Source organism: Heteronotia binoei, chromosome 18 (genome assembly GCF_032191835.1).
Source record: "Heteronotia binoei isolate CCM8104 ecotype False Entrance Well chromosome 18, APGP_CSIRO_Hbin_v1, whole genome shotgun sequence".
Classification (NCBI taxonomy): domain Eukaryota; kingdom Metazoa; phylum Chordata; class Lepidosauria; order Squamata; family Gekkonidae; genus Heteronotia; species Heteronotia binoei.
The window spans coordinates 599,075-669,179 of NC_083240.1; the positions used below are offsets into that span (position 1 = coordinate 599,075).

The 70,105-nt window shown below is 50.8% G+C and overlaps 2 protein-coding genes across 2 annotated transcripts in view; one reads left to right on the forward strand and one right to left on the reverse strand.

Annotated features, from left to right (window-relative positions):
- The first annotated feature begins 768 nt into the window (after positions 1-768).
- On the forward strand, positions 769-28,821 carry ALPL (alkaline phosphatase, biomineralization associated). The gene is made up of 11 exons (XM_060259402.1): positions 769-841; positions 1,220-1,339; positions 1,433-1,548; positions 4,270-4,444; positions 7,942-8,117; positions 21,192-21,335; positions 24,120-24,189; positions 24,752-24,886; positions 26,222-26,413; positions 26,950-27,069; positions 28,464-28,821. The coding sequence occupies exons 1-11, from the start codon at positions 784-786 to the stop codon at positions 28,730-28,732; spliced, it is 1,575 nt and encodes a 524-aa protein (XP_060115385.1). The 5' UTR covers positions 769-783; the 3' UTR covers positions 28,733-28,821.
- Positions 28,822-63,957: 35,136 nt separating this feature from the next.
- RAP1GAP (RAP1 GTPase activating protein) overlaps positions 63,958-70,105 on the reverse strand; it is a 21,247-nt gene continuing 15,099 nt past the window's right edge. Inside the window, exons 17-23 of the mRNA XM_060259341.1 lie at positions 69,894-69,971; positions 68,260-68,369; positions 67,805-67,918; positions 67,550-67,673; positions 66,484-66,586; positions 65,975-66,075; positions 63,958-63,966 (exon numbers count right to left, since the gene is read on the reverse strand). Coding sequence (XP_060115324.1) covers positions 63,958-63,966; positions 65,975-66,075; positions 66,484-66,586; positions 67,550-67,673; positions 67,805-67,918; positions 68,260-68,369; positions 69,894-69,971 — 639 coding nt within the window. The remainder of the gene's footprint in view (positions 63,967-65,974; positions 66,076-66,483; positions 66,587-67,549; positions 67,674-67,804; positions 67,919-68,259; positions 68,370-69,893; positions 69,972-70,105) is intronic.

The following is a 70,105-nucleotide window of genomic DNA, read 5'->3' on the forward strand; positions in this document are numbered from 1 at the left end:
CTTCCTCTATGGAGTCTTGTGAGCAAAAAATCCTATTTTGTGAGCTGCTGGCATTAAAGTTGTGAGCGACTGCATCAATTAGTTTTCTCTGGGGCCATCTTTCTTGAGCTAAAACAAAAATGTGTGAGTCAGAGCCTAAAAAAAACCATGAGCCAGCTCACACTAACTAGCTTAGAGGGAACACTGATGGGGAGGTATTTCCACAAGAAACTGAACTTCTCAGACAGCTGCTTCGCAGCATTGAATCTGACCATCTGTTCTGCTTTAACTCTGTCTACCAGAACGCAAAGCACAGATTTTTCTGAAGCAGGTTTCTTCTAGTGAATCTTCTGTGTCATTCATTTCCAGCAAGTGAGCTCAGGTCTGTTATCATGCAGCCTTGCTTTCTTGTGTGTAACTGCATCACATTCATGAAAGAATTTGACTTCTGTTTTAAGGATCGATGCAACAATTTTGGCTTCATTCCATTGCATTTCCAGTCATTTTGAAGTTTTGCAAGATCTGCAAGGAATGTTTCAGTGTTTTCTGCTTTGACATTCAATGTAGCAATTCTGCTTTGGTTACCTTATTGCAGTTGTCGATGCGAGCTAATATTTTGTACCACACAGCTGGTAGAAGAGATGTCCCATAGAATAAAAGAACAGTCTTCCTCCAGGGAACTCTCGGGTCCCCTTTGGGCCCCTTCTGCTGACATGCTGCTGGGTTCTCTTTTGCAGGGCAGCCTGGTTCTGTGTGCCGTCCCGGGCCTTGCCAAACCTCCCGCCGCTTCCTGGAGGCCTCACGATGAAAGTGCTTCTCTTTGCCATTCTGGCTGACGTCTGTCTGTCCTCCGTGATACCAGGTAAGTGACTCTGGGCAAACAGACACGCTAGTGGGAGAAACAGGCTGAAAGGACACCAGTCATGGCCTGCCAGCTCCTGGGGCAGTCATTGGCTGGCTAGCTATGACCTCACCAAAGGTCATCCAGCTGTCCTTGCTGGAGGGAGGGGCCGCAACTCAGTGGGTGCAAGGGAAAGCTTTCTCTGGCCTGGAGAGCCGCCAGCAGCAGCGGGCCAGATCTGAGCGTGAGAGAGAGAGAACTTGGCAGAAGCGTTCCCAAAGAGCAGGGCGAGGAGTCCCCCCCACACACAGAGTGTTCTTGTGAAGCCAAGGGGAGGGGGGAACGGGGGGGGATGCCTGGGCCTTCTCATTCGTCCTCCTCTTGCCACCCCCCTTCTAGAAAAGGAGAAGAACCCCCAGTACTGGAGGCAGCAGGCCCAGGAGACGCTGCGGAGAGCCCTGCAGCTGCAGCAGCTCAACACCAATGTGGCCAAGAACATCATCCTTTTCCTCGGGGACGGTGAGGGCTGCGGGGGGCCCTCTTGCCCTGGGTGGGGGAGGGGGGAGGCTCCCAGCTCCTGCCAGGCACTGAGAGGGTCTCTCCCTGCTGCAGGCATGGGGGTGGCCACGGTGACGGCTGCGCGCATCCTGAAGGGGCAGCTGCAGCACAGGAAGGGGGAGGAGACCGTGCTGGAGATGGACCGCTTTCCCTTCGTGGCCTTGTCCAAGGTAAGCAGGGGGCTCCACGCTCTGGGCATGTGCCAAAGGACAGCCCAGCAGAGCAGCCGTTCTCAGTCACACCAGGGAGGGCCTGCCGAGAACAGCTGCCCCCTGTTGTTGACCTGGCCCTGGCACTCAGAGGTGCCCTGCCCCTGGGCATGGCGGGACCCTTAAAGGGCTGTGACTTCCGGCCCTGCTCGTGGCCCCCTGCCCACCCCCCACCCCCGGGCAGCTGCTGGGGCTGAGGAAAGCCATTGCCGGTATCCGTGACCAGCTTGCCCACAGGGGGGTTGCGCAGCTGGGAGGCCTGAGGCCAGGGTCTTCCCTGCCTTGCCCACACTGGCTTTGCCCCCGGGTTCTGGGGAGGATTGTGGGGAAACTAAGGGTCACCCATCGGGGTGGCGAAGACCACAACACCCCAGCGCCCTCCCTTTCCCCTGCCCCACCGACCCCTTCCACTTCAGAACCCCAGAATGAGCCACTGACCTCTCCTGGGGCTGGGGGCACTCTGTCTGCAGGCCTGGCTGGCCGACACTCACTGGGTGGCTCTGGGGTAACCAGACTGCCAACACTGTAATCTCTGCTGCAGCTCCCCCTCCCTTGGCAACCAGGCTCAGGGCAGTCTCCTCGGGGGTGGGGGGGACAAAGCTTCCGGAGAGGGTGGTCTTTAGATCAATCCCCAAAAGTAACCTGGGAAGGAATCACACACAGGGCGGCTGGTAAGTTGGGAGGGTTTCTGGGAGCAAATGGATGGGTCTTGCTCAACTGCCCCCCAGGCACTGGGAGAGGAGGGGACGCTCCCCTCTTGCACTAGGGCACCTCTGGGTGCCTCCCTTCCTGCCACTCTTGAGCTGGGCACACAGAGGCCCTTTGGCTGCCAGGCGTGGGGGGGAGCACTGTCCCAGGGCACCGGCCTCCCTCCAGCAGGGGGCGCTGCAGTGCGGAGGCTCCATCAGTGCTGGCGACAGCAGCAGAAGGGTCCCTCCTCCCTTCCTCTCTCATCAGACATCCCTGAAGCCATCCCAGCAGCAGCGGCAGCACCCTGTGGCAATGAATTCCACTGGCCAGAAAAGGAAATGTTTACTTCTGTTTCCTCATTGCCTGGGTGGGTCTCCCACACTGAACCTGACATTCCAGCATTTCAAGAGGCTCCATAGCATTCCTCAGGTCACATTCTTGATACTCAACGTGGCTTTATCAGTCTCCGGCACGTCAGGTTATCTTTTGGAGGAGCGTAAAAAGCGCCATCTACTTTAGCTCCTTTGGTCTGGAAGCTGGGGCATTGTGGCTCATGGCCCTCTAGGACTTGGGGGGTCTGGGCCACCTCTCCCACGCTCTCAGAGTCAGCACCCGCACAGGCTGGTTGTGAGGCTCAGACGCCGGAGGGGGAAGCCATCTCTGCTGCTGGAAGGTCCTGGGTGGGGAGGAGGAAAGGTGGAGAGAAAATGTGGCCACCACCCCGTGTTCTCTGGGCCCTGCTTTGCACAGGGGAGAAACATCCACTGGAGCTTGTCTCAGGCAAGAAGATTTCTTCTGCCGCTCGGGGCCTTCTTTGGGGGGCTCTCAGCGGATGGGAAGCCCCAGGAGGGGCCAGCTCCTCGCCCACCCCCGCCAGGACTCTCTGCCACCAGCCTCCATGGTTCCACTAACCAAGTCTGGTGTGCTTGCCCGGGGCCAATTGTAACAGGGTTGGTCCAGGGTGGGAGTTAGCATTCCACACTGCTTGACAGCTTTCATTTCTTCTTCCTCCTACCAAACGGTCTTGCCTCATATTGTGGTCACGCTAGTTATTGATGTATGTTCCAGGAACAAAAACCGGGGCTTGGTTTGGGTGCAGGGAGGGGCCAGCCTGGCTGCTCGTGGGCACCTGGTGCCAAGTGGGGCCACCTCTCTGCTGCTTTCCTTTCCCCACGGAGGAAAAGGCCTTCCTCTCAGTTGCAGGAAGACGCTGAAGACTAGCAAGTGGCAGCTAGATTAGCTGGCTGGAGTGTCAGGCTCTCTCTCTCTCTCTCTCTGTCTGTCTGTCTCTCTCGAAGAGGATTCTAAATGCTGTAAATCAGACAAATGCATAAAGATTGTGGGTCTGGAAAGACCATATTAGGCTCAGTTCCTTCTGTCAAGGGCAACCAATGACACAGGCAGCCCTTTGCCCCTTGCCTGCCTCCCCCTTGAGTTCTTTGGACCTCTCTGGCTTTGGGGGCTCTAAGCATGGAGGGATGAGTGGTTGGTGGAGGCAGCTGCTCTCCTAGCCAACGTCTTCCAAGCAGGCTGCTCCTGCCTTATTTCAAATGCTCTGAGCAGAATTCGCAAGTGGGCTCCTGTGTCTAGTGACAGTGGAGGGCTCCTTTGGCGCCCCCCGCTGAGCTTTGCCTGTGGTGTTCCGGATTCTCGGCCATCTGCCTTCCCCCCGTTTCCAGTGGGAGTGAAGGTGGAGGCCTGGCCAGGTGCCTTGGAGGTCTGTTGCTGGCAGGCAGATCCTGACTGGCCCCAGAGCAGCTGGCTGAGATCTTTGTCCCACAGGACCCATTTTGAGGAAGGGCAGGGAGGAACCCAAACCACCTCCTGTCACCTTGCCAAATGCTGCAGGTGAAAGAAGTTCTAAGCAGAGGCAGGTTGGCCACAGGCCGCCCACTGGCCATCTGGGTTGCTCGGCCTGTTCCCCCGGTGCCCCCCAGGCTGAGTGGACCTGAACCACTTTGCTCAAGATCATCGCGGCCTTCTCTCCCGCAGACGTACAACACCAACGCGCAGGTCCCTGACAGTGCTGGCACCGCCACAGCTTACCTGTGCGGGGTGAAGGCCAATGAGGGGACAGTCGGGGTCAGCGCGGCCGTGACCAGATCCCAGTGCAACACCACAGCGGGCAACGAAGTGACCTCCATCCTCAAGTGGGCAAAGGAAGCAGGTGGGTGGATGGTGGGCAAGGGAGGGGGGAGCCTAAAAGAACAGGCCCTGAATGCCTCGTGGCCTGTTCCAGCCGTCACTCTCCTTCCTGCCAGTGCTCCAGAGGGGGCAGCTCCGGTGAAATGAAAGGCTTCCCATGCCCCCCCCCCCTTTCTAAGGGGGCCTGCCTGCTCTTCCTTCCTTATGGGGCCCAGGAAGGCCCAACCCTTTGTCCAGGTTCCCAAGGAAAGCGCTGCTGGCTGAATGTCCTTCCTGGTGCTGCTTCCTCATTGGCTGGCTGGCTCTGACTCTGACAATCAGATATTGTCTTTTGGGATCTCTTGAGTGATGGGGCGCCCTAAACTGTCAGGGAGGAAATGCAGGAAAATTCGTGATGGAGGTTGGGCCGGGCAGAAGAGAATGGCACAGGTGCTTTGGGTCGATGGGAAAACTGGGCCTCCAGCAGCCAGCCGTGGCCTGAGGGGAAGGCATGTCAGGGAGAGCAGCGGGTGCACATGGTGGGCGGATCTTGCCAGGCCAGCCTGCTCCTTGGGAAACAAAGTGGGTGGGGGGGAAGGTTCCTTTCATGAGTGTCACTGAGGCTGGCGGAGCCCTTCCCTCGGGGCTGGCTGATAAACGGAGAAATGCACGGCTGGGGGTGGGAGTGGGGGGCCTGGGAGATTGGGGGGGTCCCCCAAAATGCGAATGTCTGGCAAGGACTTGCTTGGCCTCTCCTCAGCCACTGGCCCTCCGGGCCCAGACACCAAGCTGGGGTGGCAAAGCCCTTTGGAGCCTCCCCTCCTCGGGTTCTTAAGCATCTGGCCGAAACTTCCTCCTTTCTTGCTTGCTTGCTTGGGGAGAGGGGCAGAGTTTCTCCAGAGTATAAACTGAGCTGAGCAGAAAGGTATTTTGCTCTTGTCACAGCAGGAGCACAAGTGGGATTTTGGCACCAAGGCAAGCTGTCTAACAGATAGATTCTTCCTGAACCCCCCCCCCCCCCAAAAAAAAGGCAGAGGTGATGTAGAGGACAGAAGCACTTAACCAGCGAGGCAGTTTGCAAAACGTCCTCTTGAAACTTCACTTAGTAGCTGACCCCTGGAAGCCGCCAGAAGAAAGAGCAGGACATTTGAGCCATCCTTCCTGAGGTCGGGACCTTCCTGAGGTTCAGGGTTGCCAATCCCCAGGTGGGGGATCCCCCGGTTTGGAGGCCCTCCCCCTGCTTCAGGGTCATCAGAAAGCGGGGGGAGGGGAGGGAAATGTCTGCTGGGAACTCTGTTATTCCCTATGGAGATTTATTCCCATAGAAAATCATGGAGAATTGATCCGCGGGTATCTGGGGCTCTGGGAGGGTCTGGTTTTGGGGGTAGAGGCACCAAATTTTCAGTATAGCATCTAGTGCCTCTCCCCAAAATACCCCCCAAGTTTCAAAAAGATTGGACGAGGGGTTCCAATTCTATGAGCCCCAAAAGAAGGTGCCCCCATCCTTCATTATTTCCTATGGAAGGAAGGAATTGAAAAGGTGTGCCATCCCTTTAAATGTGATGGCCAGAACTCTCTTTGGAGTTCAATTATGCTTGTCACAGCCTTGATCTTGGCTCCACCCCCAAAGTCTCCTGGCTCCACCCTCAAAGTCCCCAGCTATTTCTTGAATTGGACTTGGCAACCCTACTGAGGTTGGACATGGGACCGGTTGGGGGGGTGGGTCCAGGCAGCAGAATCCAAATGGGGCCATGCTGAGCTCTCCTGCTCAGTTACTCTATAGAAAGGCTGAGGAGAGCTGGGGGGAAAGGTTTGGGGAGAAAGTAAAGAGGCACTGGGGCCTGTGGCACCAATTATTTCCCTTTCGCAAACCATCCAGAACCCTGCCCTGCTCCCAGAGCATTCCCTGCTCCGTCGGGTCAGTTCTGCCTTCCTCCATGCCTGGTTCTTCCCCTCCTTCCTTGAACTGTGAGGGAAGTCAGGTAGAGATTTGTACCCGGGCCCAAGTCAGCCTGGAGAGCGAGGATGTGACCCTGGGCCCCCCAAGTGCAAGCCTGTGAGCCATTTCTCCACACTGGCGGGGGGGGGGGGGAGGCCTGTGCTGTGCTCTCCAGGGGCTCTCCTCATTGCAGGATGGTCTGTGGCCGGTAGGATGGGACAGCAAGGACTGCTAGGCCCAAAGGATGATTGTCATGAAGACGGTTTGTTCTGAGGCCAGGAGAAAGCTAGAGGAAAAAGAAATCAGGAAACTTTTGCAATCCATTCTGAAGCCAGACATCTCTTTTGATAATTTCCCCTCTTTCTGATTTGAAGAAGTTTCCTTTTTATTTAAAACAGCACTGTGTTTGTCTGCAGTTTGGTATTGTTCTGAACATTGACATTTACCTTAGGATTCCTTGGATCAAAAACACAAAAGGGGGGAGGGGTCCTCCTCACAGAAGCTGTAAAATGAGAAGCCATGAATCACCTCCCCCCCAGCCCCCCCTCCGCTGCCTTGGCCTCCTTGTGGGGATGGAGGTGCAAATCCAAACCTGGGATCCTTCCTGTTTATTGTAAAACAAATACACCCGTGGAAAAGCCATTAAAAGGGTGTGTTTTGAAGAGCCTTCTGTCTGTGTGGGATTGCTCTGGCAGAACCGCCGGAGCCCATCAAGCCCGAGGATGCGAGGCGAAGCGGAGGAATCCCTCCCTCCCTGCCCTTCTGCCTGCAGGCCAGGCTCTGGGCTGTGGGCTCCCTCCCGCAAGCCCTGCAGCCGTCCCACGCTTGGAAGAGCTGCATCCATCCCTTCAGATCAAAGGGTGACATTTCCAGGTGCCCAGACTTGGAACCAGCCTAACCTACCTGACAGCTGCTTCTTTCTATGGATCAGTTGACCCGGGGAATAAAAATAAACTCCTGGGCTTCCCCCTGGAAAACATGCCCCCCCCCCTCGCTCGGGTTACAAAGCTCTCTGTCTTACCCTCTGTATCCCCAGGGGCTGCTGCAGACAGAAGGGGAAAGGGAAGGAAAGGGGGGGGGGGCTTCAGGAATAAAACTCATTTGTTCTGGAGAGGAGGGAGGAGGCCCAGTGAGATGCCTGCCTTTACAGAGACAGGAGGGCAATATCTGGAACCCGCGGGGTCAGTAGCCTATTGGAAAGGCAGAGCAGTGAGTGAGTAACCCCCCTGCCACACCCACTGTCATTGTCCCCGCTGCAAGGCCATTTTGCAGAGAAGCAAGAGGCTGGTGGCTGCCCATCCAGAAATGCCCCCTGTGTTCCACATGTGCCCAGACAGGGTTGCCAGCTCTGGGTTGGGAAATTCCTGGAGTTTCATTGGGGGGGTGAAGCCCGGGGAGGGCGGGGGCCTCAGCAGGGTCGAGTGGCATAGAAGCCATCCTCTGAAGCAGCCGTTTTCTCCAGGGAACTGATCTTGTGATAGCAGGAGATCTCCAGGTGCCACCTGGAGGTTGGCAACCCTGTCATCAAAGCTGCTCTTGTGCCAAGAAACGGAAGCCCTGCGGGGCCTGTCTGCACTGGCCGCTCGCCTCTCTGCTTTCAGGCAAATCCGTGGGCATCGTCACCACCACGCGGGTCAACCACGCCACACCAAGTGCTGCCTACGCCCACTCCGCTGACCGGGACTGGTATTCTGATAGCGAGATGCCCCCGGAAGCCCTCCAGCAAGGCTGCAAAGACATCGCCCACCAGCTCTTTGAAAACATCCCCGACATTGAGGTGAGGGTCTGCGACGGGCAGCCCGGCCAGAGGGGAGTGGGAGGGAGGCAGGGAGGGAGGGAGGGAGCTCCCTTGCTCTTAGGACCCCCCCCTCCCCGCAAAGGAGTGGGTCAGCCTGGGTGCTCTCCCTCCTGGGTCAGCCTGGGTGCTCTGCTCTGAAGGGCAACCGCTCTCCAGGGTCTTCCAGCCCTGCCGCCCAAGGTGAGTGGGGATGAGTCTTGACCCTTATTGATGAGGGGTTGTGGTGTGGGATGAGACAGCTCTCTCCAATGGCCAGTGAGAACCTGGTTTGGGTTCAGTAACACCTTAGAGGCCAACAAGATTTGGGAGGGGGGGCAGAAACTTTCTGGGAGCAGAATTCGCTTGGTCAGCTTGAAAGCTCATGCCCCGAAAAAGTGATTGGTTTCTAATCTGCTACTGGACTTGAATCCAGAGCTTCTGCTGTAAGCCGATATGACTGCTCTCCAAAACCGTAAGACTTTGTATCTCTTCAGTCGAGGGGAGCGGAGGTGTGGACAGTCTTAGCCTGTTCTAGTTCTTGATGACCCTTTCAGCCCACGCTTCCTCCAAGGAAAGCAGAACACTGTTTGTCGTCTCTGCCCACCACAAGTTCTTGAGGAAACATTATACTGGTGTCCTGCCACCCTTCCTCCAAGACGTTCTTGCCTTTTCTGCTCACCACACAACTTTGTGATGTAGGCTAGGCTAGAGGGCACGGCCGGCTCAAGGTCCAAGACTCTTGCCACCAGCCTCACTGGACTCGTGCATCCTGGGTCCCCCCCCCCCACACTTTCTCTGAGGAAGGCTGCGGAGGAAGGGGGCCTTGCTCTCAAGACAGCCACTCTCGCCTTTGAACACGGATTGGGGGGGGGGCACCAGAGTCAAGGGGATGGATGTGAACAAGCAGCGGGGCTCCTCCTTTGTCCTCCAGGATCCCGGCCTGCTTGCGAGTGACAGCAGAATAAGGAAGGGGGGGAGTTCTGGTGACACCTGGGGAGGACTCAGTAATGTGCACTTTCCGCAGAACCGGAGGGCGTGCTCTGCAGCAACATGAGACCTCTTAAGCACCCCCCAAGTTGCCGGTTCTCGGAGGGCATCTCTCCCAAAGAGCTGATGAAACTGGACCGGCCGTGGGAGTGTGAGGGAAGCACGCCTGCCTGAAGGGTCCCTTAGAGGCAGCCTGGGTGTTCCGTTGTTGCTGATCCTGCTTGGCCTTGCGTGGCAATCTTGTTTTGTCCGGGGAGCTGCAAGTTTACTTAGCAAAACAAATAGTTTATGTTCCTGTGGCTGACCACGTTTCCAGAGCCGGACATAAATCCTCCTCCGTGAGCCCCTCGCCTGCCCTCCTGACGCTCACAGCCAACGCTGCCCTGCAGAGAGGTTTGGACCCCCCACCCAGCCACCCTCTCCCATCAGCTTTTGTAGAAAGACAGCTCTCCAGGCCTTATGGTTGAAGAGCACAAGGAATGGCACACCCAAGTGACAGTGCTCTTTGGGAGGATTCCCCCAGCAGGCTTGGCTTGACCAGAGTGGCATCTGGGCAGCAACACAGAGCAGAAGTGACCACCGGACAATGTTGGGGTCCAGTCAGGCACCTTTCAGAGGTTCCCTCTGGGTGTAAGGTGTGGTGTGCAGGCCTGCCTCTTCTTCAGCTGCAGCTAGAGGGGATGGCTCATGCTTTCCTCAAAAAGGTGCACTTTCCAGACTTTGAATAGACAAACCCAGCAGGGCTCTGCAGCTCCGACTCTCTTCCCCTCACACCCCCCCCCAGGTAGGTAGCCTCTGGCTAAGCAGCTCCAATTGGGCCCGGGAGGGAGTGGAGATGTTCTCCCTGCCCCAAGGGGCATCCCAGGCATGGCACCCAAAGGCCCCTCCCACCCTCCAGGGCCTTCCTCTTCTGTAGACAAGGATCTTACAGCTTCACACAAGTGTCCTTGCACTTTGTGAATGGGAGGGGGGCACAATCTCATGCGGCAGTTGCGCACACCTGCCACAGTCGGAGCAGACACGCCCGGTTGCTCAAGTCCACGGGCCGGCTGGGCCCCTTCTCTGCAAGCAGATGGGTTCCAGGGTCAGGATGAAGGGGAGCGTGACAAACAGGGCTGCCGGGGAGGGGAGGGGGGTGTTAATCTTTTATCTGGGCCACCGGAACACAACACTCCCCCCCCCTGCATCAGCCTGCGGGGCTTGGACATCAGCTGGCTCCAGCTTCCAGAAAGCGCCACCCAGGCCTTTTGTGCAGCCACCATTGTGCAAAGGAAATGGCGCCCCCTGCTGACCCTCTGCGGCCTCAGCAGCCCTTCCTTTGGAGAGCAGGGAACAGTCGGCTCTCTCTGGTGGCTTTCAGGGCTGCCACCCTCCAGGTGGTGCCTGGAGATCTCCTGTGGTTACAACTTTTCACCAGATGGCAGCGCTTATTTCCCCCAGAGAAAAGGGCTGCTTTGGAGGGTGGATGGGAGGGCAGGATGGCCCTCTGCAGGCTCCCCTCCCCTCCCTTCAGGCATTGCCAGCTCAGAGCTGAACGCCTAGAAAGGCTGCTTTTCACATGCTGTTCTTTTCAGAGTTGAAGAGCGGATCCTTCGCTTTCCACTCAGTGAACAGGCCACGTGCCAAACAGGGCCATCCGGCTCGGAGGAAACCTTCCCGTGGGTGAGCTGGAGAGGTCTGGCCCTGGCGGGGAGACTTCTTGGGAGAGTTTTTATCCAGGCTCCCTTTGGCCTTGGGAACAGCCCACACAAGCAGTGCTGCCTGGCCCTGCATCTGGTGCCCTTTCCGGAAGTTTCCCCCTGAGCTCCTCCAGGGATCCTGGCCTAAGGGCTGGGGGAGGAGAAGGGGGCCAGGGTCCACCTGGGCTTTGTTGGATGCACGGCTGATCCTTCACGAAAGATGCCCAGATGGAGGGCTGCTGCCAAGTGGGCAGTCTATTATACTCTATGGAGACCGATGCCCATTGGGTATAATAGAGAACTGATCTGTGGGTATCTGGGGCAGCTGTTTCTTGAGTTAGAGGCACCAACTTTGCAGCATAGCAACTGGTGCCTCTCCTCAGAACACCTCCCAAGTTTCAAAATGATTGGACGAGGGCGTCCAATTCTATGAGCCCCAAAAGGGGTGACATGATAGGGGTTTACAAGATAATGCATGGGATGGAGAAAGTAGAGAAAGAAGTACTTTTCTCCCTTTCTCACAATACAAGAACTCGTGGACATTCGATGAAATTGCTGAGCAGACAGGTTAAAACGGATAAAAGGAAGTACTTCTTCACCCAAAGGGTGATTAACATGTGGAATTCACTGCCACAGGAGGTGGTGGCGGCCACAAGCATAGCCAGCTTCAAGAGGGGGTTAGATAAAAATATGGAGCAGATGTCCATCAGTGGCTATTAGCCACAGTGTGTGTGTGTGTGTATATATATATATATATTTGGCCGCTGTGTGACACAGAATGTTGGACTGGAGGGGCCACTGGACAGATCCAACATGGCTTCTCTTATGTTCTTATGTGCTCCTAGTCTTCATTATTTCCAGTGGAGGGAAGGCTTTTAATAGGAGTGTGGTCTGTTTCCATATGATGGCCAGAATTCCCTTCAGAGTTCAATTGTGCTTGTCACAGCCTTGCTCCTGGCTCCACCCCCAAAGTCTCCTGGCTCCACCCCCGAAGTCCCCAGAGATTTCTTGAGCCGGACCTGGCAACCCTACCAGTGTGGAGGCTTCTCTCGCAAGCAAGGCCAGGCAGAGGGACTGTGAGGGGCCACCCACCAGACTGGCTGCAGCCCCTGTGAGATCCTGCCGCAGCTGCCCTGTGGCTGGACTGGAATCAGAGGAGACCACCCTTTCCCTGCAGGCTGTGCAAAGGAAGGCCTAATCCCAGGAGGAGGTGGGCAGAGCAAGGAACAAGAGGTTCCAGAGTGGGCGGAGGGGATCAGCGCCAGAGATGGAGCAGAAATTGGGGGGGGGGGGCTAGGAGCAGCATGCCACAAATCCCAAAGATTGCTCTGATCCCACCACCAAGCTCTGGCAAAGCTCTGCCTAGGCCTGGCTTCCAGCAACCTGTGGGTGCCAGGAGAGACGCAGCATGCTCTCCCAGCAGTGCCGGGAATGGGAGGGACTCCTACCTAGTGAGGGCCAGGCAGAAGCCACGGTAGTGCAAACAGCTGCCCCAAAGGCCCCAGCCACAAGGGAGGTCAGGGCCAGGCCCCTTTCATCAGGAGCATCAGCTGGCCGGCTCCGGCCCGCACTTGCCTCGGGTGTAAATAAATAGGGACGCCTCTGGGTCTCAAAATAGCCCCAAAGCTAAAACGGCTGAATCTGCTCTTTAAGCAGCTTAATAGGCCCATTTTTTTATATAATTTTAACTTTGTTCCTGGGCTGGAAATAATTACATGCTGGGCAAGCCAGTTCTGTTTCGCAGAGATTTGTTGGTCTGTAATTATTTTTTTCCTCCTGCTGCTGCTGTTATGATTCACCTTTTAAGCAGACACGAAAGCCAAGGAGGGGTCTGCTGGGCCAGCCAGAAGGAGCTGCGGGCAAATGAATGCACTCTCCCGTGCCAGGCCAGAGGAATCCCTGCCCGCCGGGACTGGGCAAGCGGCCCTCAAGAGGGGCTGCAAGACCTTGCCCACAGGGCTCCCCCCCGCTGAGGGAGGCAGCTGCCAGGGAGCGATCCTGCCACCTTGCAGCCCCCCCCCCCCCCCGTTCTTGGGGGCAGGGGGCATGAGCTCAGCCCCTACGAGGAACTGGAGCAGTTAGATGCAAAAGGAGAAAAAGTTTCCCGAAATCTAATCACAGCACCAATTACTTTTCTAGATTTATATACTGTGTATATATAAACAAATCTATATAAATCTAATTCCAATACCAGGTTTCAAAGGAAACTACTTTCTTCCTGTCAGCTTTCTTCCTCATCTGACTTTCTTTTTTTTTTTTATGAATAAACAATTTTATTAGTAACATATGGTAGTAGAACTATAACTACTACTTATAAAAAGCTTAATATATATTAAGAAAAAGACCATCATTCTACCCCACATCTTACTTTCTCCCACCCCTCCCCCAATTACTTGACCCCCGCCAGTGTTATTTTCTTTAAAAAAACAGATATTAAAGGTACCCTTAACTATCAAGAAAAAAAACGAAACAAAAAAGAAACATAGGGAAGAAGAACCCCCTTCAAGAGTTATATTGTTATCTTAAAAATCTTAATCCTCAAAAATTGTCCAATGTCCTTTTATTTTCCACTCTTTCTCTACATATCTTCTGAATTTCTTCCACTCTTGGTTAAAAAGTTCTAAATCACAGTCTCTTAATTTTCTTGTTAATTTGTCCATTTCACTCCATGACATAACTTTCATAATCCAGTCCCATTTTTCTGGTATTTTTTCTTGCTTCCACAACTGCGCATACAATGTCCTAGCAGCTGAGAGCAAGTACCATATTAATGTTCTATCTTCTTTTGGAAATTTTTCCATTTGTAATCCCAGCAGAAAAGTCTCTGCCTCTTTATTGAATTCATATCCCAGGATCTTAGATATCTCTTGTTGAATCATTTGCCAAAACATTTTAGCTCTTTCACAAGTCCACCACATATGGTAGAAAGAACCTTCATGCTTTTTACATTTCCAGCACCTATCTGGCATCTTATTGTTCATCTTTGCTAATTTTTTTGGAGTCATATACCATCTATACATCATCTTAAAACAGTTCTCTTTAATACTATGACATGTTGCGAGTTTCATGGAATTTTTCCACAGATATTCCCAAGATTCCATCTTTATTTCTTTATTTACATTAATTGCCCATTTTATCATTTGAGATTTCACTACTTCATCTTCTGTAGCCCATTGTAAAAGTAATTTGTACACTTTTGAAATTAATTTCTCATTATCTCCAAGCAGAACTCTTTCCATTTCTGTTTGTTCTTTCCTTATTCCTTCAGCTTTGATATCATTCTCCATCAAACTTTTTATTTGTTGCATTTGAAACCAATCATATTTATAGTTTAGTTCTTCTGCAGTTTTCAATTCTATTTTCCCGCTTTGTATTTTTAGTAACTGGTTGTATGATAGTTGTTTTTCCTTGACTGTTTTGGCCGTTAACTTTATCACTTCAGCCGGCACTATCCATAAAGGTCTCCTCTCATCACCATATTTCTTGTACTTTATCCACACATTTAATAAGCTACTCCTTATATAATGGTGAGAGAAAAGACCGTCCATCTTCTTTTTTTCATAGTACAAATATGCATGCCAGCCGAATTTTTTTCCATGGCCTTCTAACATTAGAAGTTTTTTATTTAATAACGTTATCCATTCTTTTAACCATACTAAACAAATTGCTTCATGATACAGTTTCAAATCTGGTAATTGGAATCCACCTCTCTCTTTCGCATCTATCAGGACTTTCATTTTAATTCTAGATTTCCTCCCGGCCCACACGAATTCCGAAATTTTTCTTCGCCATTTATCAAATTGCTTAGCATCTTTCACAATGGGGATGGTTTGAAACAGATACATAATCCTTGGTAAAATATTCATTTTTACTGCAGCTATTCTACCCAACAGTGACAAATTGAGCTTGTTCCACTTTAGCATATCTTCTTCTATTTTACGCCATAGCTTTTCATAATTGTTCTTAAACAAATCAATATTTTTCATTGTTATCTCTACCCCTAGGTATTTTACCTTAGAGGTAACTTCACAACCCGTTAGTCTTTGTAGTTCTTGTTGTCTATTTTTCTGCATATTCTTACATAAGATTTTTGATTTTTCTTTGTTTATATAAAGTCCCGCCAACTCCCCAAACTCTTGTATTCTCATTAACAACAAAGGTGTAACTTGTAAAGGATTTTCATTTATAAACATTATATCATCTGCAAATGCTCTGTATTTATAGGTAAATCCTTTTATTTGTAGTCCTTCTAAATCTTTTTCTTCTTGAATCTGCATTAGTAAAATTTCAAGAGTCATTATAAACAGCAATGGCGAAAGCGGGCAGCCTTGTCTGGTACCTTTACTAATTTTCATTTCATCTGTAAGATCTGCGTTGATGCACAGCCTTGCACTTTGTTCAGAATATATTGCCTTTATCATTCTTATAAAACTTTCTCCAAGCTCCATTTTTTCCATCACTGCAAACATAAAGTCCCAATTTAAATTGTCAAATGCTTTTTCTGCATCCGCAAAGAATAGCGCTACTTCCTTTTCTGGATGTCTTTCATAATATTCTACAATATTTACAACAGTTCTAATATTGTCTCTTATTTGTCTTTTGGGAAGAAAACCGGCTTGGTCCTCTTTTATAAAATTTATCAAATATTGCTTAAGACGTTCTGCCAGAATTCTTGTAAATATTTTATAATCATTGTTCAAAAGTGAAATTGGTCTGTAATTTTTCACATTTGTAACATCTCTTTCTTCTTTAGGTATCAAAGAAATAACAGCTTCTTTCCATGTATTTGGTACCTTCCCTTTGACTCTTATTGCATTCATCAGCTTCTGTAATTTTGGTATTAATTCATCTTTAAACATTTTAAAATACTTGGCTGTATAACCGTCTGGCCCGGGAGCTTTATCATTTTTCATCACGTTGATTGCTGCCTCAATTTCTATTTTTTCAATTGGGTCATTCAAAATTTTTCTCATATTCTCAGTTAATGGCTCAATTTTTATTTTCTGTAGATATTCATCTATCTTTTTTCTCTTTACTTCAGCACCTTTAAACAGCTTGGCATAATACTTAAAAAATTCTCTTTTTATTCCCTCTTGAGTAACTACGTCTCTTTCATCTATCACAATTCTATTAATTATTTTATTTTCCCTCTTTTTTTTCAGCTGCCACGCCAAGTATTTCCCCGTCTTATTTGCTCCTTCAAACGATTTTTGCTGGAGCCTTTTCAAATTCCATTCTACTTCTTTGTTTAATAAATGTCTTAGTTGCGTTTGCAATATTGAAATTTCCCTTAGAATTTTCTTTTTCCCTGGTCTTTTCCTCAGCTCTCTTTCTTTTTTCTTTATTTCATTTTGAATATCCAGTAGTTGTTTTTCTTTTTCCCTTTTATCTTTATTGTTCAAAGTAATCAGCAACCCTCTCATTACTGCTTTATAAGCATCCCAGACCGTCTGAAAATCGATATCTTCTTTATCATTCACTTGGAAAAATTCTTTAGTTTCTTTTCCTAGGAAAGTCACTGTTTCTTTGTTCTGTAGCAAGTCTTCATTCAATCTCCATCTTCTCAATCTTTTGGACAGTTTTGTAATCCACATTATTGGGTTATGGTCAGTGCCAATTTTAGGCAAAATCTCTATCTTTCTTGTTATGAGGCCTAAATCTCTGGTTCCCCATAGCATGTCAATTCTAGAAAATGTCTTATGTCTTGCAGAAAAAAAAGTATAGTCCCGCACTTCAGGGTTAAACTTTCTCCATATGTCCTCCAAATTTTCCTGTTTTACTAATTCAAAAAAAGACTTTGGCAATTTTCCTTCTTTTCCACTATTTTTTTCCCCTCCGGATCTATCCAATGAGTTCTCAACTGTTCCATTAAAATCTCCCATTAAGAGTATTTGATCGTAGGTCAACTCATCTAGTTGTTGTGTAATGTCTTTAAAAAAAACATCTTTTGCACCATTAGGTGCATATAGTCCCAATAACAGCGTTTTTTTCCCATTTGATGTTATTTCCACTGCTACAAATCTTCCATCCTTATCTTTAAATACCAATTTTGGCTCCAGGTCTTGTTTAATATAAAAAACTACTCCCCTTTTTTTCTGGTCAGCTAACGAAAAAAATTCCCTTCCCAATTGTTTGTTCCATAAAAATTTATAATCCTTTTGTTTAATGTGGACTTCTTGCAAACAAATTATATTACAATTTTGCTTTTTAATCCAATGAAAAGTTGCCCTTCTTTTTTGTGGTGAATTTAGTCCATTAACATTCCAAGACAATAGTTTGTAATCCATCATGGTGCAAATTCTTTATTTTCTTCAAAAAATCTCCTCAGTTCTCGGGCATTTGTGATCGTGACTCTCTTCCCCTGAAGTTCAAAGCTCACACCCTCGGGGATTATCCATCTATACCTTGTGCCATTGTCTTTCAATTTTTCTGTCAACTTTTTATATGTTCTCCTGTCATTTATCACTTCTTTCGGTAGCTCCTTCATAATTCTCACTCTGCTACCTCTTACTATCAATGATTGTTCAAAGTTTCTCTTCATAATCCTTCCCACCATTTCCTTTGTCATGAATCTTACAACCACATCTCTTGGTAAGTTATTTTTTTTGGCATATAACGAGTTGACTCTATACATGTGATCATACATGCTTTTAGTCTTATCAGGGTCTTCTTCTAAGAATTCTGCGATTATGTTTGTTATATATCCTTTCAAATCATCATTCTCTTCCTCAGGTACTCCTCTCAAACGTAGCTGATTTTCCATTAATTTGCAGTCGTGAATCGTCACTTTTTCTTGTACTTTCAGCAAGGTGGTATCATGTGTTTTAACTTTCTCCTCCACCTCCTGTACTTTCTTGTCTATTTTCCCAATTTGGTTTTTGAGGTCATCCACTTCTTTTTTAATCACTGTAGTAAGTTCTTCCTTCAACTCTTCCATCATTTTCTTAACTCCTTTCATAATCCTGGCTTCCATAGCCTCCATTTGGTCTTGCATTTTTTCTAATGAAAGGGCTCTTGTTCGGAGCTGCCTGGGCTCTGACATTTAAGCAAAGAGCAAGGGGGATGCAATTAAAATACCAAAAATTTCCGTCGCACAATTTGCAAGTTTGACTACCAAGTTCAGAAGGTCTAAATTTTCTCTCTCAATTAAACTTTGTTCTGTTTTCTTCTGAGCTTCCCAGGCCCAGATATAAATTTTTGAAGAATTTTTCCCCTTTAAAAAAATGACGAAATTTTTGACCTCACCAATTTAAAATCTGACAGTCAGGTTCAATAGAGCAGGGCTTGCCCTTTCCAGCAAGCCCAATTTCGCTGGTTTCTGAGCCCCCAAAGCAAAGATATTTAACAAAAAAGTCTTTAAAAAATCCAAAATGGCGGCCGCGATTTTTTCTCCTTTTAAAGATTTTTTTTTCCCCTTTTAAAATCACCCCAGGAGCCCACCAATAATGTAGTCAATAGTTCTTATCTTCTTACCCTTTTCCCTGTCGTTTCTGTCACTTTTTAAAGTCCCAAATCTTTTTAAAACGATGTTTTAAATTGGACCTCCCAGCAATGGCTGCCGATGTTTCTCTATGATGTAGAGTAGGCTTTTTTCTTTACTGCTTCCTGTCTCTGTCACCTTCAACCTTATAGATTGCTTGACGCACTTCCTGTCTTGCTCAGTAGAGTTAGAGGACTGTTCCAGTATATTCCTGCGCAGTATGGTTGTTTACATTCCACAAATCGTAAGTAGACACAACAATGATTTCTCTTCAATTTTTAGCAGTTTTTAACACTGTCTTTTATGTCAAAATAGTCCAAACTTCACCCTTCCCTTCTTCTACTTGCAAGTTTTATATTTTCCCCTTATTTCCACCTTTAAAACGTCTCTTTAGTCTGTAAATAGCTCCGGAGTGAAAGAAGAGTTTCTGTACCTTTTTTCCTCTGTTTATCCAAGTTCCACTGGTCTTCCAAGACTTTAGTTGTTTAAAAATGTCCCAGAAGGTTAGGATCGTGACGAGCTTATGCCAAATCCATGGCTCTGAGAGATCTTGCAGACGATAATTTTGCAAACTTCTGAGACTCCTCAAAGCCTCAAAGGACCCTTCTCCAAAGCTCCTTTTCAGCCAAGGTAAATCTCTTCTAAAGTTTTTAGTGCAAGTCTTGGACCTTTCTCTCACTGAGAAAGGTAGGCAGTGGGCTTTGGTTTGCCCTCCACTACCCCGAACAAGACCTTCAGCTTGCTCCCGTTACGAGAGACAACTCAGCTCGCCATTTTCCTCCCCGGAAGTCCTTCCTCATCTGACTTTCATGCCCATTTCATCAATATGAATCTCCTCCCTTCTCTGAGGAGGGTGGAGCCCACGAGGTGACCTGAGGAAGCCGCTGCAGGGGCCCTGGGAAGGACTGGCCCAAAGGCCTTGGATGCCTGGAGGTCTGGGACAAGGGCAGGTTGCAGACAAAGCCCAGCTCTTTCTTAAAGGGCCAGCAGGCTTTAATAGGAGGTGACGGGCTCCAAATGGTCTGTTTGGGGCCCGTCTGTTAGGTCTGTCTGTACAGAAAGGGCTTGTGCGGTGACCTCTGTGAGAGATGTGTGTGTGAAGTGGTCTAAAGGGGTGTGTTTCTCACAACTACTTTGCAACTGCTTCATTGCACTTGCTTATGGCCCTTGCATATCCAGCCTTAATGTTTGAGGTATGAATAGGCTTAAACAATCACGCTTCATGATGGACAGCATCAGAGTTACAATCAGAACGGGCTGCTGAGCCCATCAAACATTTGCACTGAGATACCGCGCACATGTGTGTGTGTGTGTGAAGTGCCTTCAAAGTGCTTCCAGCTGTGGCAACCCCCTGAATTAATCTCCTCCCACTTGGCCTCTCATGAGCAGCCTTGCTGAGGGCTGGCAGATGTGGGGCGGGGGGGCTCCTGGCTTCCTCTTCTGCTGCCACCACCTTCAGTTCGCCCAGCATCCTTCTCCCTCCCCATTAGTCTTGTCTTATAATGTGACCCAAGTACAACAGCCTCAGTGGAGCCATTTTACCTTCTAGGGAGAGTGCAGACTTCATTTGACCTAGAAACCACTTCGTTGTCTTTTTGGGGTGGGGGGGAGGGGGTTACAGGGTATCTGTAAAACTCTCCTCCAAGACCACATTTCAAAGGAATCTACTTTCTTCCTGTCAGCTTTCTTCATTGTCCAGCTTTTGCACCCAGCCTTAGCAGTGGGGGATGCATGAATTGTCTTGGTCTTAGTCACCAGGGGCCATCCTGACACGTGAGGAACTTCTCTTGCTCCTTCTGGCTGCTTTTCCCAGCCTTGGTTTCCTTCTGATTTCTTGGTTGCTGCCTCCCTTTTGGTCAATGACTGAGCAAAGAAACAGAAAAACAGCCCCAAAGTTGTTCAGTTCCTCAGTAGTCCTTGCTTTTGTCTTCTTGATGCTGGAGACATCCTCCACCTTTGGCACTTCTTGCCAAAGTCTTCACTCTTTTCTGCCAGCAATCTGGTGGCACGTGGCATGATGTGTCTCAGACTGTTCAAGGGCTTCCACCAATTTTCACTCCATCTTCTTCTGACTCTGATCCATCTTTTTTGTCCACAGCTGCTGTGATGTACTGATCCATCCAAATGTTATTATTATTATTTATAATATGTATGTATGATTTATAATATGCATTGTTTTAATTGTTGAAGTTTTTATGTTGTGAGCCGCCCTGAGCCTGCTTTGGCGGGGAGGGTGGGATATAAATTAAATATCATCATCATCATCATCATCATCATCATCATCATCATCATCATCATCATCATCATCATCATCATCATCATCATCATCATCTTTCCTTCTGTTCTGCATATCAATTGAACAAATAGGGAAACAAAACAGCTCCTTGTCTACACTTTTGCCATTTGAAAGCCCTTCTGTTTCTCCATTTCCTGTCCTTCCCAGTAGCCTCTTGTCCAGCGTACCGGTCGCACATCAAAACAGTCAGATGTCTGGTGGCCACTTGCTTCTTTTAAAACCAACCCTCGCTTTTCATGATCCGCACCGTCCAAAGCTGTCCAATGAAAAACTGAACGTTTAAGCATCGCAGTCCAGGGAGTGAGTGAACTAAAGGGGACTGGACTAGGACATTTCCAGCCAGAAAATTACAAAGTGCTCTACTCTGGAAATGACAAACACAGAAAAAAGGTAGTAGCTCTAATAGCGAAGTGCGTACAAAAAGAGTCCCATTGCCTTAGTGAATGAAGCTTTCCCATCACAGCAATCCTTCCTTTGGCATGGAGTAGCCTAAACTGCCCATAGCAGGCAGAAACATGAGTCTGTGTTTCACACCGTTCTGTCTCACGCTTCCCTAAGTGTCTCCCACGCCTGGGCTCCTGTAATGTCCAGCAGCTGGTGTTTCAGGACCTTTTTCTCTGTGTGCTGCTCAGGTGATTATGGGCGGAGGACGGAAGTACATGTTTCCCAAGAACACCAGTGATGTGGAGTATCCAAACGAGGACAAGCATCGGGGGACTCGGCTGGACAACAGAAACCTTATTGATGTCTGGAGGGAGAAGAAACCTACAGATAAAGTGAGTGTTATGGTCCTTCTGGCTGGGGATGCAGCTCAGTGTACATCACAAGCATCAGAGAGTCCCAGAGCTGGAAGGGGCCCTAGAGGCCATCTAGTCCAACCCCCTGCTCAAGGCAGGATCAGCTGCCCTAGAGTATCTCTGACCAGCGTTCTTCCAGCTGCCGCTTAGAGACTGCCAGGGAGGGGAGCTCACCCCCTCCCTAGGGAACTGGTTCCTCAGGTGAACAGCTCTGACTGTCAAAAGGTTTCCCCTAATAGGCCACCCTTATTGCAGCCTTTCCGCTGCTGCCTGCCCCCCTCTCAGGGCCAGCCCTTCAAGAGAGCCATCCTAGTGGGCCTCAGGTCAGACCCAGTTCCTGGTATCCCCATGGAAAGGGTAGTGCTAGAAATGATTCCTTCTGAGACCCCAAAGAGCTGCTGTGACGTATTCATCCTATTGACTTGCATCCACAAGAGCTTTCCACAGATGGAAGGGATTTCAATCCAGGGAATGTGGCTTCCCCTCCTCATCCTCCCCCACAACGCTACTCCTGGGGAAAGAGGGACCCACAGGAACAGTGAAGGGGGTGGCGGCTCCATAGCAGCCGGGAATGTGCAAAGATTCCTGCCCCCTTTGGCCACAGAATCCGTGCATGAAATCAAAGCCGTTCTGACTAGTGGCTCAGATTTGGATCTAGAGGAGATTGGCAGTGCTGGTTCCCAACTGATCGCATGTTGCCTTAGTTGTGCTTCTGTGTGGCCTTGTTGCCCCTTGCATCTCTTCGGGGGAAGGGGGCTTGCCTCAACACGAGGACACAAGTCACTTGAACCCCTGAATGGATCCAGCAGGGAACGTGGAGGCGTGTGAGACGCTCGTCTTAGCACTTTGCTATGGGATGCCTGGCGGGCACCCTTCGAATCCACAAAAACATTTCTCTTCTCTCTCTGAGCTCTTTGCTCCATAGTACTTGAGCTACTGCGCTGATGGTCCTGCATGGCTCCCTCTTTGCTATACGCTGACGCTTAGCTGCTTTGAGAGAGCCAGCTGGTGTAGTGGTTAAGACTGGTGGGCTCTAATCTGGAGAACCAGATTTGATTCCTCCTCCTCCTCCTCCTCCTCATGCAGCCAGCTGGGTGACCTTGGGTCTGGCACTGTTCTCTCAGAGCTGTTCCTCTCAAGAGCAGTTATCGGAGAGCCCCACCGATCTCATGGGGTGTTTGTTGTGGAGAGGGGAAGGGGAAGGAGATTATTAGCCACTCTCAGGCTCCAAGTGAAGGGTGGGGTAGAAATGAGAGTCTCCTTCTCCTCCTCCCTCATGCTTGTTATCTTCAAGGACTGAGTTGTTTCTTCTCCCCCCTCCCGCCCCCCAGAGGCCAGGTACAAGATGCCCTGGCTCCTCCAAGTGTTTGGGGTAGCTTGAGTAATCATTTTTTGAGTTGCAGCTGGTATCTAGGGTATAAGATGTGTAGTTTTAGTTATGCATATGGTCCTCGGGTTCTGACTAAGTTTAGCTGTAGGTGCGTGCACATTTTTGGGGCCCAGCTGACAGAAGCTTAGCCTCCCTTTATCTGTATGTTTGATGCTTTTGATTACAAATCTCTTTGTAAGCAAATCTGCATCTCTAGTGCATCATTTCCTCAGAATTCCTGCAAACCGTAGAGCTCCTGGCAAGGCTTGTCACAGAGCCAGCCGTCCAGCAAGCTCTGGCTTGGGGTGCCGTCTCTGGCAACAAGAAGGCCGTCCTTTTGTTCCCATCACCTGTCTGTATGCTCAGTTCTACAAGGTCCATTCTAATGCCGTCAAGACACTCCACTGTGGGTTGGAGAGTGGGAATGGAAGGCAGCGGATGGCCTTGGGGGCTGGAGAAAAGCCTCCCGTGGACCCCCAGGGAAAGTGACTAAATGATCCACTCTGCTCTGGACTTCTCTGCAAGAGACATCCTAAGGAGACCAGCTGGGTGCAGAAGTTCTTTCAATGAGAAGTGCATTATTTTAGAGCTTTCAAAGTGTCCAAAAATCTCTGGCAATGATAAGTGTCTTGAGCAGAGGAGGAGCAGAGGAGGCTTCTTGCAGAAGGGGGCCCTTCGACAAGCGTTTCCTAATCCTTTGCACTATTAATAATTGCTGCGGAACATTCTAGTCCTTTGCACTGTTTCTTTTCCAAAAAGCTCTGCAAGGTGCCCTTTGCTAATATCCTTGTTTTGTATCTGTGGGATTGAAGTTTAAGGAGGATACACATATCGGTACAAAGTAGAACAGGGATCAGAGCATCGAGCTCCCCCCAGTTCTAGCCTAACCCTGCAGAGAGAATCCCAGGGAACCCTGACATATCTGGCCTTCCTTCCCTCCCAGTGTAGACTCGGCTGTCAGAACAGCTCTCACAACTCCCGTCAAAGCAGGGAAGAGAATCAACGTCCTGCATCACTAGATCATCCATCTGATGTTCAGGATTTGCTGTGGGACAGTTAATCCCTCTATTGATTAACCAGTGTTCCTAGGAAAAGCAGTTCTGAACTGTGCAGCTACCCCTGGTGTGGCCCCCAAACCCACCACATCAGGACAGAAGGAATGGCCAACGTGAGGGTTCGGTACCAGTGGAAACTTCTCTCGCCTTCCATTGGTTATGGCAGCCTGCAGGGACACAAACCACAGGAAATGTCTGAGGTTAAACTCGGATAACCTCTGACATATGTAATAAACTGTGTCTGTATGTTCGGGGCATGTGGTTGCTGAGGCAACGGACAAACATGCAGTGACTTTCCTTTCCTCCGCCACGGTGAGACCTTGTCGCTTTCCCCTGCAGAATGCCTATTATGTGTGGAACCGGACAGAGCTGATGGACCTTGAACTGAACGAAGTTGACTACTTGCTGGGTGAGTCTCCAGCCAGAGGTGGAGGTCGGGAGTTCCTGAAGTTCATGTTACGCCTCTGTATTTGGGGGGAGTAACAAGACCTTTAGCTTTCTGAGTCTCTTTGGGAAATCCCACGGATATGCCCTCTGAATTCCCCCAGGAGGGGGGCGGTCTGAGCCCACTCGATTTCCCCCACTTTGGTGTCAGGAAGGTTTTGTGCTTGGAGAGGAATCAAAGTGTGAATAGTTGCCACAGGGACAGAGGATGGCTGGATTAAAGGCATTCCAGGTGGCTGGAAGGAATAATATGTGCTCTGCAGAAGGCAGAGAGAGAGAACAAATATGGAGACGCTGGCCACAGGCCTGGCCTGAAGCTGGAGCTGAACTAGAAACAGGGAGATCATGGGGAGGGGGGGGGGGGCAGGATCAGGACAGGATTCATGCTGCAAGGCCTGGCAGAATGGTTCTCTGTGGAAATGCCATGACATGTCAAAAAACACGCCCCAGAAATCGTAAGGTAAGTTTGAATGGGGCCAGGAATGGTAAAATCACCTGTCCGTTTCCTTTCTGGTTTTCCTCCATAGGCCTCTTTGAACCAGTTGATATGATGTATGAATTGAACAGGAACAATGAGACGGATCCTTCCCTGCCAGAAATGGTGAAGGTGGCCCTCAAAATCCTCCAGAAGAACCCCCGAGGTTTCTTCCTGCTGGTGGAAGGTGAGAGGCTGGTGTAGAGCTGTCTTTTGTGGCCCCAGAAGCTCAGACCAGAACCAGCAGGTTGAAATTGAATCAAAAGAGTTTCCGGCTCAACATCAGACAGAACTTCCTGACAGTCAGAGCAGTTCCTCAGTGGAACAGGCTTCCCCCTTGGCAGGTGGTGGGCTCTCCTTCCTTGGAGGTTTGTAAGCAGAGGCTGGATGGCCATCTGACAGCAATGAGGATCCTGTGAATTTAGGGGGAGGTGTTTGTGAGTTTAGAGCAGCTCCTCAGTGGAAGAGGCTTCCTCCTTGGCAGGTGGTGGGCTCTCCTTCCTTGGAGGTTTGTAAGCAGAGGCTGGATGGCCACCTGACAACAAGGCTGAGTCTGTAAAGTTAGGCAGATCCTGAGAAGGAAGGCAGCAAGGGCTGCATCAGTTCTTAGTTGTCATGGCCCCTTCTTACATACTAAGGGAAATGCTGATTGACACTTTGGGGTCAGTCAGAAATTTTTCTCTAGGCCAGATTGGCCCCAGGGATCCTGGAGTTTCCCCCCATCTTCTGGGCATGGAGCAGGGGTCACTGGGGTGGAGGGGGATTATTTGTGAAGTTCCTGCATTGTGCAGGGGGTTGGACTAGATGACCCTGGAGAGCCAGTTTGGTGTAGTGGTTAAGTGTGCGGACTCTTATCTGGGAGAACCGGGTTTGATTCCCCACTCCTCCACTTGCAGCTGCTGGAGTGGCCTTGGGTCAGCCATAGTGGTGAAGTGAGCGGACTCTTATCTGGGAGAACCGGGTTTGATTCCCCACTCCTCCACTTGCACCTGCTGGAATGGCCTTGGGTCAGCCATAGTGGTGAAGCGAGTGGACTCTTATCTGGGAGAACCGGATTTGATTACCCCCTCTTCCACTTGCACCTGCTGGAATGGCCTTGGGTCAGCCATAGCTTTCCTAGGAGTTGTCCTTGAAAGGCAACTGCTGTGAGAGCCTTCTCAGCCCCACCCACCTCATAGGGTGTTTGTTGCTGTGGGGGAGGTAAAGGAAATTGTGAGCTGCTCTGAGACTCTGAGATTCAGAGTGGAGGGCGGGATATAAATCCAATATCATCATCATCTTCTACTTCTTTTTCTTCTTCTTCTTCCAACTCTATGATTCCCTGATTCCATGAGAGACAGAGCAGGAGAATGTGCAGAACGAGGGGCCGGAGAATCAGAGGAGGGTCTGATCCTGTGGCCGGCCAGCTGCTGGCTGGGAGGAGGCTCTAGAGAGGGTAGCGGTGCTCTCAGCAAGTGCAACAAAAGACTTCTTAGCAACAGACCGGGAGTCTCTGGACTGCCTTCTGCTCTTCCTTTTGCAGGGGGCAGAATCGACCACGGTCATCATGAAGGCAAAGCCAAGCAGGCACTCCATGAAGCCGTGGAGATGGACCGAGCCATTGGCCTGGCTGATGTCATGACCTCTTCGCAGGAAACCCTGACAGTCGTCACTGCTGACCACTCCCATGTTTTCACTTTTGGGGGCTACACCCCCCGTGGCAACCCGATTTTTGGTAGGTTTAACTCATCCTGGATGACTTGGAGGCTATATGCTGCGTCAACAGAAGGCCCCTTGGAAACTGCTGCCTACTTCTGGTGCTCAGTTTGGTGAAAACTTCTGTGGAAGCTGAGAGGCCCCCACCTGAGCAGGAACCTTGCAGGCATCTCCAGCCTCTCAGACCCCCCCCCCCCCGAAAGGAAGTGGGAGGAGCTGTCCTGTCGGGAAGGCTGGACGATGAGAGCTCGTTGGGAGCCTCTTGGCTGCACCCCCTTCCAAGCTCTGCACCGCAGAACCTGCTGTTCCTTCTCTTCATTACCAATTCTCTTCTGCTTGCCTGCTCCCCGCCCCGGATTGTGTTCCCTGCTTTCTGTTTCCTTCTTTCCTTTTGGTTCTCCTGTTCCCAGTTCTGGCCGTGCCTATTGAGCTCCCAGGCGATGCTGCTGCTGTCCCAGTGACCCCGAGGTGTGTGGTGTTACAACAACCACTGAAACGTCGCTGCGTTGGTTCTGTGAGGCCTTGACCGGTGTGTGTGCTTTCTCCTTGGCCTAGGACTGGCCCCAAAGCAGAGCGACATCGACAAGAAGCCCTTCACCTCCATCCTCTACGGAAACGGGCCTGGGTACAAAATGATCTCTGGAGAGCGAGAGAACGTGTCCTGGGTGGACTTTGGTGAGTCTCAGGCCAGCAGTGGCTTCCCCTGCGTGGAGCCACTTCAGGTGGGATTAGGATGCTGCTATTTAAGCCTGGAGTTGCCACCTCCTGCTTGGGAAACACCTGGGGATCTGGGGCGGATGCTGCGGAGGGTGGGGTTCAGAGGGGAACAATGCTGGAGAGTCTTCCCTCAAGCAGTTCCAGGGGAACTGATCTCTGCCTTCTGGAGACCAGCTATAATCCTGGGGGATGTCCAGCTCTCCGCTGCATGCTGGCAACCCTAGCAAAGCTTATATACATATCCTTCTGTGTGTGTGTGTGTGTCTTGTGCTATCTCATGACACAACCCTGATTATCCCAGCTGCAGGCAAGCCTGCCCTTTACAATGGGGAGGGAGTAGCCTGTTGATGCAAAGAGGTTTCCCTTGGCCCAGAAGGCGTTTGGCCAGAGGTGGTCACTGGCCTGCAGGCTGGAGGCCACCCTGGAGCTGTCAGGCTGTGTGCCTTTTGGCTCTGACATCACTTGGCCAAAGGAACGGGGTAAGGAGCTCAATTCCGACATGCCCCCCACTGTCGTCCTTCCCAAATTCTGCTCTCCTCGGGAATGACCCCCAAATTCCAGAAATCTCCCAAGCTGGGGTTGGCACTACCCTCGCTCAGAGTCTGGAGAGCTGACCCATTTGGTAGCAGGAAGCCTCATGCTATGGTTACACCGGCAGGATTCACAGCCCTCCTTCCGGCTCTTGCCTGGACAGAGAGAGGGAGGGACCGAGAGCAGCACAAGGTGGGACGGGGGGGGGTTGGAATCTGCCTTTATTGCCCACGTTCTCAGTTATTCAGTGCTGCTGGATTCTCATCAAGCCAGAAATGCAGCTGCTCTGCACACACAGTTCACCCCCCCTTCTTACGAGCACTTTTACTGCCCTTGGGATGGCCCATGCCTTTGTCTGCATTGCTTCCCTCTCTGTCTGTCTGTCACTGGGCCATGGCAGCTGCTTGCCTGCCTGCCTGCCTGCCTTTATGTCAGCTCTGCAGGAGCAGCAGGGGGGGAGTCCAAAGGAAGGTGCATCGTAAGGACTGCAGGCAAAACTATCACCTGGAGATGTGGGGCTGAAGCCAGGGGAGGGCGGGGTCTGGGGAGGGGAGGGGGGCACAATGCCACAGAGCACACCTTCCAAAGCAGCCATTTTCTCCAGGGGAACCGGTACCTGTTGTCTGCAGAACAGCTGTAGTCCTGGGAGATCTCCAGCCCCCGTATGGAGGGTGGCAACACTCCTGGAGGCAGATATTTGGCCGCTGCCCCCCTGTTTTGTGTTGCGAGCATGTGGGGAAGACCCCAGTCCAGGTGGGGTCGGGGCTCTGCCGGGCGGTGGGCTCCACTCACTTCATTCCCTTCTCTCTCCTTCTGCACAGCTCATGCCAACTACCAGGCACAGTCAGCTGTCCCCTTGCGACAGGAAACTCACGGTGGAGAAGACGTGGCGGTCTTTGCCAAGGGCCCCCTGGCCCACCTCCTGCACGGCGTCCATGAGCAGAACTACATCCCCCACGTGATGGCCTACGCAGCCTGCATTGGCCAAAACAAAGGCCACTGCCACTCTGGGGCCCCCCGCAGCCTGTCGGGACCCCTCCCCATGGCCTCTGCTCTCGCCTTCTCCCTGCTGTTCACGCTGGTCTTCTAAGACGGGACCCCAGACATTCCGTTCCTCTCTGGCTGAACCAGGCCCTCCGACTGCTACAAACCCACACTTTCGCTCCACTCGGAGACTTCCTGCCTCAGCCCACCTCGGGGGAGGGGGGATTCCAGCTTCTAATTTTGGGGAGCCCCATCAGAGCACTCTGCTCAGCACTCCAAAGCCAGGAATTCCTCTTCCGCAGCTCAAGGTCTCGGGGTCTTTGTGGTGGAAGCCCCCAGGGTTGGATGTGACAGGAACTGGGCAGGCCGCAACAGCTGGAAACAGGGGGGTATTTTTGCATACAATTTCCTGCATGAAGATAAGAAGCACAAGGGCTCCACTGAAAGGAAGAAATGTCCCACCTGCTGTCCCAGAAACCTAACCTTGACTCCAAGCAGTTCTGCAACGCAGGCAGTCCAAAGAGATAACGCGTTAACTATCAGCTGTACCGTGAATCCGCTCTCCTCTTCTGTGCTGAGTCCATTGTTGCTAATTTATATTGCAAGTCAGAAACATCCCATTCAGGAAACCAGCTCAACACCAGCATCTGAACTTTGGCCCAGAATAGCCGAGGAATTTGCAACTCCCGTCCAAGTTCTCCCTTCTTGGGTCAGCGCTTTTGCTCACAATGTCAATGGGAGCTCATGTGATTGAATGACAACCGTGAGGAAATCACATCAGCACAAAACAAACCTAAGGCTGCATACAGACATACATAGAACCAGGACCTGCTGGGTTCTGGAAGTAAACTCACCACGTTCATTTGCCCGTTCATTCATTCGTTCATTCATTTGTTCATTCATTCCTGACACTGCACATCGTAAGACCTAAGCGTCCGCAGGATCAAGCTCAGGGAAATCAGTTCTGCTTGTCTGCACAGCAACAGCTGTTTGTGCACAGTTCCTACTGGCTAGTGCATGTGCTATCTTGAAGCCCCTTTCCTAGAACAATTTTGCAGCATTTAGATAAATTCTCTGTTGGTTAAAATAAGGAAAGAACTGAATGTTTGATGGCTTTAGTGGCACTTGGAAGAAATAAGGCAAGATGGATGGCAGAACTAGCGTGGCGCTGCTGGTGAGTGTGATCTATCCAATGAGCCAAGAAGGAGACTGGAAAAGCGGCCCAGTCCATGGGGTGGGGGGGAGAAGAGCCGCAGTGTGTTCTGTATGTCTGTATGCACCCTCTGCCAGCCACCTAATCTCTATGCAAGCTCTTGTGCCTGTTTGCAAATGTCGAGGAACCGAGAGCACCCACTTACATTTAGACTTTGGACAAGTTATCCACTCATTTCCATATTCTTCTCTGATGCAATAAAAACTTGATCAAACTACAAAACTGGAAAAGACCTGGAGGTTTAAACTGGCCACGTGCAGAATGGCAGACCTCTTTGCACCCCGAACCCTTTCCAGTTGACCACACATCCTTCCAGTTGCAGCGTGCCTTAAGTGAGAACAAAGAGCAAACCAGGAGTGCCACGCTGGAGAGGAAGGACAGCCAGCAAGGAAGTCCCCGGGGCTCAGGCAAGCCACTTGGCCTGCTCCGAGCAACAGGAGGGAACCAACTCGCCAGCAATTTACCTGACTATCAACCTTCAGCACCAGCCCACCCAGCCAGCCCCGTGTCTGCTGTGGCCTCCTTTGACATCTCAGGGAGATTGCAAAATGACAGCAACACAACGTAGCACACCTACAGTCATACAGCCCCATCTTTTCCCTTGTCCTAGCTGGAGGGAGGGGGGGTTGAGGGGCCCCTGGGAACGACTCCTCCCTGCCCTGAAATCAGCAGTCGCGCTTCTGCAGGCCGACAACTTGAGGGCGGGCTGGGGGCCGGAGCATCTCCTCCCATGGCAGCCCATGGGCCCCTTGCCTCCGGGGGGGGGGGGGGAGCCTGATGCCAACCGGAGGAGGATGTGCTGATGGACGTGCAGAGAGGCTGGCATCACGTGGCTGCAGCTGGTGCTGAAAGAGTCCGTGAACTGATTGGGTTTGTGTTGTCTGTCCTCATATTTTTTTTTTAAAAAGGTGTTAAAAATAAAACTATTTTGGAACACTTGGAGCTGTAACTGCCTGTTCTGCAGAAAACAGGAACACCCTGGGGCCTGCCGGGTTCCAGAACCACAGGCAGAGAGCTCTTGTGTCTCTCCTCTCCCGTGGAGCTCAGGCCTGCCCTGACCAGCGGCACCCGGCCATGCAAAGAGGAGTCTTTTCAAAGCACGCTTCTCTGGTCCTTCGAGGAGGCTGCTGCGTCCAGCCGCTGAGCGTGGCTCTGAGCTCATCCTTCCGCCTTGAGCTCTTTGGATCCTAATGTGGGGGGGGGGGACCTTCCAGCTACTGCTGGAAGAAGATGCACAAATCTCTCTCTCTGCCTCCCCCACCCCCTATGTTACACACTTCCCCTGCTCCCCATGTGAGTCTATTAATTTTCTGCCAGTCAATAAAATGGAGCTGGCCCATCAGTTCAGGGCCTGAGGGAGAAGGCCACGGACTGGGGGGGCAGATTCCAGCGAGCGCCTCTCGAACCCATCCCCTGCCTGGCTGAGCAAACTCTCTCTCTTCGATTGGGAAGGGCATTTGGAGAACTCGAACCATACAAGGCCAAAGCAGATGTCTGATTGAAGCAGGAAGGGCCCCTGGGAACACGCAGAGCCTTTCAGCAGCTGGCCCTTGGTCTGAAACAGTGAAGAAGCCGGGAAGCAGCCTGGCCCTTGCTGGAGCTCCTCTTCAGTCCCCATCCCCATCCAAAAGGGTGGACCAGGCAGCCCTTCTTGACAGCCCCACCTGCTCCCACCAGCAGACCTGGAGGCTCTCTGCCCGGTTCAGGGGCAGCCCACCAGGCAAGGTGAAAGGCTCTGCTATGCTGCCCTTGGGGAGGAAGGGGAAACGGGGACACATCCAGCAGACTCGCTTCACTTCCTGGAGTGCCGGTTTGATTAGGCCCCTAGCCAGGAGGAGGCATGTCTGGGCAGCAGCTGCGTGTTGGCAGCCCCCCTCAACCCCCCCTGGAAAGCGGCGTGTCTCCTGAACACGCTCCGTGCTGACTCAGCAGCCTCCTGGGGCCTCTCTCTGCAAAGCGCTCGGAGCAGGAGACGTCCCCCAACCCACACCTGGCCTTAGCCGCTCCTTTGGGAAAGATCCCATGAAGAAGGGAGCCAAAACAGGACCTGTAGCAAGTCTCCCACAGGAGAGGTCAGAGCCCTCCACCAGCAACGCCCTGCCAACACATGGACTTAAAAGACATCCTTCTGCTGGAGCTGTCTTTGGGGCCCTTGTGGGAGCTACGAGGTCACAGAGTTGGGGGCAAGGTTGGCCAAGGACCCCTCCCTTTTTTTCTCCTGAAGGTATAGCGATTATTATCTGTCTAGGGGACTCCACACAAAAGCCAGAGAGCCTCAGAGCCTGCACGGCGAGAGCGAAATAACCACATCGCAGCGTCAGTAAATAAGTCACCCAACCTGGAGAGAGGAAGGGACCCGTCTATGCGTCGTGGCTGGCTCCAGGTCTCCTTCAGGACATGATGCAGGCACCTGATGACGCGGGGTGGGGTGGGGCGTTAATCCTTTAAAATGCCACCAGCCGAGCCATCAAAAGGATTATCAGGCAGACTTGCAAAGATGCCCGTGTGGTCAACAGCGGAGTTTTTAAACAATCTACTTCCCAGGACTAGTTTAAAGTATTTTGCTGAAGCAAGGGGAGTCTGTCCAAGCTAATATTGGACCTGGCAAGCAGGAGGGCAGGCACCGGAGGGGGAGGGCGATGCCAATGACTGGCCATGCCACAAATGCCACGGAGGGCTGGAAGCCGGTGGAGCCCCGGTGGGCTGCCTCATGCCCCAGCCCTGTCTCCTCCTCAGCCTTCCTTACAAGACAGGCAAGAGGAGGCCGAAGCTGGTTCCTTATTTGCAGATCCTTCTTCATTCCTTATTGGAGCAGCTGGCACGAGAACCGCTCATTGGGCCATGAGGCAGCACATGTCTTCTCGAAGGGCAGAGTCCCCTGAACAAGGGGGTGTATGAGATATGGGGGTCCAGGCCTTATTTTGGGGTTCAGGGCTTTCAAACTCTCTTCAGTGTTTTTGGTTGGATTTACGAACAAGGAATGAATAAGGATCTGCGAATAAGGAACCAACTCCAGCCTCCTACAGGCAGGGAAGGAAGAGTCGAGGGCCCCAGAGATGTGGGTTCCGTGGCTGCAACCTCTCCTTCCCCTCCAGGCCAGCCTGGCTCCTCCCAGCAGGGGCTCCATCAACGAATTCCTGCTGCTCAGGAGGGGAGATCTTAGAAGAGGTCCCCTCGCCCTTTGCTTTGCCTGTTCTTCCCCCACCTCCTTTGCTGGCAACTCAGCTCCGAGAGGAGAAACACTCTAAAATCAAGTCAGCACCCCCCCCCCTTTGGGTGATGCAAACACACACACACGGGGGGGGGGCACCAACCCTTTGGCCCAAAAACCCATCCAGGCGTAAGTGCTTAGTGTCCTCCCTGCCGCCTCCTTCGGCTTCCTCGTTTTCAGAAATAAGGTCCAGAGAGCCCAGAAGGCCGCCAGGCCCGGCAGCTGAGCCCTTCCTCCCTCATGGGGTCTGCTGGGCTGCTTCGGGGTGCTCCCCTGGCCCCCTCCCCATGGCCAGCAGAGAGCTGCCTTTGAAAGGCCTCGGCCGCCTGGAATGCCTTGTGGCCTGGTGGTTTCTCGGGGAGGGATCCAGTCCAGCCTGGGAGGCTGTGGAGCATGAAGCAGCTTTCTGTTATTTCTTTTGGTGTGCGGGGGAAATAATACTGGGATATATTGAGAATAAACAGGGCAGCCGCAGAGGGAGAAGCCAAGCGCCGAGGGAGCCAGGGGAGGTGGAGGCCAGCAGGGGCTTCCAGCCTATTTATTTATGCAGCCCAATTTTTAAAAATATCAGGCTCCACTGACACGAACCCGCCTGAAATATCCTTTTCTGCAAACATCCCACACCCAGCCCTGGAGGGGCTCTCCGCACCTCTCTCCCCTTTGCTTCATTCCCTGAGCCCTGCACACACACTCTGCTGGGGGATCAGGTCCACAGGCTGGCACATCCAGATGGCATGGAGGAGGGTGCAAGAGGGACTCCTTGCCCACCACCGTCTGGCCTCAAGGCCACCCTTGGACTTACCCAGCAGCAGGAGAGGCACCGGATGCCCCCCAATGGCTGGATGGCTGCTGGGAGTGCCCCGTAGCCAATCAGCAGGGCAGTTGCAGGGTGCCCGGGGCGGGAAACGGGGGGCAAAGAACAGCCCTGCCCTCCCCCCATAACAGCTCCCTCCCTCTGGGGGCTCAGTGAAGCAGAGTATAATATCGTGGGTTCAAAGCATTGCAGAGACGAGATCCTAGTGAGGACAGCTCTTGGTGAAGGGCTGCTCCCAACAAGGACTGACTAAGGCCGAGGTCAGACGCACAGAAACTGACGAGATGGGCATGGATGGAAGCCAGATGCATGTCGGATTTTATGAGGTTGTCCAAACATCAGCATCTGGCAATGGTCGTTGGCTCGTTTGTGTCCCGAACTGCCACGACTGAGATGCGGACTTTTTTGATAGTACATTAAATCCGGAATAAGAATGCTTCCGACAACTCCCGCGTGTACTTTCTGTGTTTGAACGCTCCATTGTAGCCAACTCATCGCAAGCGCACATCCTCTTCCCTACGAGAGCCCACTCCAAATGATATCATTGCGCCAGCAATTGTTGACTCAGCCTTCCAACCTTCCGAGGTCGGTAAAATATGTACCCAGCTTGCTGGGGGGGGGGGAAGTGTAGTGACCGGGGAAGGCAATGGCAAACCACCTCGTAAAAGGTCTGCTGTGAAAACTTTATGAAAGCAGCATCACCCCAGAGTCGAAAACGACTGGTGCTTGCACGGGGGACCTTTCCTAAATGGGGCGGGAGGCAGATCACCCACCTTTGCTGTCTCCCTGCCAGGCGGAGAGACAGCAAAGAGAGTTGCCGTGCTCCCCTCCATTTAAACACCACGGTGGGTGTTTAAATGGGGGGGGGGGGAGGAAGATGACCCACCTTTGCTGTCTCCCCGCCAGGCAGAGAGACAGCAAAGAGAACTCCTGGGCTTCCCTTTCCTTTCCGGGTGTTTAAATGGGGGGGGGGGGGGGCAGATCGCCCACCTTTTCTGGCACCTTTTAAAAAAAAAGAAGCCAAGCACAATATCCCGCGGTACTGCGCTTGTGCGAGTGTGGAATGCCATCTCAAAAAATGAGGTCCAGTTGAGACTTCTGATCAACCAACGACGGGACCAAGACTGCTTAGAACTGAAGGATGGAGGGATGTCTGATCAGGAAATTCGTTGTAAAAAAGCTGTGGGGTATAATAGCGACGGGTTAGGGATGGATTTAATGGTGAGTGTGACCGTGACCTAAGGGCCTGTGGGCCAAACCTATATACAACTCTAATCTCCCACGCTAGCTTACCTTTGGTTCATTCAAACAGGCAGGGGTCTGTGATTGGTGCAGGGCGGCAGGTATTTGGATCCCACTACCCATCATTATACAGTCCCCAAGCTCTGCTTTCCTGGCTCCAATGAGCCGGCAGGTAAGACACATACATAACACCGAGGATGGGGGAAGAAGGAGGAGGAGATTTGGTTTATATGCCACTTTTCTCTACACTAAAGAGTCTCAAAGCAGCTCACCACCACCTTTCTTTGCACTCCCCACAAGAAGCACCTTGTGAGGTCGGTGGGGCTGAGAGAGTTCCTAGAGAACTCTGAGTGGCCCAAGGCCGCCCAGCTGACTGCACGTGGAGGAGGAATGGGGGAATCAAGCCTGGTTCTCCAGATTAGAGTCCGCTGCTCTTAACTGGCTGGTGGAGAGCAGGAGTTTTATGCACCTAGAAAATGATCCCTACTTTGGCCAACAAAGTTTAATTCTGGATAGAAGCTTCTGTGTGCAAAATTAAGCTTTGCTGGTCTTTAAGGTGCCCTGGACTCAAACTCTCTTCTGTTGCCCACCGAGTTGGTCAAAAAGGGCATTCTTATGAAGGTTCCAGGCAGGGCTTTTATTTGTAGAAAAAGCCCAGCAGGAACTCATTTGCATATTAGACCACACACCCCTGACATCACCATTGTTTCACACAGGGTTTTTTAAAGGAACCCCCCCGCAACAACTCATTTGCATATTAGGCCACACCCCCTGACACCACGCCAGCCGGAACAACGTTCCTGTGTGTTTCTGCTCAACCCCCCCCCCCCCCCGGCTCCAGGGCTCTACTATAATGGAAGTTATATAATGGAAGGCTCAGGAAGGAGCTTTAATACGGGGGATGGGACCGGGGATGGGGACGATACTACGGCCAATAGCATGCTTGTTGCTGTAAATATCACCCTGTTCTCATTGCAGTGTTTCCTACTTATGTGATGCCATTTTCTGCATTGTTTAACACGTGTCTAATGCTTATGCTTCGTCCTCCTCTTGGCACATAGGTTGTGATCAGATGTCTCATGCTCTTGATTGCATTGAGAAGTGATGTGAGGTCTGCCAGGCATCCCTGTGAGAAAGGAGGACCACAAATAACCTAAACACAAGTACAAATAAATAAAACCACTCTAGGCCATGAGTTACCACCTTGTTATGCACACACCCCTCCCCTCCCCTTTCTGTAAAGGACTATCAGCCCTTGGATTGATGGGGCTGTTCTCAGTTGTCCCACCTCCCACCCTGGATGTGGGGGGAGCAATAGATCAGGTTGCTTCTCCTCTCCTCTCCCATTTCACTTGGGGGGGGGGGAGACAGGAATGTGGCAGCCCTGGAGAGGACAGAGCCTCCCTCCCCCTTGCGGCAAATGCTTGCCCATCTCTCCCTCAACAGATGCATCCATTGTCTTGAGTCCTGCAGTGGAAGAACCCCAGGACAAAGGGCAAAGGTCCAGCCCCAGGCCATGCTGAGGAGTCAGTGCTGACCAGTGGTCCTTTTGTAGGGGGAAAGGTGCAGGAGCTCAGTAGCATAACTCATTTGCATATGCCCCGGGAGGGATCTGTGTGCAGCAGGGAGAGAACTGGCTGGAGGTTCAGGAGCTGTGCTCCTGTGAGCTCCTGCTGAATTCCAGCCCTGGTGCTGAGCACTGGGGTGGGGGCGGGGAGGGGGGCAGAAGGAATCAGCCCCAATGGAAGCAGAATGCGGCCTGAAAACTTTCTTGGCTGGCGTTATTTCATTCAGAAGGCAGAATTCAGCATTGCTGCTTGAGTTCATACCATATATTGTCATCTGGCTGGATAGTAATAGATACTCCATATCGTTCTCTGGCTTGGGAGGAGGGGACAAGTGTTCCTTTCAAAGAGCCCGGCCAGAGCAGGGCTTTTCTGGAACCCCTTTCAGTGTCCTTCTGGGGCCGCCTTGGCACAGCCAGTCTGCAGGAAGGAGCGGTGAGGTGGATATATCTTCCCCTGAGCGTGGAGCTGAGACCGCTCTGTGTGCTAATAATAGCAACAGGGGACAGGAGACAGGAAAGATGCTAAAAAACACTTTCATTCCACTCACGCTGTGCTGGCCCACAGACAGCCCCTCCTTTCAAAAAAGAAATCCGCTGTGAAGAGCTGAGCTCAGAGGCCCGGCCAGCCTTACAGATCTTGGTCGGCAGCAACCAGCAGGCTTGATCTCGGTTCTACAAGTGACCTTAGCTCCTCTCAGGGCATGCAAAGCAGGGCCCAGGGACAGGGCTTGTTTGCTTTCTTCCAGGAGCTTCCCCCAGGAGCTGATGCTGCTAATGAAACCTCTGCCTATAACAAAGTGGGGGAGATCTGGCCGGGGGTGGGGGTGGGGGGAGGGTCCCACCAACCCTTCTCAGAATTGCACCTGGATCACAAGTCCCTTTCTCTTGTGAGAATGTGGGAGGGGAGGGGGCCTTGCTTGGATTCGGATCCCTCCTTGGGTGGGTACCCAGCTGGCCTCCCAGACTTGGTAGTGATTCATACTCTTGGAGTTGAGCACAAGACATTTCCCAGAAATACCATTATAATAAAAGAAAACAAACCAGAAGTGAAATCAGGATTTCCGACCAGTGCTGACATCTTTCAGAAGTGCTCCTACAGAAGTGAAAACCCTCCCAGTGTTTGACTGCAGCCGCCCTCTCAAAAGTCCAGCCAAAATGTCTGATATGCCACACGCAGTGGAGAGGGGGTGGAATTTGAGACACGATAACGCAGGAGCAATCAAAACCATGAGATTCCACAGCTCCAGCCACGGAGAATGCCATGGATGGCCCATTTCCTTCCACACACTGGAAAGCACTTTCCTCAGAACCAAAAGAAAAGACTGGTTTTCAACTTTAATGTTCTGCTGTGCAGATCAAAAACAGACCGGATCAAGTATCTCGGGTCCTGCAATGGTGCAGCTCCAGAACGATGAGATCCTGACTGTTTCCTGCTTGTTGCCAAACGGCAAATTAGTTTGTTTTGCATTGCGAGACGGAGCCAAGTGCCCCCAAAGTGCAAACATGTCCCAGCTGAAGGCAGGGCTGATGCCTGGACTGCGCTCAGAAGGAAGGGTTGTGCCACGGCCTCGCTAGCCTGCCTTCCAGACATTAAAGAGACCCCCAAAGAGAAATATTAACAGCATTGAGGCACTCGGCCCAAACAGGCCAGTGAATCGGGTCCCAGAGACAGAACAAAGCTTGAGCCCAGTGGCACCTTCAGACCAACAAAGGTTCATTCTGCGTATAAGTGAGAACTGAATGCCGGGAGCCTTGGCGTGTGTTGTGAGATATCAGAGAGGGCAGGGAACTGTTACTTGGGACATTCTTTGTTGAGTCGATGCTTGGGAGAGCAGCAGCAGATGTGGTCAGTCCTCCTTGGGGCCTTCGGACATTTGTGTTCATAAAGTATGAGTCAGCAATACTAAGAACAATATTAGTTTATTCTGGACCTTGCGGGGTGTGTGTGTGTGTGTGTGTGTGTAGAAGCCTGTTTTCTGAGGAAGGTAAATAGATGAGCTTTCCCATCGTGGCAAAGGACAGGTATCTACGGCTCACACGCCATCCCACCCACCTTGGGCTGTTTTAGCTGACTTCTAAGGGATCAGGCGTAATTTCCCAGAGGACACACAGCTGTCTCACCACAAAACCCTTTTGTTCTCTCTTCCTTAGCGTGCTCCTCTTTCCTCTCACAGCCTTTCTTCCGCCTGCTTTATCTGATAATAACAGACCTGGGATGAAAAAGGATTGAATATCATTGACACTGGAAGTGGAGCAGTCCATCCCTGCTGGTTCCCAGCCCTTGAACAGCTTGTCCCAGGGACAACTTCTGCCAAACTTGGTTAAGCCGATCCTCCTCCCCCCACGGCTTACCTCCCCCGTTTGGTGGTTCTTGCTCTTTTGAAGTCTTTCAAATAATCAGCACTCTTCCTGTCCTGATCGCCATCCCATCTCTAATACCCCAAAGCCAATCTTGCTGTCTCTGACTTCTGGAGAACAGGAAGGCCTGCAGACATTTCCCCTCCACATACAGACATACCTGGGGAGCGAGGGAGCAAGTGGGGAAAGGCTCATGTCTTTTTTTCAGTGAAGAGCAAGAGAGATTCTAAGGACAGGGCTGAAGCAAGATCCTGCCCGCGGCTCTGCCAGTCCTGGCTGCTGCCAGATGATCAGCTAAAGCTAATAAACAAGGTATTCTCCCCCTCCCCCCTCCACAGTTGATGTCACACCTGACGGAAGACCTACGGGCCTGCTGTCCTGTCCTTCCCAGCCCCTCTTGGCCGTCTGGCTGGCAAGTTGTTGAATCTGGATCCCTCAGCCGGGGGAAGCACAACCAGGCATTCTCCGCTTGTCGGAGCGAGGCTGCCAAAGCCGGTAAGTGTGTGCCCCGCTGCAGCCAGCTGCGAATAGCTGAAGAGAGCAAATAAGAAGTCCGGAGAGAATCCCACTGGAGAGGTGCCACAGGAAGATATGGAAGCCACTCAGTAAAAGTCCTTGTCCCGGGTCTAAGGCTGAGCAGTGAGCAGGTGGGACGAGGAACTCTGCAGCCTGCGGGGGCAGGAGGTGGGGGGGGGAGGCTGCCCAGTTAGTGAATGTTAGAATTGCAAGAGGCCCTGCATGTCATCAGCCGACACACCAGCAGAAAACCTTACTGAAGCAGTTCAGGTTTCAAAATTGTTCTCAAGTGGCGACTAGTCAGGGGAAAGACTCACCGTCTAGCGGCTGGCAGTGCTTGTCCTTCCCTTGGATGCAAAGCAACATACAGAGGTGTCCTCGGCTCCCGTATCTCTCAGCAGTAAGCAGCCCTCACCATTTGAGGAAGGTAACAGAGAATCCTGTGGCACCCTAAGGGCTAAAGCTTCCAAGTGGGCCGCAAATGGTTCAGCTGTAAGGTTTTGTTGATTTCAGCAGCCTAACATACCAACCAACCTCCTCTGAACTACCCATATGTTTCAGTACTTAACCAACCAGGCCTGTTGTTCAGTGGCTTCACGTGTTTAGTTTCTTTACCACTTATAAAACTAGTTATCTAGTGGCAGCGAAAAAATAAGCATCCCAAAGCAGCTTACAGCGATTTCAAACAGCACCTAAAATATAATAAAAGGGTGCTTGGGGAAAAGTCAGGGTTAGGGTTGCCAGGTCCAATTCAAGAAATATCTGAGGCCTTTGGAGGTGGAGCCAGGAGCAAGGGTGTGACAAACACAACTGAAATCCAAAGAGAGTTCTGGCCACATTTAAAGGGACAGCACACTTTTTAAATGCCTTCCGTCCAATGGAAATAATGAAGGATACAGGCACCCCCTTGTCCAATCCATTTGAAACTTTTAGGGTGTTGTGAGGAGTGGTATTGGATGCTATGCTGAAAATTTGGTGCCTCTACCCCCCAAAATAGCCCCCCCAGCCCCAGATACCCACGGATCAATTTTCCATTATACCCTATGGGAATCAATCTCCTTAGGGAATAATGGAGTGCCCAGCAGACATCCCCCCCCCACTTTCTGATGGCCCTCAATCGGGGGGAGCCTCCCTACCGTGGGTTCCCCTGCCCCCACCTGGGGATTGATAGCCTGGAGAAAACCATGTGAAGAATAATTTTAACGCTTGCTAGGACATTGTACGCGCAGCTGTGGAAACAAGAAAAAATACCAGAGAAATGGGACTGGATTATGAAAGTTTTATCATGGAGTGGGATGGACAAACTAACTAGGACTCTAAGAGACTATGATTTAAACATATTCAAAAAGGAGTGGAAGAAATTTAAAGGATATATGGAGAAAGAGTGGAATATAAAAAGACATTGGACAATTTTTTAGTATTAATGAGAAAAAAAATATTGAACTATGATCGGTTAGTAGTACCTTTAGTATTGAACTTAAATTTATAACTTCGGGGAAGTCAACATTGGAGAAAAGGGGGATTGAAATACCATATGGGTTAGTACAGAAAATTTTATAATTAAGTTTTGTAACCATATGTTATCAATAAATTGTTAAAACCAAGAATAATTTTAACACTCAAGCACTAATACAATTCCCAATTATTGTAAGCCAAAATGCCCTCAAAACGAGGATGGGGAATTGTCAGGTGGGCACCTGGCTTAATCAGGATCTTTTACCTGTGGATACAGGATTCCATGTCCAGAAATTAACGCTTAAAAATATTAGGGACTCTAATTAAGTAAAACAATTAAAATTTATTCCAGAAAAATATAGGCTTCCATACAAGATAAAATACTCATGAAATCATACATACAGTCCTAAGAAAAACAGAGAGAGATATAGGGAAACATGTGGGTAGACGAACAGGGTGATATTTACCGATCGTAGTCTTCAAGGAAGGCTCCAATGGCAACGAGCGAGGAAATGGGAGAGGCGACCCGAAACGTGGCCTTAGAATCGGGGATGGATCTAGTCAGCGGAATTAGGATACTACTAGAAGCATACCTGTGGGTAGCTAGTCCACAGGTTATAAGGACTATCTTGAGCCCTTAGGGGATGGGAGGTACGAGGGAGGAGGAAGGTGGTCAGCTGATGCATGACCTCCCAAAAAGGGGAGGCTTTGCAGTGGCCATAAGGGCTGGACTACTGCGATAGCCAATAGAAAGTTCATTGGTGGCACCTAATTGTGTTCCCATTCCTGACCAATGAACAGGCTTGGGTCCTGGTTACCTGAGTGAACTTTCAGGTTGAAATGGACCAGGGTGGGGGTGCTCAAGGTGACAGTACAGAGGAGAATGGGGGAAATCACTGGGGGGTGGTGTGCTTGAGTTTATCACACTTATCTAAGAGGGTGACAATAGATGGTCAAATTGTTATCTAAGGTAACACCCAGTCGGTAAAAAGACACTTGGTTCCAGGTGCAGATGGTCTTCCTCTTCTTCAATCTTCTATTGTCACCAGTGTTTTGTCCAAGGTTTCGTTGGACAAAGACAGTGGCGGTTGGATAGTTATCCGCACCTGGGGTGGGTCGATTGCCTGCAGTTACAGGTGACATCTGGCGAGTACGTGAGCCGTTCACTTCGCTGGAATGGAGTCTGGCCTGGTAGGAAGATGGCTGCATGTGGTGTTAGCCCTCCACAGTGGATTCCATGGTCAGTGCTTCAAAACCATTCGCCTGGATAGCTCCTGGCAATGCAGTCTCCTCCGCTCCACGGCCGAGATGGAAGTCATACAGAACGGTGGGAAGCCCTCTGTTCTCCTGGTGGGCACTCTTGTGCCGGTCTTGAGTGCCTTCGTAGCGTTATGGCTGCTAGTACTGCATAGCTGTTTTATGTTTAAATGTTATTATGTGGAATTCTATGCTGTGAGCCGCCCTGAGCCACTTGTTGGGAAGAGCGGGATATAAATTAATAAATAATAAAATAATAAATAATAATAATAATAAGTCCCTATCGCCCCTGGATAGGTTCACTCACACTCTCTGGCCAGACGTGTGTGAGCTACTTCTCCAGGTGCTCTGGCAACCAAGTTGGTGACTAAGATGTTCTGTAAGGGGTTTTTCCTCACATTATGCTCTTCAATTCAGATTATAATTGAATCTGGAAATGATTTCACAATTAATTCCATAGTAAATAAGAATACAATAAAGAACAAACTAATCTATGCACAATAATTCACAAAATACATTGCAACACCAATTGCTCCAGAATATGACAATAAGAGTTCCACAAAATTAAAGAGCCAGGCTCTATAAATATACGAGAACGTGCTGGTTAATTTCTTCCGCAGCAGATGCTAATGTCACAGCAGTAGTTGTATCGTGACACGCTTCCAGTAATTTTGCGTGTTTCAGACACCCTCCATCTGACATGACTTATTTAAACCTGGAACCAATACTCAATGAATACATGCACGTTAGTCTAGTCAGTTCCCTCAAGACATTAGCGGTTCTCCGAAAGGAAGGGTGTCTGAAACATGCAAAATTACTGGAAGCGTGTCACTATACAACTACTGCTGTGAAATTAGCATCTGCTGTGGAAGAAATTGACTGGCACATTCTCGTATATTTATAGAGCCTTGCTCTTTAATTTTGTGAACTCTTGTCATTATTCTGGAGCAATTGGTGTTGCAATGTATTTTGTGAATTATTGTGCATAGATTAATTTGTTCTTTATTGTATTCTTATTTACTGTGGAATAAATTGTGAAATCATTACCAGATTCAATTATAATCTGAATGGAAGTGCATAATTGGGAACTGTATTAGTGACTGAGCGTTAAAATTATTCTTCACATGGTTTTCTCCCGGCTATCAACCTCACCATGTTATCCGTTGGTTGGCCCCACCTGGGGACTGGCACAGTGCGCGGGGGGGGGGGGGGGGGCTGGCTGTGGCCTCTTCTCCCTCGCAGGGTTGGCCAACAGCAGCCGGAAGGAAAAAGCAGGCTCTCCTCTGGAACTAGAGCCCGGAACAAGAGGAATGAAGCCGACCTTCGCCCCACAATTTTCACTCCCTAGCTGGGGAATCCCCCGATATTCAACAGCAGGTTTCAGCCAACTTCATATTTAAAAAGGTAAAGGTAGTCCCCTGTGCGAGCACCAGTTGTTTTCAACTCTGGGGTGATGCTGCTTTCACAACGTTTCCATGGCAGACTTTTTGCGGGGTGGTTTGCCATTGCCTTCCCCAGCCATCTACGCTTTCCCTGCAGCAAGCTGGGGACTCATTTGACCGACCTCGGAAGGATGGAAGGCTGAGTCAACCTTGAGCCGGCTACCTGAACCAGCTTTTGCTGGGATCGAACTCAGGTCGAGAGCAGAGGGCTCTGACTGCAGTACTGCAGCTTGACCACTCTGCGCCACGGGGCTCTTTCAACTTCATATACACCACCACTAAAAACGCTCCCCAGGACTTCTCCTGCGGTAGGTATGTGCAAGTTGTTTTTTTTTTTTTAAGGCAATGTAAAATGTGCTTGTTGCTGGGTGTCTGAATCTACAGATGGCCACGGAAGCAGTCTGATTGACAACTGCATTCCAAAAATCCTGCCCTTAAGTAGGGTTGCCAGCCTCCAGGTGCAGCCTGGAGATCTCCTGCTTTGACAACTGATCTCCAGCTGGCAGCGATCAGCTCCCCTGGAGAAAAGGGCTGCTTGGAAGGGGGGGCTCTGTGGCCTGGCACCATGCTGAAGCCCCTCCCCTCCCCAAACTCCGCCTTCTCCCAAATCCACTCCCCAAACCCCCAGGTATTTTCCAATCCAGACCTGGCAACCCAGCACTTAGTAATGGCTCCAGTGTTTGCTTTTCGTGCTGTGGTGAAAGAAGGGCCGCCTCCCGCCTGGGTGTGGTTGGAGGAAGGGCCAGGAGCCCTCAAGTCATCCCTGCATGTGCTCCTTTTGAAGCAGGACAGAGCCCAGCGGTCCTGAAGTGAAGGTGCCACAGCCCAGCCCCCTCCCTCTGCCCCATGGCACTTCTGGCTCTTTGACCTGTGTGTCACCTTGGGCCACAGGTTCAGAATTCCCGGGGGACAGACAAGGTATTTATTTTAAAATGCTTACATGTTGTGACGCTTAACAAAAATCACTCAAACAACAAAGATAGTTCCAGGTGGGCAGCTGTGGTGGTGTGAGGCCGCAGAAGAGGGAGTTCAGTCAGGTACCTTTAAGACCAACAAAGTTTAATTCTGGATATAAGCTTTCGTGTGTCGGGGGGGCACACTTCCTCAGATGCCTTGAAATGGAAGGTAAAGGTTCGTTTATATAAGTAGAGGGTGAACAGCAAATCAGCACACAACACAATGGCAATGTTTAGTTTTTGCATCTGTTAAAACAAGAATAACAAATTAAGTTTACGTGGTCACCATTTGCTTGGATTCAGTTACAGGGAAGCCCATTGGTGAAGTACGGGCCAGTTCAGGGAATGTTCTGGTGTTTGCCCTGCCCTGCCCCGGTGGTTACCTTGGCAATGGCTTCCTCAGGGCATGCTCACTTCTGGGCTGCACTCCACAACTAAGCAAGCAGGTTGTTTAAATTCTAGCCCAGCAGCTGCATCCCCTCAGCTCTCCAGGGAGGCCTCACCAGCTGCTCTGCACAGCTGTGCCCAGTCACCACTGGCTTGGGGGCAAATTCAGCTCACCTGGGTTTTGTATAAGCTTCCCCTGTTTTGGAGAGGCAGGCTTTCATGCTGTTTCAGTGGCAGCCTGCCCCTTTGTTGGGCTCCTTCAAATAAATCCTTTAAAACTCTGCCCTGGTAGAATACCTCAACCAAGATACAAATACAAAGAGAGAAGTCACTGGGACAATGCGTTGAAAACAATCTAATGGTTCTTATACAACTCCCATAAGATTTACAACATTCCATTGGAAGGTAACCTCACACTCTTCCTCCTTCAACATTTAACATCCTTTGTATATAATCTTCATAACAGACAAAACGTCATCATTCTCACATGCCTTGAGCTGTAATTGGAGCTGGTCCCAGAATGTAAGGATGAGAATATATACAAAGGATGTTAAATGTTGGAGGAGGAAGAGTGTGAGGTTACCTTCCAACGGAATGTTGCAAACCTTATGGGAGTTGTATAACCCCATTGAGGAATTAATGTAGAGTGCACCTTTGCTGGAAGAAAACTTCGAAGCAGGAAATTTAGTCGGCCTCCTGTACATTGGAACTCTACTGATTGTGTATTTGTGAATTACGTATTTTTGTAACACAATGTTAGTTTACTATAAATAGTTCATTGTTATATATATAGAGTTTAGTAATTTTGTCACTATAACCGTTAGGCTGTTTTCAACACGTGGTATACCACCCGCCTGGAACCAGCTGCCCAAGGAGGGACCTCCGCAGCCCCAGGAGGAGGAGGCCCACTTGAGAGAGGAGGAGCAGGAGATGCAGCTGATAGATAAAAAAAATGAACCTTGGATGTTCATCCAGGCAGCCCCCCTCTGAAATCCCAGAGCTGCTGTCCAGGGTATTAAAGAGGAAGGCACTGCCCAGGAGGGACCCCTCTCACCAGGCCTCTGGCAGCCAACTGCAATCCTCCGTCCATTGAGGTGGGTGGGCAGAGGGGGCTGAACGGTGAGACCCCTCCCACACTAAGCACATCCGACTTCAATGAAAGTAACAAAAGAGCCAGTTTGGTGTAGTGGTGAAGTGAGCGGACTCTTATCTGGGAGAACCGGGTTTGATTCCCCACTCCTCCACTTGCAGCTGCTGGAATGGCCTTGGGTCAGCCATAGCTCTGGCAGAGGTTGTCCTTGAAAGGGCAGCTGCTGTGAGAGTCCTCTCAGCCCCACCCACCTCACAGGGTGTCTGTTGTGGGGGGAGAAGACATAGGAGATTGTGAGCCGCTCTGAGACTCTGAGTGGAGTGTGGAATATAAATCCAATGTCATTGTCTTCTTCTTCTTCTCTCATGGGCTGGCCAGGTCTAAGGATGCTTCAGGAGGTCTAGAACACTGAGTGAGAGTCAATGGAAGCAAAAGGTGCAGAGAGTGAGAGAGAGAGGAGGACTGGCCTGCCAAAACCAGAAGCATGTAGGGGGGATTGGATATAAGGGGAATTTCCAAATCTTTCACACACAAATGATTCCCACTAAGACTCTAGTATATTTCCTCTAATAGCAAACTCGATGGCTGAATATCAGTCAGTAAGACCTCAGAGGAACATAAGATCATGTTTTTTAAAATTTAAAAATCCAAGACACCCCCACCACCACCACCCACCCTGCTGAGGACAGACAAGGTCTAGGAGACAGGGGGGATGTTGGCAGCCGTGCAGAGGGAGGAAGGGCAAGAGAGGTGGGCAGATGGGCCTGTGCCAGCCCCAGAGAGCTTATTAATTCCCGGGAGGGGAGGCTGAGAACAGGAGGAGACCTGCCTGTGAGTCACCTCCTCTCCTAGAATTCCTCCTCGTGCCCCCTCCTCTGCTTGTGTGTTGCAACAACAGCTCTTAGATCCAGTATAAGAGGTCACTGTGATAGAATAAACCATTGTAATTAATCCTAAATACAGAGTAGGTTTGGTCAAGAAGCCACACCAGATGTTCTTCCAAGAAGCCAGCGTCAGGTGGGCACAGCCCTCTTGGTCTGAAGCAACAGAACAAAGCTTGAGTCCAGTCAGGCACCTGGAGGATGAACAAAGTTTTCTATCTAAAGCCTCTGCCCAGAATGAAACTTCATTGGTCTTCAAGGTGCCTCTGGACTCAGCCTTTGTCCCAAGAAGCCAGGCAGCATCCCACCCTCATGAAAGCGACTTGTCTGCTCACCTGATCCTGAGTACTGAAGCCTTTTAAAGGCAAAAACTGATGAAGGCTAAATTGCAGGGGGGAAAACTGTCACCAAACTGTTCCCATACAGCAGGCAGGGGGGAGGTGAGAAGTTAGAAGGTTGGGGCTGCAGATCAGATGGAATTCTTCCAGTTATTTCACCTAACCTGGGAAATCCAATCGATGTGAGACTTTTCTGTCACGACCCCACAACAAAAGGAGCAGGGACTGCACTTTGATGACTCTGGAAACTGATGGTTTGGAAAGGCCCAATAAGCAGGAAGCTAGGTTTAAGGATCTGGATGCTAATTTAAGAAGACCAACATGTGGTCCCAAAAGCTTCTCTCCCTTTTTGCCAGAATTCCCAGGCAGCAAGCAAAGTTGAGCCTCACACTTCAACCCACAGGACCAAAGCCCTGTGTGTTCCCCCCAACCCACAGGGCCACCGCAAACGGGCTTGGCCATAAACCTCTGCCTGTCCTGGACTCACCTATGAAGTCACCAGGAACATGAACGCCAGCCGGCCCCAGCAGCTGGTTCCCATTCAGTAGTTCCTGACAACATCTGGCTCAGAAGTGTTTCTGTGGTAAGTGTTTCTCCATCACCTTCTGCTCTGGGGGCATCCTGGGAGGTGACACTGAAATTCTAATTCTATGGTGGGCTTAGGGGCAGAAGGGTGTTTCATGGAAGCCTAAAGGCCCAGAAGCCCATGGGTGCCTGGATTCTCCCCCCAGCCCCATTTGCCTGCTTCTCATTCAGAACAACCTGCTGGCCTTTCCAGTTTCTATGCAGCACTGGAGACAAATGCTAAATGCAACTACACCACGTAGCTATTTCATATTGTATGGATTGGTTAACAGAGCAATGATGCCCATAGTTTGTTTACACCTGCTGGAAGAAAACAGAACCGCACCAAAGTCCCCTTGAAATGGTGGGGCACAAGATGTGGGGTCTGCAGGGGGGCAAGAGATGCTCCATAGATGCGGAAGAAGACTGGGAACAGATGCAATGAGATTATTTATGTAACACTCAAAACCATCTAAACATACTAACAGCTCACCAACTCTAATTCAGCACCTAACTGCTTTTTCTTCTAGCAGCCTTGAACTTTATCCTGTTCTGTGATATCACCTCTTTTCTTTCCTGACTGCAGGGCTCTCTTTCACAAATCCTACCTCCGCCCCTTGCTTGAGCTCATCTCCCTTGGAAACCTCATCTCTCCCCATTCACCCTTCAGCCATTCCACTATGTGGACCTCACCACTGATGTAAGTCTGAACTGATGGGCATCCACACCAGCAGAGGATGGCAAACGGAGTGAAATTGGGGTAATGGCATAGAAGAAGTAGGATTTAACCGATCTCCTCCAGAGCTTAGACACTGCTCAGTGCCACTGCAGTTATATTTATTTCAAGCTACCTCCATTATGATTGTGAAATGCCCAAGGCAAGCAGGTACCAGAAGGATCGTCTCTGCTCATAGTGCCCTGTAGTGGCACCTCACCCTTGGAATGCCCTCCCCACAGGCTTGCTCAGCACTTTCTTTTAGGTGCCAAGCTGAAATACATCTTTTTTGCCCAAGCTTTTAATTAGGGTTTTTATCAGCTCTTTAATGTGTTGCCGAAGGCTTTCACAGCTGGAGTCCATTGGTTGTTGTAGATTTTCCGGGCTGTGTGGACCCAGAGGAGAACTCCAGTTTTCTCAGTTACCCTTCTGAGGATGTCAGTCACAGTTGCTGGCAAAATGTCAGATCTCACAATGCCAAGACCATGGCCACACAGCCTGGAAAATCTACAACAACCAACAGCTTTTTAATGGTCTGCTTCTGTTTTATTGATAGGTTTTATGCTGTTTATATCCAGTGGCTTCTGTTTTAATATTGTGGTTTTTGACTGTAAACCACTTCAAGAGGCAGCATAGAAATGTTCTACAGGAATAAATAAATATGGTCTGAGATGTGTACAGGTCCCCCTACCCAGTTGGATTTGATTGCACGATGGCTAAGATTACTTCATGTCCACTGATGTGCAGGTACAAAAGAGATCCCTGCCTCAAGGATCTTCCAGTCACAGTGTAAAAATTGAGACAACGATAGGAGAGCAGAAAGGGCAGGGAGAAACAAGGGAAGAACAAGCTTTTGGTCCAATGCATGTCCTTCACTTTGGCATTATGTGCAAAAATTGAAATACTGGGACTTATCCAGTGTGGTAAGAGGAAAGATGCAATTTGCTATAAGTGGGCCAAGCAATGTGGCCATGATGCTGAAGATGAAAATAGCTAAAGAGATGATAACACTAAATGCAAGTAAGTAATTGATTGACTGCACTGAGAAGCCGATTAACTGCAAAGCAGCCCTCTACTACCAGCAGACCCAGTTGGAATGGCTGCTACTTTTTAAATTAGCTGGCATCTGTTACTGATCTAGCCAGGAATCCACAACCTTTGTTGCATCCCTACATACATTCCAGCAATGAATGATTGCGCTGAGAGCAGGCAGCAGAGGATTTAGAGGTTCCCTGTTGAGCTGTGAAGAATGGGAAGTCACAGGGGAATGGTGTAGAATATGGAACGCTCCGTTCCAGCAAGCTCCAACTACTGTAAGTTCCCATCTCATTTTTGAGCGAACACATGAATTGTCAAATTGTTGAGAAGCCGGACCAGCCTTATGAATTCTAGAACTTTGGTCGATTGTTTGACTTTGGATCGGTGCTTTCATGAATAATACTACAGAACTAGGGCTGTGTAGCTGCGAGCTGAAGAAGCTCTTAGGACTGAAACGGTTCCTCTTGCGTTGGCGTTTTTCTTCACATTGGAGGGCTCTCAGCCGTAAAGCGCACTTGACTTGTGGACCCTGTCAAGGGAACTGTAAGAACTCTTACTGAAAGAAACATCTGAGAGCTACAAGTTGGACTATATAATGAAGTGATGTGACAAACACAAGACTGTTTTCCTTCTGTTTATTAATTGTAATATATTGTGCAATCATAAATGTTTATATTAATGTTGAAAATAATAAGGTTACGCATAGGTTTTTGTGCTCCATGGCTCTGTATTGTTGAGCTGGGGGTTCTTACTAGTGTTCCAGAGCTACAAGCTCTTGGGAGCACCCAGCAGGGTCTCTGTTTTGCAGAAAATGGAGCCACACACACTGCAATGACATTCTGGAAAAATCCGACGCACACTCCTTATTTTAAGGCTTCTTCTAAAATAAAAGGCATCTGCCAATTCCACTGTGGTTTCTTTCAAGCAGAGTTGACCTGGATGTGAAGACTTGATTGAGGGAGATGGAAAGGCTTTGCGGGAAACGCCAAGGGGGGGGGGGGGAGGGTTCAGTTAGAAAGAGAATTAACTGGAGCACCACAATAGCTGGTGGTCAGAAAGAGAAATCAGAAGAGTCGAAGGGGCTGCAAAGCTGGATTTCTCCCTCAGGGCCTGTCTCCTGTGGATTTTTTTCTTCTTCTTCAGGGGAATTGATTATTATGGTTAAAAGAAAATGCTGTTTCCACATTTTCTCCAGTCCATGTGCCAGGAAGGCAGCTTTCTGCTTTATGTTTTTCCTTGTTTTGGCTGATGTATCTGGAAGGAATGTCCAGTAAGTAATTGATTGATTGCGCTGAGAAGCCGATTAACTGCAAGCAGCCCTCTACCACCAGCAGGCCCAGTTGGAATGGCTGCTGCTTTTTAAATTAGCTGGCATCTGTTACTGATCTAGCCAGGAATCCACAACCTTTGTTGCATCCCTACATATATTCCAGTAACAGGTCTCCCAGCCAGCCCCATAAAGCATAACATGACGCTGCCCCCCCCACCCCCATTTCTCAGTCACCCTTATACATACTCCCTGCTGCTGGATCCCTTTTCTTTTACTGTATTGTCCATTCAGAACTCTTTAAGACAATTTCAAGAGGCTTGCTGGATCACACCAAGGGTCTATCTGATCCAGCACTGTGTTTCCTACAGTGCCCAACCAGATATATCCCACACTGGAAGGCCCACAAGAAAGGGCTGAAGCCAAAGCCTGCCCCATATAAGCAGCTGTCTCTGAACATGTTAATCACCCCACCTAATAAATATTAATGGACCTATCCTACATGGCCTTTTCAGGGGCACCTCCCATCACTATATCCTATGCCAGTAAATCCCACAAGTTAATTGTGCATTATGTAAAAAAAAAAAAACACCAGAAAAAAACCTTTTAAATCTGTCCAGAAAACACTGCCCAATAACTTCCAATGTATGAAATTCTAATCTTACAAGAGAGGAAAGATTCTCTCTGCTTTCCCCATACCATGATTAATTATATTATCCTTTGTTATATACTTCCTGGTCATCTTTTTTTTCTAAAGTGAAAAACCTGGCTAAATCAGTAACAGATGCCAGCTAATTTAAAAAGTATAGCTGTCTTTACAGAGAAGGCACCCCAACTCCCACAGCATCCTGGTTGTCTTTTTCTTCAGCTCTTCCATTATATCCTTTTTGACTGAACAGTTAACTGAACAGGGACATTGTTTTTTTTTATCTCATTACAGATGATAAACCCACTCTCAGAACGTCAAGAACAGAATGGAGAACTGCTGAATTACAAACTATTATGAAACTTGGAACAAACACCTCCCCAGGACTGAACAGGGATATTGGGTTTCTTTATCTCATTACATATGCTAAACCCACTTTCACCAAGTAGGGCGATATATCCAATTCCAATGTATTTATTCTTTAGGATAGCTTATCAGAATAATGCTTTTGTACTGACATACTCAAACTAGGGATATTGGCTGTTTATCTCATTACATATACGAAACCCATCTTCTACTATATTCTAATGTATTTTTTCCTAATGGCAAACTAGAATGACGTATATATTTATGTTACATGTTAAAAGGTAAATTAATTGGACAGGAAAAACTTCTGGGAAAGAAATGCCTTCTTTTTGACCCAGGTTTATTAGCAATAGTGGCCTGTGGCGCAGAGTGGTAAAGCAGTAATAATAATAATAATAATAATAATAATAATAATAATAATAATAATAATAATAACAACAACAACAACTGCACTACTGTGATCTGAACACTCTGCTCACGACCTGAGTTCTATCCCAGCGGAAGCTGTTTCAGGTAGCCGGCCCAAGGTTGACTCAACCTTCCATCCTTCCGAGGTCGGTCAAATGAGTCCCCAGCTTGCTGGGGAGGAAGTGTAGATGACTGGGGAAGGCAATGGCAAACCACCCCGTAAAAAGTTTCTGTGAAAACATTGTGAAAGCAACGTCACCCCAGAGTCAGAAACAACTGGTGCTTGCACAAGGGACCTTTCTTTTCCTATTAGCAATAGAATAATTAACAGGCATTCTCACATTCTGACATGTTACTGTTTTATGGTTTCCCACGCTAATTCAACCCGATCAAAGGTTTTCTGAATTTGTTAATTTTACTATTCTGCTATTGGTTTTTAACTTTGTACCACTTGGCATTCCAAACCCCACCAGCTATATGTGGCTCTGCTTACCGTACCTCATTCCTTGTCTGAAGAAGTGTGCATGCACATGAAAGCTTACGTTCTGAATAAAACTAAGTTGGTCTTAAAGGTGCAATCAACTCCTATTTTGTTCTAGGGATATAATGTTCATTAAGGTTTGTCAGGGAAATAAGATTTAATGAGTTTAAACTAGATGCGAAAAGGGGGAGGCCAATAGACTCCTGTATTGAATGAGCTGGGGATGTTTAGCCTTGAGAGGAGATGACTAAAAGGTGATAGAATCACATCTTCAAGTACTTCAAGGGTCATCTAGAGGACGAGGCAGGATTGCTTTCTTTGCCCCAGGAGGTTGGACCAGAACCAGTGGGTTGAAATTACATCAGAAGAGTTTTCAGCTAAACATCAAGAACTTCCTGACTGTTAGAGCAGTTCCTCAGTGGAACAGACTTCTTGGGGAGGTGGTGGACTCTCCATCTTTGGAGGTTTTCAAGCAGAGGCTGGATGGCCATCTGACAGCAATGCTGATCCTGTGAACTTCGGCAGATCACGAGAGGGAGGCGGGTTGCCTCAGTGCTAAGTTCTGGTGGGGGGTGGGCATCTTCTGGGCATGGAGCAGGGGTCACTGGGGGTGGGAGGAAGAAGTTGTGAATTTCCTGCATTGTTTATGATGTATTTATTAGATTTCTACCCCTCCCCCCCTGCCAGGGCAGCGGGACTAGATGACCCAGGAGGTCCCTTCCAACTCGATGATTCTCTGATTCTACATGTGGCTCTTGTCCTCGGGCTCATGATGCTCATCCTGTAGCTAGAAAGAGGCTCTCCCAGATGAGGCAGAGTCAATCAAATCTGATACCTTGAACCGGAACAGCACTGGGATAAGAACAGACTATGGCAGGAGGATCCGCCCTTCAGCTTGTGGGTGCCTTGCGATTTCGGGAAAGAATAAGAGGTCCCATTACAGAATGGCAGCTGGGGGCGGGGGAGCAATTACAAAACCAGGGAGTCCAAGCCAGGCGTCCCCTCAAAGTAAGTGGCAGCTCTTTGTGAGACAGAACAGTCAGGGATCCTGTGAAGCACCTCCTGCCCCAGAGAGGGAAGAAAGCCAGGACTGGCGGTGACTCCCACCATGTCAAATGGCCGACATGAACACACACAAAGGCATGAAGCTGCCTTATACCGAACCAGACACCCCCCCCCCCCCGCCCCCAGCCATTAAAGTCAGTAGTGTCTCCTCAGACGGGCAGCGGCTCTCCAGGGTCTCAGGCTGAGGTCCTTCACATTATCTGCAACCTGATCCTTATTGGAGATGCTGGGGATTGAACCTGGGACCTTCTGCATGCCCAGCAGATGCTTCACCTCTGAGCTATGATGGCCCCTCCCCAGGATGATCCCCTCTTCTCCCCTTCCACAGACTATGCAAAGCAGAAATGCTCAGAAGCGCATTGCTTTAAAGGGATGATGGAACAATTCAGGAGAGCACCTATGCAATGGAATAGGTTTGTGGTCTGCTACAACAAGAAGAAGAAGAAGAAGAAGAAGAAGAAGAAGAAGAAGAAGAAGAAGAAGAAGAAGAAGAAGAAGAAGAAGAAGAAGAAGAAGAAGAAGAAGAAGAAGAAGAAGAAGAAGAAGAAGAAGAAGAAGAAGAAGAAGAAGAAGAAGAAGAAGAAGAAGAAGAAGAAGAAGAAGAAGATATTGGATTTCTATCCCGCCCTCCACTCCGAAGAGTCTCAGAGCGGCTCACAATCTCCTTTACCTTCCTCCCCCACAACAGACACCCTGTGAGGTGGGTGGGGCTGGAGAGGGCTCTCACAGCAGCTGCCCTTTCAAGGACAACCTCTGCCAGAGCTATGGCGGACCCAAGGCCATGCTAGCAGGTGCAAGTGGAGGAATGGGGAATCAAACCCGGTTCTCCCAGATAAGAGTCCGCACACTTAACCATTACACCAAACTGGCTCTCCACTATACAAACAATAAAACAAGGATTGTGTACGTGTCACCTTGCTTTTATTCCATTGATTTTGGTCTTTGTAATTCCACTTTTTGTATTGATAGAATTCCCTATTTTAGACAGTTCCTTGTTTGCCTTGTATTCTAATTCTGTCATCCTAGTTTTACCGCACTGTTCAGTGATTGGTCTCTATGGGGGGGCTGAAGGCATCATTTTATATTCTATGATCCACCTGGAGTCTCAGCCAGAAAGCCAGACTATAAATAAATAAAGCAAACAAAATAAAACAATACAGCAGGGGTGGGTAACCTTTTTTCTGCCAAGGGCCATATGGATATTTATAACATCATTCGCGGGCCATAAAAAATTATCAACTTAAAAAACAGTGCTCCGCCAAGGGAGAATTATTCAGACCAGCAAAATTAATGCAAATAATTGTTTTTCTATTTGAAGTCATGTGGGGAGAGCACACACACACATCCAGCCTGCTGCCCTAGGCAAATGCATAGGTCCTGCTGGGCTATTTTTTGGAGAAAAAGCCCAGCAGGAACTCAGTAGCATATTAGACCACATCCCCTAATATTAGCATATTAGGTCACACACTCATTAGCATATTAGGCCACAGCATCTGGGATAATCAAGTGCAAACTGAATTTGACAGTAACTTTTCCAGGTCCTGCAGCAATTCTGGCCAGCCAGAGGTTGCCACACAGTACATTGGGGCTCTGTGATCCCTGCCAGGCTGCTGCACGGCGTGGCTGGGCCCCAAGATCCTCGCTGGCCAGCCAGGCCCCAGAAAGGCTGCCACATGACTCGGTTCAGTCCAGCAATCCCTGAGGGCCACACCAAGTGACCTCGAGGGCCATATATGGCCCTCAGGATGGAGGTTCCCCACCCCTGTATTAAAGGGACATTCTGAAGACCTGTCAGGCTGGTTTTAGTCTGTGAGGCCAAATTTTAATTAGAGATTTTGCAAAGTAATGGCACGTGTGTTTATGAATAGAGGCTATTTGGATGATCCTCTAATGAATGAAAAATGTTACCAACAGCTTTCTCTTCTGCATCTTTTATTTCTTAAAGTGTAACTAACCAAAGAGTGCTTGTGAATGGTTCCTCACCTTCTTGGAGAGGAGTGACAAGTGGAGTGCCTCAAGGATCTGTCCTGGGGCATGTTTTGTTCAAAATCTTTATCAATGATTTGGATGAGGGAATAGAGGGAATGCTTATTAAGTTTGCCAATGATACCACATTGGGAGGGGTTGCAAACACAGAAGTCGACAGAAACAGGATACAGGATGACCTTGAAAGGCTGGAAAACTGGGCTAACACCAATAAAATGAATTTTAACAGGGATAAATGTAAAATTCTGCATTTATGTAGGAAAAATCCAATGCATGGCAATAGGATGGGGGAGACTTGTCTTAGCAGTAGTATGTGCAAAAAGGATCTAGGGGTCTTAGTGGATCATATGCTGAACATGAGTCAACAGTGTGATGCAGTGGTCAAAAAGGCAAATGCAATTTTGGGCTGTATCAACAGAAGTATAGTGTCCAGATCACGTGATGTGTTGGTATCGCTTTACTCTGCTCTGGTAAGACCTCACCTGGCAAATTGTGTTCAGTTTTGGGCACCACATTTTAAGAAGGATCTAGACAAGCTGGAAGGGGTCCAGAGGAGGGTGATGAAGATGGTGAAGGGTCTGGAGACCAAGTCCTATGAGGAAAGGTTGAAGGAGCTGGGGATGTTTAGCCTGGAGAGGAGGCGGCTGAGAGGTGATAGGATCACCATCTTCAAGTACTTGAAGGTCTGTTATAGAGAAGATGATGTGGAATTGTTTTCTGTGGCCCCAGAAGGTAGAACCAGAACCAATGGGGTGAAATTAAATCAAAAGAGTTTCTGGCTCAACATTAGGAAGAACTTCCTGACCGTTAGAGCAATTCCTCAGTGGAACAGGCTTCCTCCTTGGGAGGTGGTGGGCTCTCCTTCCTTGGAGGATTTTAAACAGAGGCTGGATGGCCATCTGACAGCAATGAAGGTCCTGTGAATTTAGGGGGAGGTGTTTCTGAGTTTCCTGCATTGTGCAGGGGGTTGGACTAGATGACCCTGGAGGTCCCTTCCAACTCTAGGATTCTAGAATTCTTCAGGAGGTGGTGGGCTCTCCTTCCTTGGAGGTTTTTAAACAGAGGCTAGATGGCCACCTGACAGCAATGAAGATCCTGTGAATTTAGGGGGAGGTGTTTGTGAGTCTCCTGCATTGTGCAGGGGGTTGGACTAGATGACCCTGGAGGTCCCTTCCAAGGATTCTAATTTCTCAAGGTACTGAAAAGACAACACCTGTAGGAGGCTTGGTTAGGGAGCATGCAGACTGCACTGATTACTCAATCACCAAAAATTCAAGTAGTCACAGGATTAAAAAATTCTTTTAAATAGACTAACAGATTTTGGGATTCTGCTTTGAATGCAAAATAACTAATCAAAAGAAGAAACCAGTCGACTTGTTCTGCTTATGTAGCACAAACGCCTTTCTCCGGCTGCCTCCCTCAGGGACCACCCTTTCCATCCGGAGGGAAACTCCCTTCCCTTCGTCCAGCTGCCCTCAGCCCTTCCTGTCCCTCAGCCCACCGCCCGCCAAAGAAAGCACCCCCCCCCACGTGCCTCCCTCTCCCAACGGAGGAGTGCGCCAATTTCACAGAGGGGCGGGGCGAAGCAGCTGGGGGTGTTGCGGCATTATCATCACCCTGGAGCTGGCGCGAGAAAGACCCTGCCCCCAGCTGGCGGGAAAGTGCAATGCCAACGCAGGAGGCCAGGTGGATGCCGGCATGGGGGGGAGCCTTGCAGGGTTGGAAAATTCCTGGAGATTAAGGAGGGGGGTAAAGCCTGGGGAGCGGGGTGCTCAGCAGGTTAAAGAACATAAGAGAAGCCATGTTGGATCAGGCCAATGGCCCATCCAGTCCAAAATTATACACACACACACACACACACACTGTGGCTAATAGCCACTGATGGACCTCTGCTCCATATTTTTATTTATGAAACTGGCTATGCTTGTAGCCGCCACCACCTCCTGTGGCAGTGAATTCCACATGTTAATCACCCTTTGGGTGAAGAAGGACTTCCTTTTATCCGTTTTAACCTGACTGCTCAGCAACTTCATTGAATGCCCACGAGTTCTTGTATTGCGAGAAAGGGAGAAAAGGACTTTCTCTACCTTCTCCTTCCCATGCATAATCTTGTAAACCTCTATCATGTCACCCCGCAGTCGACGTTTCTCCAAGCTAAAGAGCCCCAAGCGTTTCAACCTTTCTACATAGGGAAAGTGTTCCAACCCTTTAATCATTCTAGTTGCCCTTTTCTGCAGGGCCAGCAGCCTAGGCTCCCTGCTCCAGGGGCACCTCCCCCCCCCCCCCCAGGGCTCTCTGGGCATCAACCTCAGTGGCCTCAGCGCCAGTCCTTTGCCAGGAAGGAAGAGATCAGGGCCAGAAGGCAGGGAAAAGGCCAGTAGGAAGGACGCCCTGCATGGCCCAGAGCTGAAGGGCACCGATCCACGCCGTGTAGATGTCACCGAAAGCATAGTCATGAAGGGCAAGCATCCCCCCCGCCACACAGATAGGTCCGATGAATGGCACACAGTGAGAGGTGTGGAGGAGGAGAACTCAAGCAGCAGTGTCCAAAGGCATCCAGATCTCGGAAGCCAAGTGGGCTGATAAGTTCTCGCATGGGAGGCCTCCTGGGAATAGCAGCAGTTGGGAGGTCGGGCAACTGCAGCTCCGGGTCTGTGTGGGACCTTCTCAAAAGCCTTCCTGAAAGCAAGATAAACACGACAAGGGGAAGAAGCCCTAAGCTGAACTTTTCATGCCTGCAGCTACATGAAAGAAACAGTCGCTTGTCCCACCTGAACATTGTTGAGGCCGGTCCCGAGTGTGAGGAAGGGACTGCCTGTTTTCAGCTGCCCTGTGTGCTCTTGAACAGGAGACACGTCTTCTTGTTACTCATCTATTACGCTTCCTGCTGTCCTGGGCCTGCTCTGCAGAAGTGCCTCACGCCGGCTGGTCTCTCGAGTGGGTGAGGGGGGAGGACAGTGCGGCTGCTTGCCATCTCTGGAGCACAATAGCTGGAAGTTGCGATAGACGGTCCCATGCCAGGAAACACACAACAGGGACAACGGCGTGGCAGATGTGCGACTCCCTTTAGCAGGCAACACCCTCAGAATTGGAGGTGACACAACCCCTGCCCAGAGGAGTGAGTGGAGAGATGGGCAGCCACGGGCGTCTCTCATCTCTGGGCACCACACCCAAAGGAAAGGGGGGCTGCAAATCAGAAAGGTGGCTGGGGGCATTTGTGGAGGAGGAAGGCCGTTCTTAGCCAGAGCAGCTGAGCAGAATCTTCCTTCTCAGAGTCTGCTGCCCACCCTTGGCTCAGAGGGCAAACAGCAGCTACTGGGGTGTCCCCGGAGGCTGCAGGTGGCCCTGTGTTTGGATCCTGCAAGCAGGCTTGGAGTCCTCAGGGCAGCACCGTGGAGCCAGATCCAGTCCGACCAAGGCAGCTCCCCCCTCCCCTCCCCCCCCTTCCTCAGTGACTCAAAGGGACTGCACAGATTTCTCCTTGTATTTTTCAGCCTGTATATCGTAAAAAGCATTTACAAATAGAATTTTCTTACAATAGCGATAAATAGATTTTTTTTATACATTTGCCACCGAAAACACCAACACTGGAGTTTAAAAAGAGAAATGGTGTCTGAACATTAATTTAAAAATTCATGGATTTTGTGCATCTTTAAAAACCAAAAAAACCCCAAAGGGAAGCCATGATGGATACACAACACAGACATAAAATAGGTCCAGACACATCCACAGAATTGAACTATTCACACCTACAGGAGGCAGTTTTCAAATTAAATAGGGACACTTTGGGGATCTGAGCGTTCCGGTCTCTGCCCCCCACCCGCTCTGGCAGGCCCAGGGGGAAAGAGCAACTGAGATGGATCTCCCCCCCTCCCCAGTCAAACTGCACAGCACGGATCCAGACTGGCCACTGCAGGGAGAAGCAGCCAGAGGCGGCCCACATTCTGCCGTCAAGCGGGAAGTGTGGATGCTGCACAAGTCAAGACCCGGATCTTTCCCTGGCTCCTGGGGTCCTCTGAAAACGCAGCGTGGCATGCGAAGACAGCGGGCACCGAGGCTGCCCCGTGCCAGCCCTCCTCCGTCAAAGGTCACCGGACGGCAGCAGGCCTCCCAACGTCCATTCGCGTGGCTCAGACACAGACTGCCCTCGCAGGCCTTTGACAAAAAGAAGAAGTTTCCGGCAGCGATTGTCAGCTCCTCTTTGGGATGCTGCTCTTCAAGAGAAAGAGAGTCCGGCGAAGTTGCCCGGAGCGGGGGTTTCCATGCCGTGGGTTTTCAGAACAGTGGTCTGAGGTAACCCCAGGTGTGCCCAGCTGCCCCAGTCGTGCCCCTGATTTCCTGAGGCACTTCTAGATGATGACTCTCCAAGGGACGAAGCCTCCGCTGGGGCTGGGGAGAGAGAATGTGAAGGGGCTGCTCTGCCAGCCAGCTCCCCCCCCCCCGCCACCCACTGGAGACAGCTGATTCTGACAGGGACCCTCCTCCAGGGGGCAGGTGGTCAATGATGCACAGGAGGAGAAAATGGGGGCCTCCTTCCTGAGAGAGCCCTGGCAGTTGCTTCCTGAGGGCCTTCCCTTGCCTCTGGGTGGGGGACTCTCTCCCTGGCTGTTGTCCAGCTGCTGATTCAGAGCCTTCCTCCTCCTCTGCCCTCCAAAGGGCCAGGAAAGGGAGGTGGGAGTCCGTCTGGGCAGGGTCTGTGTGGGGCTTGCCTCGAAGGTGCCTTGCTCCCCCCAGGCGGCTGCAGCCCTTCAGCTCTGTGGAGGGGGGGTCAGCTCAAGGAGTGGGGCAGCCCCTGAGGCCTGGCCAGCCAGAGTCCAGACTCCCCGCCTCCCAGTTCCCTTGGGGGATCCACCACTAGGCCGCTGGCTGCTTCCAGGCTCTCTCAGACCACTGGAGGGGGAGGGAGACGGCAGCCATTCAAGGCGGAGGCCTGGGTAGGCAGCCGTTGCCATGGAGACCACCATCTTGGGCCTTGAGGATGACAGGAGGGGCCCTGTCAGTCCCCCGGCTTGTGCTTCTTCCCTGTGTACTGTGGGCAGGGGAGAAAGAGCCAGTCAGAAAAAGCAGGCAGCACAACCACCCCGAAGGGCTTCCGGGAAGGCGGAGGAGGGAGACGGGGAAGGACTGTGGATGGGGGGCAGCCAGGGCCACTGGGCTCCCAGGAGGCAGGGGGAAGAGAGAGAGGGGCCTCAGGAGAGCAGCTCTGGGAACCTGTCCCTGTCCCAGGCCCCTCCTCATCCCCTCCCTCCACTCTGGAGCTGGTGAAGCCACAGCAAGAAGAGGCCTGGGCCAGAACCCAGCCGAAGTCGCCCGCTTCCCACAGTGCCCAGAGAGATGTCCTCAGGGGCGTTAAGGCCCAAAATGGTGGCTCTCTGCTGTTGCTCCCAGCCCCTGTGACTTGGCCTCCTCCTGCCTCAGACTGTGGAGGTTCCTTTGAGCTGCTGGCAGCATCTTCCCCTCCATGCACTGGTCGAACCAGGGCCATCCCCCCTAGAAGGGGGCAGGGGAGGAGGGGAAGTCCCACTGATATATGGGCTTCCTGTCCCTGGCTCTTCAAGGTTTTATGGGCCACCCAGCAGAACAGAGGAGGAGAGGCCCACCGAGGTGGAGCTGATGGAGCAACTGGTGTTCCCTCACCTAGTCCTGGGAATGGGAAAACAGGTTGCTTACCTGTGACTGATGCGCTCTGAGCGCTCATCTGTGCAGTCACACGCTGGGTTCTTGCCGGGGAGTCTCAAAAGCTTTTCAGACAGCTGTCTCCCTAGGCGGGGGCCTCGTCTGCACATGGCTGGAGTGGAGTGGAGCCCTGCCCCCACTCGGTTCCTTCCAAACACCACTTGGAAGTCCCATCAGTGTAAGGTCAGTGGGCAGGAGAAGCCAGCAGTGGGGAAGGCGGGGGGCGGCATGTGGGACTGCACAGGGAACCACTCCAAGATCATAAGGTACAGGCAAGCAACCGGTTGATCTTCTTTGTGGTCTCTGCGCAGGCCCACCCACTGGGTGACTGTTTCAAGTTTATTTCAATTTATATCCCGCCCTTCCCACCGAAGTGGCTCAGGGCGGCTCACAACATATAAATCTAACATAAATTTTGAATTTAAAACATCTTACACAGTTAAAACAGTAAAATAATAAAACATATAACAGTGGTCTATCAAAACTACACTCAGTTTCCAATGCCAGTTAGTTATAAGCCAGCCAGAAGAGGGCTGTCTTACAGGCCCTGCGGAACTGGCCAAGGTCCCGCAGGGCCCTCACCTCTTCCGGCAGCTGGTTCCGCCAGAAAGGAGCCGTTACAGAGAAGGCTCTGTCCCTGGTGGATTTCAGGTGGGTCTCCTTTGGCCTGGGGATAACAAGCAGATTTTGATATCCCGATCTCAGTACTCTCTGGGGAACATGTGGGGAGAGACGGTCCCTAAGGTAGGCAGGTCCTAGGCCATATAGGGCTTTAAAGGTAATAACCAGCACCTTGTATCGGACTCAGTATATTATTGGCAGCCAGTGCAGAATCTGGAGCCCTGGCCGAATGTGCTCCCATCTTGGGAGCCCCAATAACCACCGGGCAGCAGCATTCTACACTAACTGCAACTTCTGGGTTCGGCACAAGGGCAGCCCCATGTAGAGGGCATTACAGTAGTCCAACCTCAAGGTGACCGTTGCATGGTTCACCATTGCTAGATCGTCATGCTCCAGGAAAGGAGCCAACTGCCTCGCCTGCCTAAGATGAAAAAATGCGGACTTAGCAGTGGCTGCTATCTGAGCCTCCATCGTTAAGGAAGGCTCCAATAGTACCCCCAAACTCTTGACCTTGTGCGCTGCTGTCAGTGGCGCACCGTCAAAAACTGGCAGGGGGATTTCCCCTCCTGTACCACGACGACCCAAGCAAAGGACCTCTGTCTTCACCGGATTTAGCCTCAGCCCGCTCAGCCGGAGCCACCTGGTGAGCCTAAGCCCAGAGAAGTGAACTCAGGGGACAAAAAGGAAGTTCTTATTGTAGGTGGCTGGGAAAAAACACAAGTTATGTCTATTAACTAACTTTGCTCACCAGTAACAAGAAAAAGAGAGGAAACCTCAAGTCCGTGGAAGATGGACCTAAGGATGGTCTGACCATAGGTGGGACTGGACAGGGGACCACTCCAAAGGCCTCCGCCCTTTAACGCCCAGAGTGCAGTCAGCCACAAAGGTGGATGTAGCAGACCAGGGGGCTGCAGCACCAATGTCCTTCAGCGAGACCCTCCCCCCCGCCCCCCCCCCGGTGGACCCTCCCCCCCGCCTTTGCCCTGGTGGAGTGAGGCAGGGGCTTTCCAGTGAATGCATAACTCCACACAAGAGCTGACAAAACCCACCTTGAGGCACCCTGTTTGGAAATCGGGAGCCCCTTGTGGGGATTAGAATAGGAGAGGAAGAGGCAAATGTCCTTTCTAAGAGCTGCTGTCCTGGCCAGATAAAAGGGAATGGCCAATGTCCAACAGATGGAGAGTCCAGTGGCCCTCATTGGGTGGGGGGGGGGAGGAAGGGAGACGGGTGAAAACGCAAAGGAAAGTCCAAAGGATTCATTCATTCGTTTGTTTTTCTTTTTACGGGTTTTTAGGCGAAAGGATGATGAGGAAAGAAGGGGAAAATGTCCCGCTAGAGCACGGTAAGGAAGGAGCTGAGGGGGGGGGGGCAGGGGTCCCCACAGCTCCAGGCATTGGCAATCCATGGCTGCCCCTTTGGAGCCCCTTTGCCTGCTTCTTATTCCTCCCATCCCAGTGGAGGAAAAGCCTGCCTCAAGAGAGAGCCGTCTGAAGAGTTCTTGAAGCCTCCCGGCAAGGTTCAGAGCAGAACCTGGAGTGTGGCCTGCACAGAGACCCCGAGGAAGATCCTGCTGCTGTCCAGAGACACAAGACTCCCCCCCCCCCCCCCGCCACAGTGAGCAGCCAGCTATTATTTGAGACCACCTGGGTGGCAGGAGGGAGTCTCCCTCCCTCCCTCCTGCAGCCTTTTGCTGGGAGCCAGAATGAATCCAGAGAAGCAAACGGGTCTGACCTTGTGGGGAGGCAGCTCCGTGGAGGCCGGAGAGGGGGGGCTAGCAGCTCTGTATGGACAGACAGACACACAGAAAGGAGAACCATGTTAGCCACACCAGGGGCACCCCGCCACAGACCAGCCCCAGGGTCACAGCCTCCTCCTGACCTGGCCTCACCCCTCCCCTGAACTTCCGCTGGTTATGCCATGCGGCACCACAGCCTCAGAGCCTTATGCAGAACCAAGCCTCTTGACACCTGTTGGCAAGGGTGATGGTGCCCAAGCAAGAGGCAGTGCTGCCCAGTTCCAAGGTTCTCTGCCTAACAGGTCAGGTTGGGGCACACCTAACAGTAAAGTGGGTGGTTTGTACCAACTGCAATACCAGCAAAAACACAGAAGTCTCTGCATACTTAGGATACAGCTGCAATGTTTCTGGGAATTTTGAAGCCATGGGAGGGGCATCCTTTTTTTGGTGGGGGAGGATGGAAATTTGGGGAAACAATTCAGGCAATATGTCCTCTCCAGTCAAAGCTAGTCTTATTTTACTGATTTAACAACATAAAATGGACTGTTTATAACTTAGCTGGCATATTACATTGTACTATTTGGCATATTTATGGAATTTAACAGGATAAATGTTTTCATTTTTGTAAGGGAAACTGCAAGGACATGCAAAAGCTGAGGAAGATCTGCAGCCAAAGCACCCGTGTCTTTAATTTCAGCCTTCGGGGAGGTAGGGAAGTCAGAAGTTGAAGGTAGAGATCAAAAGATTGTGCATTATTTGGACGGAAACACTCATATAGTTACAAGAATGTTGGACATTAAGCTAAACTTTGTGAAATAGAAAACACTGAATTCTTTAAGATATTATCATTAAACACACTGTAGTATATTAACTGTTGTCAAATTATTTGCATACCTTTTTGAAAAGCTGGTGTATGTCCACAGTATATATGGCAATAGTTATTTAATGCTGTAGATTATCTTAAATTTAAAAATTGTATTACACGTTTTGAGCGAAATCCTGTCTCATTGCACTCAATCCAAAACAGGGGGAACACTGGGATTTCCCCCGGTCTACCCCCAAATTTTCAAGTTTTATCACACACAAAAAATGAGGAAAATATTTTATGGAGTCCCCCCCCCAGCGCTCCTCCAAATCTCCCAGGTTTTATCACAAAAAAGAGAGAAATTCTTCAGACTTTTCCATGCATATATTTTGAATAAGTTAAATACTTTTTAAAGACGAGTTTTTCTCATTCCAGAAAGGAAAACATTTCATGGAGTTCCCCCCCCCCCTCCAGTGCTCCCCCAAATTTTCCACTTTATCACTGGAAAAAAAAAATTAAAAGTCTGTGCTTTTAGGGTGAAAAAAACTTGCTTCAAGGAGCATTTCCTTCTAAAAAAAATTCACAGGGTTTTTTAAAAAAGTTTTCCTAATTTCATTTTTTTCCTATAGGAAAGATTTTAAAATGCCCTTGTTTAGCCCCCCACCCCACCCCAGGCCTTCACATCAACGCTTAGAGGATTCTCCAGGTATGCAAAAGGCCTGTGAATCTACCCCCACCCACCCCCGACATGGACTGATGTGGACTGAGGTCGCTTGAGGAGATATGGGGTACGGAGAGCGGCTGAGATCCAGTTAAAGGGGGAGAATGAAAAATTATAGGGGGAACCGGGAAAGCAGAAGGAAGGGGCCAGGGGAGAACTAATCAACCTCTGGGGGCGGGCAGGGGTGGAGGTGGGACCTGAGGTGGTGGTGAAGAATTCCCCAATAGTTGTTCCCCTCCCCCCCGTCATCCCTTGCGGGCAGCAAACTTGTGCAATGACAAGGAACCAATTGCAGGAGGGAGCACGAGGTGAGCACCAGCAGCCCTTCCTCCAGCCAGCTCTCACAACTGCGGCAACTCTCCGAATCCTTTCCAATTTGATGCACTGCCAAAAGATCTTCCTTTCTCCCTACCCCCGCCGTTGCACTACATCCTCCCTTCGACCCCCCACAGCTCCTCCCCTGCCAACAGTATGGGGTGGGGGCTGTGCCCGTTGTGTCCCTGAATGCCCCACGCTGAGTGACTCACCAGGTGGGGGTGCTGCTCTGCATGCTCCAGCTGGATTTTGATCTCTGGGCAAGACGGGTCTGTGGGTTTCCTGGGGTCTGGCTGGGGAGAGCGAGAAGGACCTGGGAATGGGATGGGAGGATAAGAAGCAGGCAAAGGGGCTCCAAGCCATGAGACAGGGAGCCACAATCAGGTTGCTAGGAGACTGACTTGAAGCCAGGGGCCGGGGGGGCGTTGATGCTGTCTTGACATCTTGGGCTGGTCCAAAGATTCCACACTTGCCATTCCCTGTAGTTCCTCTAAATCACCTTTATGGGTGGTTACACCTTCACCACCAAGGCAATCCATCCGTTGGCATGCCCTGAGAGGGGTGGGGAAAGGACATGCATCCTCCCAGTCCAACTGCAAAGGCAGCTGGGTGTTGCTCCCACGAAGGGTGTGGGCTCCACGGATGGCCTTGCCCAAAGCTGTGCTCTCTGCAAGCCTTAGCAAGCTAAGATTCCACCCCGGAGGGTGTTCGGCGGGAATACCTGGAGAGCTGCCGCCACTGGTGGTGCTCAGGCTGTCGTCCAACCAGGTGCTGTAGATGAAGGAGTCACGCTTGTGGGGCGTCCCTGATGAGGACTGGCTCTCCTGCACACACAAAAAGGAAACGATAATGTGTGTTGGGGGGCTGTGGAAAACCAGCTCTTCCTCCTCCTCCTCTCACCCCCAATGTGACCAACACGGGTGGACTGGATATTATGGAGGGGGGCTGGGGGGGGCGCTCCAAGTGAGGCACACGCAGGCACCGCTACCTGCCAGTCCTCCTCCAGGGTGGCCCCTCTTGCTGGAGCTCCTCCCAACTGTCCACTTGCCCCGCCCACTAGCCATCCCCCATTCTGTGCACCAGCTTGCTTTCTGGCAGGCATCAGGCAACGTGGCTTAATGCTGCAAATGATTAACCAGGCTGTGCTTTGTGCTTCCTCTATCTGTGAAAACACGACTGCCAGAGAAAACCACCCACTCCCCTTCCCGTGTCCTCCCAGGCCAGCCTCTCTTTCTCTCAGGGTCACCCTACAAGAGGCAAGATGTCGCGATCCTCACACCCTAATCCGTCCCTTCATGTGATCCTCCCAACAACCGTGCGAGGTAGGCCAGGCAGGGTGGGGGCTGGCTCAAAGACCCCGAGTGAATTTTATGGAAAATGGAAATATCCATCCGGGGTCTTCTTGCCAGGCCAGTCCCCCAACCCACATCACAACCTGGCCCCCACCCTGACCAACACCTCTTGAAACCTGGCAGCGTCCTGAAAGTATCTAGAAGGTGCCTACACATTAAGGGTGATAAGCTGCTTAAGGCAGTAACAAATTGCCAATGGCTTCACAGCACCTGTTCTTATACTCCTAAATCCATCGTCATTTGTGGCTTTGAGAAGGAGATCTGCACTAAAAAGACTGGCATGGAATAATCTCATGTTCCATAAGAGAGGGCAGAACAAACCCAGGGCCTGAGGAGGGTTGCGGATGGTCTGAGGACCACTGGCCTCCCCCACCCCCCACCCCCTGCTGGGTCTCTCCCAGCTTCCCTGCCCCCCCAGCCCTCAGAGCCACTGACCACACCAGCGTCGTCTTCGTGGGCACCTTCCTGTTCTTCCACCACGCTGCCAAAGCTGCTGGCGCTGGACGAGGAGCGGGAGAAATCCCGCAGGGCCTCTGGCTTGGGAGTGGCAGGATCCGGCCTGCTGGGGAGACGGAGCCATGAGGAGAACGAGCACCAACCAACACCAGCCATGCCCCAAACGGGGGGGGGGGGGGCTGGGACTGATGGCCGTTCTCACCCCCATTGTGGGACGGGGGGATGGAGGCTGACCTGTTCTTGGTGGTGGGCATCTCAGGGGAGCTCTGGTTGGACGAATCCTCCGACTTCGGGTCCTGGGTCACGTGCCCACTGTCGGGGGGTTTCTGCGTGCCAGTCGGGCTTTCCCTGGGGGGCACACATGCGGGTCGGTCCCCCACTCCAGTCAGACTCCCCCCCCATGGAATCCCCTGCAATGTCCAGCCCCTCTTGGAGGTCACAGAAGGAGTTGTGGGATTTACAAGCCCCCCCCCAACTGACAGAGGGATCTCTGGGGTGATGAGAGAGCAGGGGTCCCTTTGCCACCAGCCGGGAGAACTTGTGGGAGGGGCAGAACAGAACCAGGCCCTGAAGACTGCTGGACTGCCGTCTGTGAAGCCCCCAGGAGAGAGACACCCCCCTCCCCTGCAAAGGCAAGCAGGAAGCAGCTCTGGCTCCTTCTCAGCCCCCTCCCTGCCCCACGGACCCACCTCTTCTCCTGCACCTCCTGGATGTTCTCAATGCCGATTGCGCTGCTCCGCCGGGAGCTGAAGGGCCCCGACTTCTTGCGGGTCGGACTCTTCCCAGGGACGATCAGGGACTGGAAGAGATTCGTGCCCATCAGGCTGGGGGGGGGGGGGAAGCAGCACCCCCATGGAAGAGGGGTGAGCAGATGGCGGCAGTGGGGTGGGCTGCCTCAGAAGATGCCTCTGTGGGGCATAAGCGAGGCTCATCACCCCACGGGGGATGCTGGAGGCAGGACTGGGTCTCTCCCCAAAGGACACGAAGCAGCATCCCTTGTGGGGCTGGGGGTGGGGAGAGCAGCCCAGCCAGGCAGGCACCTCCCTGCCCCTCTTCTAGGACCCTGGGGTCTCAGCCCCCCCCCCCCGCATATGGCCCAGCCCTGGAGAGGAGGCTGCAGCCCTCTTAAGGCAAGGGGGAAAGGACTGAGGCAGGTGGCAAAGGCAGATGTGACCCCCCCAGCCACGCACAATGGACTCACACATCACTCTGTGAAGGGGTGGCAGAGGGTCTCTGTCTGGGGGAGGGGGGCATAAGGACATGCTGCAGAGCGCCCCCCCCCAAAGAGAGAGGAGCTCCATGCTGGCCCACTGCGGGGGGGTGGGTGGCGGGAATCCAGCAGCTGCCACCATGTCTCTTTGCTGGGATCAAGGCAAAAGTCCCACAGCAAAGAGGCTTCCCTTAATGTGCACCCCCCCTCGCACAAAAAGGGCCTTTCTTTGCTCCCCCCCATTGTTTTGCTTTGCTTAACGTGCAGCCAGAAGGACAGCCCCTGGCCAGCCCAAAGGCTTTGGGGGGGGGGGAACCGCTTTGTGGGGTCTTTCACGGAAATTCATCCCACAGGTAGGAGTGAGGTACATCCATGCTGGGTGGGGGGAGGAGGGGCAAGGGTGGCATGCAGAGGGAAAGGGGGGGTGGCAAAGGAAGGGGAAGAGGAATGTGGGTTCAAACAGCAGAACTGGCCCCCTCCCCCCCCGAACTTTGGACTTCAAGGCCTTGGGGTGAATTTTCTCCTGCTGGGGGCTCCCCGCTCTCCGCCCCCCCCCCAAGCAAGAACAAGCGAAACAAGCAAATCCCGGGCAGTCAGGCGGGAGGGCTCTCGACCCCATCCCTCAGCCACCCTCTGGGGCCCTGAGCAACTTTCTTGCCTCGATAGTTGGAAGGGAGGGGGCGGGAACCAAGCAGGACTTTTGGTGGGGGGGGCAGGGGCAGGAGACCACTCCCCCTTTATACGGCTGCTGCTCTTTGGTGAAGGAGGAGGAATTTCAGTGAAGATTTCAAACTTTGCAGACTGGCTTACTCATCCCATCTGGCTAACTTTTACCAGTGGATTTTCTCCACATTTCTTGTAAGGGGGGCAGGAAACGGTTCCGGGACCCACAAGACATAACTCAGCGAGGGGGAGCACCTTCTCTCCCAGGGGGGGCAGCGATTTGCAAGGTAGTCCCTCTTGCCGCTTCCCCAAGGATCGGGGCCCCTGCCACCCACAGGGCCATTCCCACCACCAGCCAGCCAGTGTTGCAGGGCGGGGCATGTGACCCCCCCATAATGCCTGGGAGGAGGAGGAGGGGGGCAAGAGGCTGAGAAAGAAGAAAGCCGAGACCTCTTCTATGGTTCCTATGCCTATGGCACTGCCCCGACGTCCGTACCTACTTGGCGCTTTTCCGGGGACAAGCAATGACTGGCAAGCGGGCAGAGAGGGCGAGAAAGACAGACAGACGAGGGGAGGGGAACAGAGAGAGAGAGAGAAAGAGAAGAAGAGTCATGCAAACAAAATGGCGCTCGGTCATCATAGCAACGGCAAAAAGGAAGCAG

Bases quoted from the DNA above. Each gene is read 5' to 3' on its own strand.
- ALPL (XM_060259402.1), top strand. From the start codon at position 784: ATGAAAGTGCTTCTCTTTGCCATTCTGGCTGACGTCTGTCTGTCCTCC. The intron at 842-1,219 runs GTAAGTGACTCT...CCCCCCTTCTAG, and splicing joins TCTGTCCTCCGTGATACCAG to AAAAGGAGAAGAACCCCCAG. The intron at 1,549-4,269 runs GTAAGCAGGGGG...TCTCTCCCGCAG, and splicing joins CCTTCGTGGCCTTGTCCAAG to ACGTACAACACCAACGCGCA.